General features: G+C 43.9%; 3 protein-coding genes across 4 annotated transcripts in view; all 3 read right to left on the reverse strand.

Annotated features, from left to right (window-relative positions):
- Window positions 1–23878: 23878 nt before the first annotated feature.
- On the reverse strand, window positions 23879–46293 carry kcnc4 (potassium voltage-gated channel, Shaw-related subfamily, member 4). Of its 2 annotated transcripts, none has more exons than XM_056275218.1 (4): window positions 45679–46293; window positions 32096–33032; window positions 31497–31691; window positions 23879–24347 (listed from the first exon to the last, which is right to left on the reverse strand). In XM_056275218.1, the coding sequence occupies exons 1-4, from the start codon at window positions 46291–46293 to the stop codon at window positions 24280–24282; spliced, it is 1815 nt and encodes a 604-aa protein (XP_056131193.1). In that variant the 3' UTR covers window positions 23879–24279. The 2 variants fall into 2 exon arrangements, with proteins under 2 accessions (XP_056131193.1, XP_056131194.1); XM_056275219.1 differs by having other exon boundaries at window positions 32096–33028; window positions 45675–46293.
- A 3616-nt stretch (window positions 46294–49909) lies between these two features.
- hspa1b (heat shock protein family A (Hsp70) member 1B) lies at window positions 49910–51947 on the reverse strand. The gene has a single exon (XM_056275217.1). The coding sequence runs from the start codon at window positions 51945–51947 to the stop codon at window positions 50028–50030; it is 1920 nt and encodes a 639-aa protein (XP_056131192.1). The 3' UTR covers window positions 49910–50027.
- Window positions 51948–57682: 5735 nt separating this feature from the next.
- The window catches only part of ahcyl1 (adenosylhomocysteinase-like 1), a 17052-nt gene continuing 2645 nt past the window's right edge, over window positions 57683–72089 (reverse strand). Inside the window, exons 2-16 of the mRNA XM_056275220.1 lie at window positions 68426–68540; window positions 67450–67593; window positions 65877–65977; window positions 65653–65755; window positions 65413–65507; window positions 65175–65281; window positions 63454–63570; window positions 63263–63326; window positions 63043–63131; window positions 62756–62826; window positions 62385–62479; window positions 61990–62088; window positions 61619–61687; window positions 61442–61520; window positions 57683–57807 (exon numbers count right to left, since the gene is read on the reverse strand). Coding sequence (XP_056131195.1) covers window positions 57683–57807; window positions 61442–61520; window positions 61619–61687; window positions 61990–62088; window positions 62385–62479; window positions 62756–62826; window positions 63043–63131; window positions 63263–63326; window positions 63454–63570; window positions 65175–65281; window positions 65413–65507; window positions 65653–65755; window positions 65877–65977; window positions 67450–67593; window positions 68426–68540 — 1473 coding nt within the window. The remainder of the gene's footprint in view (window positions 57808–61441; window positions 61521–61618; window positions 61688–61989; window positions 62089–62384; window positions 62480–62755; window positions 62827–63042; window positions 63132–63262; window positions 63327–63453; window positions 63571–65174; window positions 65282–65412; window positions 65508–65652; window positions 65756–65876; window positions 65978–67449; window positions 67594–68425; window positions 68541–72089) is intronic.

Consider the following 72089-nt stretch of genomic DNA (forward strand, 5'->3'; position numbering starts at 1 on the left):
CCACAATTCTTCTTTCCCTTCCATCTCACACCGACATTCATAGCGTATGCATTGATAACATTCATCAATACACCTTCGATTTCCAGCTTCATACTCATCACTCTGTCTGACGCTCTCTTCACTTCCAACACCCTCTTGACATACTCTTCCTTCAGAATTACCCCTACCCCATTTCTCCTCCCATCTACACCATGATAGAAGAGTTTAAATCCACCTTTGATGCTCCTGGCCTTACTCCCTTTCCACCTGATCTCTTGCACACACAGTATATCTACCTCCCTTCTCTCCATCATATCAGCCAGCTCTCTCCCTTTACCAGTCATAGTGCCAATATTCAAAGTTCCGACTCTCACCTCCACACTCCTACCCTTCCTCCTCTCCCGCTGCCTCAGGACATGCCTTCCCCCTCTCCTTCTCCTTCCCCCAACAGTAGCATAGTTTCCACTGGCACCCTGATGGCCAACAGTACTGCTGGCAGCCGTTAGTAACCCGGGCCTCGACCGATCCAGTATGAAAATCTGATTTATGAGCCACATATTTGATTTGGCAAAGGTTTTACACCGGATGCCCTTCCTGACGCAACCCTCCCAATTTATCTGGGCTTGGGACCGGCGCTAAGAATGCACTGGCTTGTGCATCCCCAGTGGCTGGGTTAACTAGCCTGCATAAATACAGAGACATTTTAATGATCACAAGTTGGGCCATTCAAAATAGGACCAAAATGGGTCACACCATCAATTCCCTTCCCTTCCTTTGTGTCTGTCTACCACCCACTTCTCAAGGAAAAGAGCAACATGAAAAATATAACATCGCTCATGAGCTGCAAAGCATCCCGGTCATAACAGGTTTAATGAGGCTTAAAATCGTATTTCTCTTAAAGCAGTTGGGATAATATGCCAATGTAGAGAGAATTCTGCCTTTGGCATAAATTAACTTGTTTCAAAACTGTCCACTAATTGCATGACATTATCATGACAATAGTGGAGAGTTCTACTTTATCTATTGTTACCTGTTATATGAAATGTTTTGAAACAGGTTGAGGCTGTATTGGAAACAAGTGAATCTATCTCAAACGGCAGCAGATTTTTTTTACCAACCACTAAAAATAAACAACAACTTTTGGACACAATTTTGGACAAAAATTCTTGTTGTAGAGATAGTGCTATGTAAAAGGAAGTTTGATGAAGAAATAATTATAACTGCATTTACTCAAAATCTTTGCAACTAAATTACATCTCCTTCGCATCTTATTACTCACACACACACACACATGCACACACAATCCTCTCATATTCCATTCGCTGTGCAATCTAAACCAATCTGTTGTGAAGTATTCCCTGGTGTCTGTGCCGCCTTGGCCTTCTTCTCATTGGCTTGCATGCAGCAAATCCTTCACTCATTAAGACGTCTGCACACACCACCTGAGTTTTCTGGACAGTTGATTGGAACAGCACACACCCAGTTATGCCCAACAGCTGGTGGTAAGATGAACAAAACAATAACAGAACATCAAATTATTTCATCCACTGGACATTCTGCATACCAAATACTTATTTCAGCCATACGTGTGGAAAATGGAGACAAAAAAACACATTCAACATCCCTACTTCAAAGACTAAATATCAGCAGCCACAGCTACGTTTTGATGGTGGTTAATTTCAGTCTGTTGGCTGCTGACTCATTCCTGCGTCCTGTCAGATGTAGTTGGCCTTTTGTCTTCCGACAGTTGTTATGTGGCATACTTTAAATGCTTGTATTGCTTAGGCTTCAAAGCATTTTCAGTCTCATTAGCGGTCACCTGGACCTTCGTCTAGCCTCACATCCATCTTCAGCAGGTGACGCACTGACCCTCAAACGATCTGGCTCTGTTATGATGCTGTGTAGTTTTCCTGATCAGAGAGCTTGTGCTGTGTGTATCCAGTGGTTATTGTGTGAATGGAGAGTTTCCAGTGTTGTGCTGTGTTGCTCCTCTGACCTTTGCATCAAGGCTGATTTGGGGTGGGGGGTGGGTTGATGGTATTGTCAAGTAAGGGGGGAGACATTTTGGGTTATATTGTCCTCAAGGGTCGTCGCTGATGGAGGTTTAGACTCAAAGGACGGTATCAATGTCCTTTCACTCTGGTATATGCACTGTCCCTCTCACTACTCCATAATATGTTTCTGCCTCTGTGTGTGTGTGTGTGTGTGTGTGTGTGTGTGTGTGTGTGTGTGTGTGTGTGTGTGTGCACATGCGAGTGAAGTATGTTTTGTCATGTTTCATTCTGTCTCACACATTTCCTCTCTAGCACTCTCACTTCCTTTATCACACACACACACACACACACACACACACACACACACACACACACACACACACACACACACACACACACACACACACACACACGCACACACGGAAGGGGCCAGAAGAGCACAGAGAGTACTGTCCATTAGTGGCCCCTCAGAGACTGGCCTTCTATTGGACCCATAATGCTTCTGTGGCAGGGGGAACTCCCTCTAGGAGTGTTGACCAAGAAATAATTGTTTTGTTCTTCACGGATCATTACTTTTCCATCCCCGTTCACAAGGCTGGATCACTTTCACTTATTGCTGGGTTTGTTTTTTTTTTTCCCCAATCTTCCTTCAAACTTAAGGATTGCTCCCATGAGGATTCCTGACTTTAGTACAGGGATCTCAGAAGCATCCATGTTTGCCATCCTGCTAATGGTGAAATGGACATGGTTGTATAATAATCGAGCGATTTCTATCAAGATTCTTGTAGGCAGTGGGAAGCTAGAGATGTGATAAGGACGCTTGTGACTGTAAGGTCAGTAGACACCCAGCTCACCTAGAAGGTCTAGTGAAATATGGGCAGGGAAATGGAGGGAGTAATGATGGCGTAATGTCCTCTTCTCTTAACACATACTGCCAGTGCCCTTTAATCTGGCACTTAATTCAAATCACATCATTGGACGATACAGTGACCAGTCATGACTCATAATGAGCAGAACAGATGCATTTTGTTTGGATGGGCTTCCAGACAGACAGACTGACATATACATATACATAACATACATGTACATATGCACATATAAGCCTAGAAAGACCCATTCCACTTGTCACATTTTCAAATTGTAAAGCAAACATTGCCAGCATGTATTAGTGTTTTGCTTCGTTCAACATGGCACCAGAGCATACCCCCATAAATTGATCGACGGGACGAGACGACGACGATACCGCAGCGCAATCATAGTACAGCGTGATATCTATACAGTAATCAAAGCGACGGATAGTGGCGGCTGTCACTGATGAGGCTCTGTAGTTTGAGCATCCACTCAAGTCCTAAAGGTTAATAGAGGTGAGCTCTTCAAATGGGGACAGCGAGCAGAAATGTGGAGGTAGAGCGCGGCAGAGAAAAACCCCGATGCCCTGCAGCTGAGTATCTCCATGGCAACCATGTTGTGCCTCTTTTTTCTCCCTTCATCCTTTTGTTGGTGCTTAAGAGGTGCATGGGAGCAGGGTGTCTTTGAATACTGATAGACCAAACCAATTAAACCTGCCTGTGGACTGTGCCATGTGACAGATAATGATGATAACAATAATTATACATTTATTTGTTTTGCGCTTTTCAGGGTCTCAACAAACTTAAACTGTATGGGTGGGGGGGGAACAAAACAAAAAAATAAAGTAAATAAACAGCAATGAGACTGAATGAGGACGCTGAGGATGTCAAAGGTGAGACAAACACTTTGCACCACAGGTTTTCTGGCAATTTGTCCATATCTAATCTAAATTTCCTACCGTAACCATAACCCTCATCCTAACCATAACCCTAATCCTAACCGACACATGCGCAGTAACACTTGGTAGGATGTCCCTCTCTCTCTCCCTCTCTCGCCCTCTCTCTCCTCTCTTTCTCTTTCTCCCTTCTCTCTCTCTCTGACCCCCCCACATAATACACACACCTCACTTTTAACTCTCTGCCATACCACTCCTGCACTATGTACAGATACATTTAACATATTTATTGCAACTACATACCCCTGTATATCCTCACAGAAAGTTGAATCCGTTTATTGAGAGAAATGTTTCATCACTCATCTAAGTGACCTCTTCAGTCTCAACTAACTGCAGGTATCCCCACCCCTTATAAACAATACAGTGGCATACCAACCGAAAACAACAATCGGTTTCATATGCAAATTGCCATGACTTTTCGATGGCCGTGTGTACCAGTCACAGAGAATTTGGGATTTTTTGCAATCACAGTATTGTAAAATGGTGACAGATGTACTCTTACCCCCCCCCCCCCCAGTTCAGGGATGGTTGTCCCCTCTTCACATAGATGGCCTCTTTGACTCCCTGTTCGAACCAGCGTTCCTCCTTATCAAGGATGTGCACATCCTCATCATTGAAAGAATGGCCACTGGCCTGTAGATGGGTGTAGACTGCAGAGTCCTTGCCTGACGTGTTGACTCTTCTGTGCTATACCATCCTCTTGGCCAGCATCTGTTTAGTTTCCCCAATGTACAAGTCACAGCAATCCTGCAGTCAGTTGAGACTGAAGAGGTCACTTAGACTGGGACTGGACGGTGGTGGTGGGGACCTTGATCTCTACTGGCTTCTCCTACACCTTCCCCAAGTCCATCACAGTCTTCTTCAAGGAGATCGGGGTGATCTTCCATGCCACTCCAAACCAGATGTCATTGATCCTCGCCATCATGCTGGCTGTCATGTACACCAGAGCTGAGTGTGTGTTTGTTTCTGTGTGTGTGGAATGCCAGATGTTGGGGTGGGATGCCGTAATTTTTCCCCACTCACATTCCAACACGTCCTCCTCTTGCAAACAAGAAAGGGCTCTGAGCTGATCCTTGATGTAATCCCACCTAAACTTTGAACCCATCTGTCATTCTTACTGCACACCTCACCCCACTGTCACACTGCCCTCATACTTATCCTGCACCACTCTTACATACTTATCTGCCACTCCTGACTTCTTCATACAATACTACACCTCCTCTCTTGTCGGCACCCTGTCTTTCTCTAAAGCCACAAAGACACAATGTGACTCCTTCTGACCTTTTCTATACTTGTCCATCAACATTCTCAAAGCAAACATTGCATCTGTAGTGCTCTTTCATTGCATGAAACCATACTGATGCTGGCTAATCATCACCTCTCCTCTTAACCACAGCAAGTTGGATCAGTTCATCTGGACACGTTTATTGAGAAAAACGTTTCATCACTCATCTAAGTGACCTCTTCAGTCTCAACTGACTGCAGGTATCCCTACCCTTATAAACAATACAGTGCCATAATGACCGAAAACAATTGGTTTCATATGCAAATTGCTGTGAGCATTAACTAGAGTTTCATCGCCATGTGTACTATTCAGAGGATTGGGGAATGGTTGCAATCACAACATTGTAAGATGGCGACAGATGTAGTCTTACCGCCCACCCCCCACCCCCACTCGGTTCAGGGATGGTCATTCCCTCTTCACATAGACGGCCTCTTTGACTCCCCGTTCAAACCAGCGTTCCTCCCTATCAAGGACATGCACATCCTCATCCTTGAAAGAGTGGCCACTGGCCTGTAGATGGGTGTAGACTGCGGAGTCCTAGCCTGACACATTAGCTCTCCTGTGTTGTACCCTCCTCTTGGTCAGCGTCTGTTTGGTTTCCCCAATGTAAAAGTCATGGCAATCCCCCTGGCACCTAACAGTGTACACTATATTGCTCTGTTTGTGCCAGGGGACCTGATCTTTGGGGTGGACCAATTTCTGGCACAGCGTGTCTTGGGGTTTGAAAGCAACTGAGGTGCGGTTTTTGGAAAATATGTATCTCAGCTTTTCCGACACTCCCGCCACATACAGAATCATCACTGGTTTACGCTTAGGCAGCTGTAGTCCTTCTCCTCTCTTCAATCAGCTGGTGCACTGTTTGGGCATCTTCCTGGCTTTGACAAATGCCCAGTTAGGATAACCACACTTAACCAGGGCCTGTTTAATGTGGGATTTCTCCCCTTTCCTGGCTGCTGTGTTGGTGGGGATGTTATCAGCTTGGTGGTACAGCGTCCTGACGACTCCTAGTTTGTGTTCCAGTGGATGATGAGAGTCAAACCTTAAGTACTTATATATATGATATGATATTGTCCATGTGTTGGTTTACAGTAAACATCATCAAAAGTCCCCATCACCAATTGTAATTCACAGTCTAAGAAGGCTAACCTGTCACTTTTCACATCCTCCCTGGTGAACTTGATGTGGTTGTCCACAGAGTTAATGTGGTCAGTGAAATGTGGTACGTCCTGAGATTTATTTTTAAATCAGGTGTTGTTCACAAATCTGAACCAATGGCAAGGTGGGGTCCCTGGATAGGACATCAGAGCCATCTTTTCCACTTCCTCCATATACAAGTTGGCCACTAGAGGTGAGATTGGGTTTCAGTCACGTGGTTTTTGTTGCTATGACCGCCATCTTGAGGACCGCGGTCCCCGGGAAGTTTGAAAGACTGGTCAGAATCGCTCACTTAACCACGGAGGAGAAGCAGCGTTATCTGCAAAAAAATCGAGTTTTTAGAATTTGATCCTTATCTTCTATCCAAAGACCAATTAACCCCACTTCAGTCTGCTATAGATCTTCCTAATGTTACGTTTCACGACGTTTACGTGTACCTCGTCCACAATCCCTCGCCATACTCAGGTGAAGCCCTGAAAGCCTTCAAAAGCACTGAAGCCTACCGCTACTTCACCGCAGGATGGGTAAAGGACGTCAAAATGAATCGTGTAAAAACGAAAAGACTGTTCGTCTTTACAGGAAGGGTAAGTGACAGTCTGTTGATAAATGTCATATTAGCGTCAGTGCACAGGACACATCTATGAAGCTAGCTAGCATTGCAACAAGACTGTCTTGTTACAAGGCTATGAAGCTAACGTGGTAGCCAGCTAGCTAACGTTAGCTAGCTAACGTCAGCTACTTACCCGAAACAAAGTGCTCACTGCATAGCCTGGAGTGTTCTGTGGGATTCCAGTGGTCCCTTTTGATCGCTGCGATCCATTTATTTAGACGATCATGGTTTTTAGGGATTCTGTAAAAGTGTAATCCATTTGTTTGTGACTTTTTGTGGTCACAACCCACAGCACAACAGATCGAAGGCATCTTGGCATCCGTTGGTCCTCAAGATGGCGGTGTGACGCACCACTCAAATGACGTGAAACCCATGGATAGTACTTCCCCCTGTATGTGAAATACGTGGACTGAAGACACAGCTTCAGGAGCAGACACACTTGGTCAGTATTAAGGGTGGTCCTGTTGCTAAGAGTGGGGTCGTTTTGTAATTTCATATGGACTACCTTCACTGCTACCTCCACTGTCATCATCTTACCATGCTGTGATTGCAACCATTCCCAAATCTCCTGTGAATAGCACACATTGCCATTGAAATTCAACTTAATGCTCACAGAAATTTTCATATGAAACTGGTCATGTTTTCGGTCATTATACCACTGTATTGTTTATAAGGGTGAGGATACCTGCAGTCAGTTTCATCGCTCACTTAGATGAGCGATGAAACGTTTCTCTCAGTAAACGTAAATCTGTGGTCATATTCTTTAGCTGTTTTTTGAGGTTGAAATGATGCCTAAGCATTTCGTTGCCAGCAATGCCTGCCACGCTGTACTGTTGCGCATCTGTCAAATAAATGAACTTGAACTTGAACTTGAAAGGTGGGATGAACTCTTAGGACACCGGCTGTAGATGCTGTTTTATGGGTATTGCCACGGCCTCACGACGTCTACCGTCTAAAATGGTGGAAAGAAATAGAGGAATCCTTGACAACATACGGTGGAGCTTGTTAAAAATAAAGAAATCAGAGGTTGTACAACAGACTTTAACGTTGCCGTTCCTTGCATCAGGCTGTAATATTTTGGTAGGATCCGTGTGTTTAATGCAATTTATTCACCTACAATCTTGAAATCGTCAGTTTTGTTTTAACTTACTGACTCCTATCGAGATACTGATAACTGCATAGGCGTTTGCCCTCTCCGAATACCAGAGTACCGGATACCATATCAGTGCTGTGTCAGCTCCTTTGCCACACACAAAAAAAGAGGAAACAAGAAACAAAAAACAAAAAACATGGTTCTCAAACTTATTACTCAAATGTCCACATCTGATTTTTATTCAAGGTCACAGGTCCGAAATAATTGGCGATAACAAAATAAAATGTAATCGACTCAATTATAAATTTTAAGCAACATACATTTAAGTTCAAGACGGTCAAGAGTCAAAATACATTCGAGGCTTGTGGTCGAAATGGCATCGTTTGCCTACAATCAAAGACCCGCCCTACTCTACCTCTGATTGGATCTGACCCTAATGACAACCCACGTACCGGTAGGCTACTCGTTACTGTCATTTTATGGTCGTGCTAGTGTCTCCCAGCTTCCTCTGCTCTCTGTGTTTCAACGAGGCAGGGCTCAGCCCCTCCTCTCTCTCCCTCAATTCAATTCAATATGTGCTTTATTGGCATGACATACGTTTGTGTACATATTGCCAAAGCATGTAAAACAACAACACAATACAACAATGATTATAATAATAATCGCTCTCGCTCTCTCTCTCTGTCTCTGTCTCTCTCTCTCAATTCAATTCAATATGTGCTTTATTGGCATGACATACGTTTGTGTACATATTGCCAAAGCATGTAAAACAACAACACCACAATACAACAACGATTATAATAATAACCTCTCTCTCTCTCTCGAGTGGAAGTGCGAGTGAGTGAACGGAGCGACAGCGTTTTTTGCTTCGGTGTGAGTGAAAATTTCCATGCTTTCTCTTTCTTTTCTGTATCTATTTGCGTGATTAGTTTGTTGTTAGGTGGTACATTTTTTGGGGTGTAGTTTGGTGGTGCGGTTGGCAGCCGGGCACCATGCCCGTTGTCAGTAGTAGTGCGGAGCTGGAGAAGCTGACACGCCGTCATGCGGTTAAGATATTGCCGAGTGTCGGCTGTTCAGTGGAGGAGGCCAGCTATGCTGTCGGAGAGGTTGTCGGGTTTGAAAGTGTGAAGTCTGCTTCGCGTATGAACAAAGCTGTTGTCATTTTCTTAGATGACGTGGCCAAAGTTGGAAAAGTTGTGGAAAATGGCGTCGTGATTCGCGACTCTTTCACCCCTGTTCTCCCGCTGGTGAACCTGGCAAAGAAGGTCACTATTTCAAACGCGCCTCCGTTCATTAAGAATGAAGTGTTGGCCACGGAGCTGTCGCGTTTCGGGCAGCTGGTGTCCCCTGTAATACTTGCTAGTAATATTTGATTTGCTAATGTCCCTTACGGCTTTCCGTAGCTCCACAACAAAGTCACGTGATGTACGTAACAACGTCAGTCGGAATCCGGTCGGTGAATAAACGCCCAGCACGAGAGAAGTCGTCCTTGCTTTATTAATGTTATAAGTTAACATAGCCAGAGGGCACAGATCATTACATGGTGTCAGAGTAGCGGAGTTTAAATACCCAATATGGATTCGTACGGCGTTCCAGCTCCACGGATGGATTGGGAATCGGCGAACTTACCTGAAGCATGGAGACGATTTCAACAAACAACGGAGCTAATGTTCAAGGGCCCCCTGCGCGGGAAGAACGAAGAGGAGAAATGCAGCTACCTCCTGCTCTGGATAGGGGAAAAAGGGCGCGATGTGCACAACACTTGGACACTCAGCGGAGAACAAGCCAAGAAGCTTGAAACGTACAACGATAAGTACACTGAGTACATCACCCCCAAAGCAAACCCGATTTATGCCAGATATAAATTTCATGAAAAGATGCAGGGAGAGAGTGAATCCTTCGAACGATTTGTAACTGAGCTAAAGCTCCTAGTCAAAGACTGTGGCTACCCAAATGCCGACGAGATGGTCAGGGACCGCATCGTGTTTGCCACTAACTCACCCAGAGTGAGAGAAAAGCTACTTAGCCAGGGAGCTGAGCTAACGCTAGAGAAAGCCATAGATGTAGCCCGCTCACACGAGCTAGCAAAGCAACAGCTAAAGTTTATGGGCCAGGGCAGCACACATGAAACGGTGCACGCAATAGGCAGAAAGACTTACAAACCGAACGCACCCAAAGCAGCTAACGCTAACTTCAGACAAAGGGAAGGTAACGTTAGCACCGCCGCTAGGGCGTGTAGCTATTGTGGAGGGCTACACGGCGCTAAAGCCACTTGCCCAGCTAAGGGTAAACAATGCATTAAATGCAAGAAGCTCAATCATTTTGCTAAAGTATGCAAGTCTAGCTCCCAGGGACAGACAAAGTACTACCGCGGCACAGTACATGCCGTCGGAGAGAACCCAGAAGAGTACACCACTGACAGAGAGCAGGAAGAACTGTACTTCGACAACATTACAGTGGAGAGCACCGCTGTGGGAGAACAGACAGAGCTGTACATAGACTGCATCTCAATAGAGAACAACGGAAAAAGCAACGAACAGGCTTACGTAGAGGTTGGAATTGGCACACCTCCACAGAAGGTAAAGTTTAAACTAGACACTGGGGCACAGGCCAGTACTATTCCCACCAACCTGTTCCAGGCGCTGTTCAAAAATGTGACATTGAAACCAGCAATACACAGACTCACTGAATATGGAGGAGGCGCGCTGAGCGTGAAAGGCACATGCAAACTCAAATGTAAGTACAGAGACAATGCAATGATGCTGGACTTTTACGTCATTGACACAAACGCCCCACCAGTCATGGCAATGAAAACATGCCGTGACCTAAACTTGGTAAAAATAGTGATGGCTGTGAGCGAGGAAAACAATGTCACATCACAGAGCATAATGGATGAGTATGCAGATGTTTTCCAGGGAATAGGAGAGTTCCCAGGCGAGTGCACCTTCCGCGTCACACCAGATGCAACGCCGGTCGTCTGCCCACCACGCAGAATCCCCATCGCCCTACGCAGCAAACTGAGGGACAAGCTTGACAGCATGGAGAAAGGCGGCATAATCTGTAAGGTAACAGAACCCACAGAATGGGTGAACGCACTCGTCATTGTTGAGAAGCCAAAGACAGGCAAACTTAGAGTGTGTTTAGACCCCAGAGCTCTTAACAAAGTGATACAACGACCTCACTACCCCCTCCCCACGCTGGAGGACGCCACCACAAAGCTCGCTGGAGCTGAGTACTTTAGCGTGTTAGACGCGCGGTCAGGCTATTGGGCCATCAAACTGAGCACTGAATCCTCAATGTTGACGACATTTAACACATTGGCAGGTATCGTTTCCTCAGACTGCCATTCGGAATCGTGTCCGCTCAAGACGAGTTCCAGAGACGCGTGGATGAAACATATGAAGGATTGGACGGTGTGACGGCCATAGTGGACGACATACTAGTGTTCGGCAAGACTAAAGAGGAACATGACCAGCGTCTCAGAGCGATGCTGAAGCGCACAAGGGAGCGAGGGGTGAGGCTCAACCCCGACAAGTGTCACATATGCGTGTCCGAGGTACGCTACTTCGGCCACACGCTCTCACACGAAGGCATCAAACCAGACCCACACAAGGTGAAGGCAGTCAAGGACATGCAACCCCCACAGAACAAAGCAGAGCTGGAGACAGTCCTCGGGATGATCAACTACCTCGCCAGATTCGCTCCACACCTCTCACAGATAAACTCACCCCTCAGACAGCTTCTGAAACAGGACAGTGAGTTTGTGTGGGATGCAGTCCACGACAAGGCGTTCCAAGAGATGAAGAATCTCATTACACAGCACCCAGGTCCAGTACTCTCATATTTCGACCCGCAGAAAGAGCTGCGACTCCAAGTGGATGCATCCAAAAGTGGCCTTGGGGCTGTCATGCTCCAAGATGGCAAACCAATTGCCTATGCGTCCAAGTCACTCAACAGCACTGAAGAAAACTACGCACAGATAGAGAAGGAGCTCTACGCTGTGGTCTTCGGCTGCAAGAGGTTCCACGAGTACATGTACGGACGAAAAGTGATTGTGGAGTCAGACCACAAGCCTCTGGAGGCAATACTAAAAAAGCCACTGGCAGCAGCACCACCCCGGCTGCAACGGATGATCCTGGCGCTCCAAAAATACGACATCCAAATCATCCACCGCCCCGGTAAGGACATACCGGTGGCCGACACACTGTCACGCAAGTCAATAGAACACCACGACAGTGACCTACAGGAAGGGATGGAGGCCCAAGTGCACACAGTCCTCAGCAACATCCCTGTGAGCGACACAAGACTCACAGAAATCAAGCAGGAAACAGCGCAAGATCCACAGCTCACCACACTCAGACGAGCCACACTCACTGGCTGGCCAGACACAAAGAAAAAGTGCCCGCCCAGCATCCAGGAATACTGGAACCACAGAGCAGAAATCTCAGAAATGGACGGTATCCTGTTCAAAGGTGAGAGAATCATTGTCCCCCAAAAGCTTCGCAAGGACATGATACAGCGCATCCATGCCAGCCACCTTGGCGTGGAAAAAAGCAAATGCCGAGCAAGAGACTTACTGTTCTGGCCTGGCATGGGGAAACAGATCGAGGATGCGGTAGCAGACTGCAGCATATGCCAAGAACGGCGCAGCGCAAATGCAAAGGAACCAATGATGTCACACGCCATACCCGAGCGGCCGTGGCAAGTGATAGGCACAGACCTATTCACATGGAACTCACAGGACTTCATAGTCACTGTGGACTACTACTCCAGATTCTTCGAGCTAGAGAGACTTTACAGCTGCACCTCATCTGCCGTCATCATGAAGCTGAAAGCAGCAATGGCTCGACACGGAATCCCCGAGACTATCGTCAGCGACAACGGTCCGTGCTACAGCTCTGGTGAGTTCCGCAACTTCTCACAGACATGGGGTTTCTCACACACCACCACAAGCCCCCACTACCCACAGAGCAACGGCCTCTCCGAGAAGACTGTCCAGACGGCCAAACGCATCCTGGACAAAGCCAAAGCTGAGAACAAAGACCCCTACATGAGCTTACTGGAGTATCGCAACACACCGGTGGACAACCTGAAATCACCGGCACAGCTACTGATGAGTCGGAGGCTGCGGTCCATTCTCCCATCAACAGCAAAACACCTGCAGCCACAGATCGCCAGTCAGGAGGATGTTCACAAAAGGAGAGAGGTATGTCAACAGCGCCAGCAGGCATACTACAACCGAACAGCCAAACCTCTGCCCCACCTGCCCGCAGGCACACCAATCCGCTTCCGGCAGGAGGATGGATCCTGGAGACCTGCAACTGTGGAAAGACCAGCGAACACAGACAGGAGCTACCACATCCAAACCAAAGAAGGTCAGATCTACCAACGCAACCGTCAACACCTGCGACAAAGCAGAGTGAACACTCACACTACACACACACACACACTTCACAGCAGACTGTTACCAGCGCTAACAACAACACACAAGCCCATCAGCAAGAGCATGCTGAACCTCCAGACACGAACAATCAGCGACAACCAGACACACAGCCTGGTTACACCACGAGGTCAGGTCGCACGATCAAACCAAGTCAAATCCTTGACTTATGAATGTTAAAAAAAGAGAGAATTTTACACCAATCTGTACTATACCTGCTATGTTTTGAAAAGAAATATTTACAGCGTTCACTTACCTTGTGTACCTACCTGCTGTTTGCAGTTACCAATAATGAAATGGAAAAAAAAAAGATGAAATGTTATTACGGTGTCACATTTAGACAGTGAAGGAAATGTTTTACACTACTTTGTTGCAGTCCAGTTATATAAGAGTTCCACTTTCATATTCTTTCTTATTAAGATTGTATTCGCTTATAAACGTGCTCAACGTGGTCTGTATCTCTGCAGAGAAAGCAGCACTTTTCAGAAAAAGGGAGATGTAATACTTGCTAGTAATATCTGATTTGCTAATGTCCCTTACGGCTTTCCGTAGCGCCACAACAAAGTCAGTCGTGATGTTCGTAACAACGTCAGTCGGAATCCGGTCGGTGAATAAACGCCCAGCACGAGAGAAGTCGTCCTTGCTTTATTAATGTTATAAGTTAACATAGCCAGAGGGCACAGAACATTACATCCCCCATTAAATTGGTTCTGCTGGGGTCAAAGTCGCCAAAACTAAGACACGTTGTGTGTCACAGAAGACAGGTGTTCATGATCCTCCAGGACAACACGGGCGATTTAAACCTGACTTTCACGTTCAAAGTAGACGGTTTTAGTTATAACGTGTTTGCCACCTCTGAGACGATGAAATGCTTCGGTTGCGGTGCAGAAGGACATGTGGTTAGGTCTTGCCCTGAGGCCGGACAGCACGGAGGCGCCGCGGCCTGAGGCGCCGCGGCCTGAGGCGCCCGGTGCACAGCAGTCCGCAGAGAAAGTAGAGGAGACCGAGGCAGACGCAGGACAGGGAGCAGAGTGAGGAACAGGACCAAGCTAAGAGTCGAAATGAGACCAGAGAGAAACCGGAAAAATGTAAGCTGACAGAGGAAAGGGAATATGATAAAGGTAAAATGAATTGTGGTCAGAGTGTGGAAAGTGTTGTCAGTGAGGAACTGGTAGATGGCAACATGTTTACGGAGGAGACTGGTTTAACAGCTAAACGCAGTAAAAGGAAAATGTCTGACAAAGAGCAGGGTAGTGCCAAGGCCAAGACAGTGTTGGATGATTCATCGGATGAGGAAAGTGAGCGGACACCATCACAAGAGGATGAAACCATTTTTTTATCCCCTCCAGACAATTAGGAAATTTTTAACTGACACTAAAGGGCAAAGGGCGGTTAAAACCGAACAGTTCTTCCCCGATTTGAGATCTTTCGTCAGGTCTGTGGCACGGCTGAGGAAGGAAGAGGGGGCTTTCACTGACCAAGAGGTTTACCGGCTCAAGAAAATCACGACAAAAGTCAAGGCACAATTAATCAGTGATGATTAAGACAAAATTTGTTCTCCTCATATTGTTTGTATGTGCTTTTCTTGTTGCAGAGACAACTTATTTCCCTTTCATGGCTGATTTGAAGATAGGGTCTTTAAATATAAATGGAGCCAGGAGCGATGTGAAGAGAGCTTCTCTCTTCAAGTTGGTAGAATTGAAAGGGTTGGATGTGGTCTTTATTCAAGAAACTCACAGTGATGCTGTGAATGAAAGTGACTGGAAGAAGGAGTGGCCTGGGGAGGTCTTCCTAAGCCACAAATTAACTAACAGTGGCGGCGTTGGTGTGCTTTTCTCTAAGGGTTTCAGTCCCTCTTCTTCTGAGGTAGAAGAGATAGTGTGTGGTCATATTCTAAAAGTCACAGTACAATATGAGGGTGCGAAATTGATTTTTGTGAATGTTTATGCCCCAGTTTCGGGCGTTGAGAGAATGAGACTGCTGAACACCTTATGTGATGTAATTCACAATTGTACCGATTTCTTTTTGTTTCTGGGAGGTGATTTCAATTGCACGGAAAATGCCAAACTAGACAGGAACCATCTAGAGCCTCATCCCGCTTCATCTGCTAAACTTAAGCGGTTGATTGAAACCCATGGCCTACAGGATGCTTGGAGAGGTTTTTACAAGAGTGACAGGCAGTACACGTGGAGTCACTCCAAGGATAATTTGTTATCTCTGGCCAGACTTGATCGTTTTTATTGTTTCAAACATAATTTTGGTAGCTTTAAATCAAGTCAAATAACTCCTGTTGGTTTTTCTGACCATTGTCTTGTTCAGTGCTCTTTTTTCATTCAGAATGTTAAAGTACGGAGTGCATATTGGCATTTTAATACTGGTCTTCTACATGATAGAACTTTCAGAGAGGCTGTTGAGTTTCTTTGGGCTTTGCATGGAAAAAGCAAGACCACTTTTTCTTCATTACAGCAATGGTGGGATGTAGGAAAGAGCAAGATAAGACAATTATGTCAGGAGTATACTCGCAATGTCACCAAGTACATTACCAGATCTCTTAAAGAACTGGAGATTGAAGTAGTAGAGTTACAGGGTTTAGTGGATTCTACAAGAAATCAGGGGCATATTGAACCCCTTAAAGCTAAAAAGGCTGCCTTAGCCAACCTGTTGGGCACTACAGCACAGGGAGCTCTGGTCCGTTCACGTTTCATGAATGTGTCTCAAATGGATGCCCCATCACAGTTTTTTTTTTGGTTTGGAGCGAAGGAATGGTCAGAGGAAGATCATTCATTCGTTACGCTCTGGCGATGGAACCACAATAACAGGAACCCCTGAGATCCGCAGATATGCCACCCCCTTCTACAATGATCTGTTTAAAAGTGAATTTGTGGAGGATGCAGAGTTGGCCAGTTCTTTTTATGCTGGGCTACCTCAGGTGGACGGTGATACCAATGCGGTGTTAGATGCAGAACTGTCTCTGAATGAACTGTACACTGCTCTCATGAGCCTGGGCAATTGTAAAGCACCTGGCATTGATGGACTGCCCGTTGAATTTTATAAGTCTTTCTGGTCTGTGGTCGGCAAAGATTTGCTGGAGGTGCTTCAGGACAGTTTGTGCAGAGGACAGCTACCGCTGAGCTGTAGAAGGGCAGTTATCACTTTGCTGCCGAAAAAGGGGGATCTACAAGACCTGAAGAACTGGAGACCTGTATCTCTGCTGTGTGGGGACTATAAAATCCTCTCTAAAGTTTTAGCCTCTAGACTTAGAGAGGTGATGAGTAAGGCCATTCATGCTGACCAGACTTACTGTGTGCCCGGCAGGTTAATAAGTGACAATATCACACTAATTGGGCACGTTTTGGAACTCTCTGGGTCATTGGGTGTAGATACTGGTCTCATTTCCATAGACCAGGAAAAGGCTTTTGACCGGGTTGAACACAAGTACCTGTGGCAGACACTAAATGCCTTTGGGTTCAGCCCAGGTTTCATAGCCAAGATCCAGGTACTGTACCGTGACATTGTGAGTATACTAAAAATTAATGGTGGTTTGGCTGCACCTTTCATTGTACAGAGGGGAGTACGTCAAGGATGCGCACTCTCTGGAATGCTGTACTCCCTTTCCATTGAGCCTTTCCTTCACAAACTCAGGGAAAAACTCTCAGGTGTTTTTTTCCCAGGTTGTACCACGGCTGTGAAGGTCTCAGCATATGCAGATGACGTTATGATAATGATTAACAAACAGAGTGATATTGATACCTTGGAGGGGACTGTAGGTCTTTTCAATAGTTTGTCATCTGCTAAGGTAAACTGGGAAAAAAGTGAAGCCGTGATGGTTGGGAAAAGGCCACTTGACAATTTAGTTCTACCGGGAGGGCTGATTTGGAAAAAAGGAGGGATAAAGTACTTGGGAGTTTATTTGGGTGAAGAATCTGTGTTGGAAAAGAACTGGGAGAACATTTTAGAAAAAATAGAAGGCCGGCTTAAAAAGTGGAAGTGGCTCCTGCCAAGCATGTCTTACAGAGGGAGGACGCTTGTAATCAACAATCTAGTATCCTCCTCATTATGGCACATATTAGTTTGTGTTGACCCCCCTCCAAATTTACTTGCAAGAATTCAAGCTGTTTTAGTTGATTTTTTTTGGGATAAATTACATTGGATTCCCCAGGCTGTCCTTTTTCTCCCAAAGGAGGAAGGAGGACAAGGACTTGCACATTTGGCCAGTAGAGGCGCTGCGTTCCGCCTTCAATTCCTCCAGAGACTGTTTTATGGCCCGAAAGACTTGGTGTGGAGACCACTGGCACACATAGTGTTGCAGAAGTTTGGTGGTTTGGGACTGCATGACTCACTGTTCCTCATGGATTTGAAGACTGTGAAGTTTCAAACCCTGCCACCTTTCTACCGCGGTGTCTTCACAGTGTGGAAGATGGTGGTGAAAGAGAGGACAAAGCAATGCGACTCCCTGTACTGGTTGTTGAGGGAGCCTGTGGTGCATGGAGGACGTCTGAACACACCCTGCTGGGCAGGATCGGCAGTCACAGAAGTGTTTTGCAGAGCAGGTTTTCTAACCCTTGAATCGGTGGTGAACACTGCTGGACCTGACTTGTGCAATGCAGCTGCTCTTGCGGCTGGTCTGGGAGTACGTTCTGTGAGGATCATCAACAGGCTGCTTGACCACTGGAAATGCTGTCTGACGGGACATGAATTCATCCTGTTGAATGAATACAGCAATGGGTTGATTGCACCTCATACAGATGATCCTTTTCCTTGTTTAAGTATTCGTCCCAGCTTTGATGACTGTTCAGGCTTTTTTTTTATGAGAAGAGAAGTACTTTTCTAAATTTAGAAGAAGCAAATGGCAAATTACTGTATGGAACGATAGTTAAATGTCTAAACAAGGGTAAACTACATGACCGTGTCGACACACCTTGGCGAAGTCATCTGGGCTTGGGAGTCGGATGTCAGACCTGCTTGGAGGGGTTTATACAAACCACCATTAACAAAGAAGGTTGCTGACTTGCAGTGGAGGATTGTGCATGGGATAGTAGCAGTTAATGCTTTTCTCTCTGTTATTGGTCAGGGTGTGAGTGATAAATGTATTTTTTGCCCTTACAAAGAAACTGTTTTCCACTGTTACCTGGAGTGCGTGCGCCTGGTACCACTGTTCATGTTGTTGGAGAGTTTATTCAGAAAGGTAGGGGAGGTTTTCTCCAAGCACACTTTCATTCTGGGGTTTGTGTATAAACGAACTGTAAAAGAAAAATGTCAACTGATGAATTTCATCCTGGGACAAGCGAAACTGGCCATATATGTAAGCAGAAAAAGAAAGATAGAAGACTCAGTAGACACTGATGTAAAGCTGCTGTTTACTAGAATGGTAAAAGCCAGGATGAGTCTTGATTTCAATTATTACAAAGAAATGAAAGATACCCAGCAATTCAGTGCTATCTGGGCTTACAGGGAAGTGTTGTGCTCAGTAAAAGATGACCAACTTGTTTTTTCTGGAGAATTGATGTGATTTACCTTTTATTTTCTACGCAATTTATTTATTGGCTTGTGGTTTGAATATGATTGTATTTTTCTAAAATAAAAGTCACTTTTTAAAAATCAAAAATCTCTCTCTCTCTCTCTCTCTCGGAGCAGAGCAGAGGAGAGACCGTGAACCAGGTGAAGAGTGTAATATTCTCAGACAAAGAGAAGATGGCGTTACTCGAGTTGACGACAACTACACTCATTAAGTTACTGTAGGTGCCATGAAAGCTTCGCCCCACCCCCAAAACAAATCCTCCGGTGTAATGTTAATGCGTGAACTCACATTGTATTCACAACATGAGGTATGGCTGGTCCCGCATTGACTTGTCGTTCGGTCCAGATGCGGACCGAGGTCCGGCCTTTGAGAAGCCCTGGTTTAAGCAGTTGATGTACCATTTGTTGGTTAATGTCCTCTGCATGCACAAGCCACCTCCCATCTTCCTCATTTGTCTGCTATGGTGAAGACGCTATGTGCTGAACCATTGCCTTGAATATACCAGTGACTGAAATACCAAGAAGGACATTTGCTTTCATGTAAATCATGTAAATCCTAAGAATGGTAGCTTTTAGTGCCACAAATTAATCTGAAAGGAAAGTGTTTCACATGAGCTCTTTAAATGACATTTCCTACAATACAGCAGCGGGTTGGGCAAATCATTCAGATTGTGGTAATCTGCTTTCTTCCACTACATGTGTTGGAGTCTCTAGTGTTCTTTCGAAACTCATCAATGTACTGAAGGCACGTAAATCCCTTGTCCTTTATGGATATTAGCACTGAATTCAACATTGAAAGAAGGAAATACGTAAGAAATCCCTACATTAGATCGAGCGACTTAATTTGTGACATCCTTATACTTCCAAACAAAGTACAAAATGGGCAACCCTTTTTTATTCCATGGGAGGTCAAGATGGCCCCTCTCGGTAGCACCAGCTGTGTCTCATGGTGAACTGGCTGGGACTTGGGGGGGGGGGGGGGTGAGCCTCTCTCTCCATGGAAACTGAGTTCAATATTGTCATGACAACCTTTAGTGGAGGTTAAAAATAAAATAACAAATGAGGAGAAACAATGAAAGAGAGTAATCTGGGATGGCAGGCCAAACCCATGAGACAGATACTCTCAACTTCCGACACAGACAAATGCTCCCCCGTCCACCTGCCCAAGATCCCTAGCACTGATCTTCTTTCATGAGTCACAGCCCAGCAATCTGTCAATCACTGATGTGTGATCCCCCCCCCCACCCTAGAAGAGTGATGCAACCACATACCAGGAGACATTCAGGTGTGCAGAACTATAAGGTGTACTTATATGATGTGTGCTTTGTTATGATAGTCAACAGATTATGTAAAAGAAAAACATCCAGGTGAGCAATTATCACTCACACCAATCAACAGAGGCACGCAAGTATAAAAAAGTATAACTGAGATGGTAATCTCTGGTCAATTTGGGTATTATATCATTTACATATTGTACAATTTGTTTTTGCTACTGCTTCAGCAACAATTACATGACAAGTGTAACTGAAAGTACACATGCTGATTACACGGCATTCTCAGATTTGTTAAACTGGAATAATTTGACATGATATCTCATATGGGACAACACTGTTCATGCACCGTCACACCAAACGTTGCTAATATTGACTTTCAGAGGATGTCTCCCTGCACACTATGAACCCCGGCAATGGGAAATTTCAATGCAGTTTCTTTTGCACATGTTGATGCTTCATGCAAAGTATCAAATCGACATCCCTTTAACAATAAAAAAAAATATATATATATCTCTCAGCCTATTGGTGTCTTGGAATGACAGTAACTCTTAAGTGATGTTGTAGTTAAAAATGATAATAGTATTAATCTGTGCTTGATATATCTTTTCTTACCTACAGGAGCCAATAAAACAGCCCTAAAGCAACAACATTCATCGAGCCACAATGCTCAGCATGGTAATAGAAATCCTGCAGATTTCCTATTATGAATGATGTGAAGTCAAGCATGTTCTTAACAAGACAGTTTAATGAATTTAATTGCTAAGCTGGCATGGAAATGATGATACAATGTACGCCACCTTTCATTTTTCTCAACTATTAAATCACAAGTAAATCTGTCAATATTAAAACAGCCAAATAACCGCTAATGTAAGTATAGGTAAGAGTTTATTTATATAACACATTTCAAAACAAGGTTACAACGTGCTGCAGAAGATAACAGATACAGAAAAATAAACAACATGCATATACAATTATATACAGAAAGGTATATATTGCAGCCCCTTTACAGGGAAGGCAAGTCGGTAGAGAAGTTTTTAAAGTTTTGTTTTTTTAAAGCTGTTTACAGACTCAGCTGATCTAACAGAGGAGGGAGACTGTTCCAAAGGGACAGGGCCCTTATGGCAAAAGCACAGTCACCCTTGGATTTGCGGAGGGAGCGGGGTATAGATAAAAGGCCCTGGTCAGAAGGTCTGAGCTGCCTAGAGATGGAGTAAGGATGCAAAAATGTGGAAATGTATAAAGGGGCAAGACCATGTAGGGCCTTGTATGTGATAAGCAGTATCTTGAAATCTATTCTATACTTTACGGGAGCCAATGAAGAGATGTGAGGATTGGTGTGATGTGGGATCTACAATTGGTATTGGTTAGCAGCCTGGCTGCAGCATTTTGAAGGAGTTGCAGGCAGGACAGGGCTGCTTGGCTGAGACAGGAGAAAAGAACATTGCAGTAACCAAGGCATGAAAAAAATTAGGGTAAGGATTAGTAATTCAAGATCTCTGGTTGATAGCATTGATTTGATTTTTGTGATGTTCTGGAGTTGGAAAAAGCAGGTTTGCACAAGCACGTTTATGTGTGGGTCAAATGTCCATGTTGTGATACATGGTCACAATATATGCGTGAACTCCTCATCTCATCCCCTCTGCATCTATTAACCCTTCAGCCCACCTTCAACTTGAACATCAAGCACTCTTTGTCAAGCACTTGTTTCTGTTTCTGTTTGAAAACAGGGAGTCTTTTTCCATACTCACGCAGGTGTCATGGTTGTGACTCACCGATGGCACCCCCCCGTCACTGCAATGCACTGCACGCTTCATCTCCAAACTTCAACAACGTTCCTCATGGACGACAACAGTAATGGTGATCTCACCTCACCATCTCACCCTGAACTGAGATGTGTGTGTGTGTGTGTGTGTGTGTGTGTGTGTGTGTGTGTGTGTGTGTGTGCGTGCGTCTGCTTGCGTGTACTATCTGTCTCTAAGTGTGTCAGTGCATTTGTGCATGTGTATGCAGGTTTGTGTCTGTCTGTGCATGTGAGTGTGTATCTGTGTGTGTGTGCACGAGTGAGTGAGAGAGTGTGTCTGCACCCATTGCGCTTGAAAGATAGAGGGGGAGACAGAGGCAGTGGAAGAGTAATTAGCTTTGCCTGTCATACCAAATCTCCATGGAGATGTGTTCTGTGTTGCATCTTCACCTTCAGTACATAATCAGGCTGGCACAGGGGAACAGGAGGCACGGCTATGACTGCCATTACACCACTTTGAGCAAGCACAAGATCAACCAGACTAGTTAGTTGTCACCATAAATACAGGAAGTTGTCAAAACAGCAGTACCATGGTCGCATATAGCACATCCAGCAGAAAAATATGAATTTCATTGTAAATTAATAAGGTGTGAATGGAAAGATGGACAGCATGGACAGAATATAGAAAGAAGACAAGTGTGCGCTTTCGGATCAAACAGGAGAAATTGATTTATTTTTTGCGTTTTCTGCATAGAAACACATGCCTACATGGTACAAGATATCCACTGCTTGACGCTGGACACACAACATCTGACAGTTTGACTGGGATTCAATCTGAGGCAGTCATTTGTTGCACACACAAACCATAATGAGGAAGTCTCAAACAGGTGCTCTATGTCCATTGCTATGTCCATCCCTGTGTCTAGAATACACAACAGTGAAAGAGGAAAACAAGGCAGAAAAGGTAAGCGGATGTGACTTCATCAAAATAATAACCTTTCATTACTGAGTGCTTTAAGAGATACTTCATGAAGTAGGAAATGGTTTGGGAATAATTTTGTATATCGTACACTGTGCTACATAACACTGTGATTTCACAAAATCACATACGTCTGTGTTGTTGTCAGCATAAAAATGGGGCTGAAATCTAATTAAGATAAAATAAACTTTCACTTTGTTTATTAAACATAAGGCAACTATGGTAGACCATGAGAAATATATAGTCAACAGTGAAAACAGCCACACTGTGTTCACTCCCTCGGAGACATGTAAAAGGGTTTATACAGATCTGACACAACTCAAAGTGTTACTAATTACATTACTGCACACGTTTAAACTCCATTACTCAGCATTAGGCACAACGGGAACTGATATCACAGTATGTATCTTTACTTATACATTCACAAATAACTGCTAATGAAAATCTACTATGTAATCTATTAGAGTACGTTTGGTCCCTTCTCAACCAGTAATGATGCATCAGTGGAAAACAGCTTATGTAACAGACAGGCGGCAGCATTCCATAATTTGTCATTTCTCTACTTCTTACAGGGATTTACAGACACTGTGTTGGGTGACGCATGCTGGCATGGCATGCTGTCTCTTGATAACTGTCTGCATGTTTTAACGTGCGGTTTGACTGATAAACAACTGTGGCATGACGGCAGAGACCGACCTGCTAGGGTTTACGGAGAATGGACTCTGGATCCATTTCATAGGGAGACAAGCTTGGGTCAACGATCTCAATTTTCAATCTAATCCTAGTTCACAGTAACATTTTTTTTTTGTATTAACATCCCATAGTCACACATTTCTGGCTTTTCTTTTCTTTTTTTTACTCATTTACAACATTTAAGGGCAAAAGACAGGATTTCAACTCAATGTCAAAGTTAACCATTTTTTAAAGTTCAGAGAACTGACACTAACTTTACCTGTACAGTGCTTTTTACATGTTAAAACTTCATACACAAATGCATGGTAGGAACATCTCATCATCAAAAATATGACCAAGGTGACAGAAACGTATGACCGCCAACAGAGTCACTTCAGATAAAGACAAGCGGGATTGCGTCCCTTTATGGTAAGCATGTTAATGGTAATCGTTTGGAGGGTACATCACACAATGCTAGCTCATGCAATACATGCCAAATGCTTTGGAAACAAGTAGATGAGTGCACACACAATATGCTGATTACACTTCTGATTTTCTACCATAGGGTTTTGGGTGTGTGACTATGAGACAGTAAGCCATCTTGTCCCGAACGAAAATAATTCAATCTGCAGTTCATTTGTTGGGGTGAAAAGGGGGACTAGAACTACTCCACCGCAAAACTACTCTCTATTAGCCATGGATTCACACCACATCTGCTGTGGATAGCCTGTGAGAATCAGGTCAGGGTGGTAACCTCCGGCTGGGCATAATTGCCAGTGGCAGCGAGGATGTCTTTACAGCTCTCTGTCAAAAAGAAAAACAGAAGACACAAAATAAGGTGACAGAGGACCACATCGGACAATATCTTATCATATACAGCTACTACTTTCGGCTGCTCCCATTAGGGGTCGCCACAGCGGATCATCCGTTTCCATTTCTTCCTGTCTTCTGCGTCTTCCTCTGTCACACCAGCCACCGCATGTCCTCCCTCACCACATCCATAAACCTCCTCTTTGGCCTTCCTCTTTTCCTCTTCCCTGGCAGCTCCATATTCAGCATCCTTCTCCCAATATACCCAGCATCTCTCCTCCACACATGTCCAAGCAATCTCAATCTTGCCTCTCTTGCTTTGTCTCCAAACCATCCAACTTGAGCTGTCCCTCTAATATAATCATTCCTAATCCTGTCCTTCTTCGTCACTCCCTGTGAAAATCTTAGCATCTTCAACTCTGACACCTCCAGCTCAACCTCCCGTCTTTTCATCAGTGCCACTGTCTCCAAACCATATAACATAGCTGGTCTCACAACCATCTTGTAAACCTTCCCTTTAACTCTTGCTGGTACCCTTCTGTCGCAAATCACTCCTGACGCTCTTCTCCACCCACTCCACCCTGCCTGCACTCTCTTCTCCACCTCTCTACTGCACTCCCCATTACTTTGGACAGTTGACCCCAAGTATTTAAACTCATATGCCTTCGTCACCTCCACTCCTTGCATCCTCACCATTCCATTGTCCTCCCTCTCATTCACGCATAGGTATTTCATCTTGCTCCTACTGACTTTCATTCCTCTTCTCTCCAGTGCATACCTCCACCTCTCCAGGCTCTCTCAACCTGCACCCTACTCTTGCTACAGAGTAGGGTGCAGGTATCATATCATGTATATGATAAGATATGTATCTTATCATATACATGAATGAGCTAAAAAAAAAAAAAAAAAAGAAAGAACTCAGAGTACAGGAAGTCCCTGGATTACAAATGAGCTACGTTTTTGAGTCTGTTCCTAAGTCGAATTTGTATGTAAGTCAGAACAGTTACATACAGTTCACATCGAGCATCAATTAGTCAAATGTTTGTCTTAGTATATAGTGTATATTTTACCTAAAACATCATAAATATAATAATGCAGTAATAATAATAAATGTAACTACAGTAAAGTGATTAGTGCTTAGTGATAATTGTCACTTTCATTGTGACAGAGCCTTTTACATACTCCTACTCTTCCCTTGTCCTTTATAAATGTACCGATTGTTGATCGACTGTAGCCTAGCCTAACGCTTTCCCAATGTTTTTTGGTGTGTCCACTCTCTGGACACTTTATTATTTCCACTTTTGTCTCAATGGATCGTTTTTCCTTTTCTTCGATGCATCACCATCACTTGCATCAGATTTACACTTTGAAGCCATGATTATGAGGGTAAACACATGAAAAATTTAAGTGAAAACACAACGCACACAACAATGGTTACATGATCCCACTTAAAATGGCGATGACGGCGTGGTGTTGTTCTCCCTCGGGCCGACGAACCTCGATTAACGAACCTCGATGTAACTCGATTTTTTTAAGATAATAGGCTTTACGGAGGTTGGTTTGTAAGTTGGGCGTTCGTAATCCGGGGACTTCCTGTATTATCTTTCTTCAAAGTGCTGCAATATAACCTCATCACGCTACTTCTCATTTGCATGGAATTTATTGCCATTATTTGTAATTTGCACTCATTTTACATCCAAAGAAATCCAGTTTCCTAGCGAGAACACCAAACGTATATCAACATATTTATACTTTTGTCTGATTTAAGTTCAGTGTCATAATGTCAAATTCATGCAGTGCAAATATGATTTTTTTATTTTTATTTACTGTATTGATCCCCATATGGAAATTATGTTCTGCATTTTACCCATCGTAGCTATGTAGCTAGGAGCAGTGGGCAGCCGCCGTGCAGCACCCGGGGACCAACTCAGTTCTTCTTGCCATGCCTTGATCAGGGGCACAGACAGGAGTATTAATCCTAACATGCATGTCTTTTTTGATGGTGGGGGAAACGGGAGCACCCGGAGGAAACCCACGCAGACACAGGGAGAACATGCAAACTCCACACAAAGGATGACCCGGGATGACCCCCAAGGTTGGACAACCCCAGGGTTCGAACCTATGACCTTCTTGCTGTGAGGCGACAGCGCTAACCACTGGGCCACTGTGCCATGGCAAATGAAACAGCTTCTAATTCTGAATCTGAACACGAGCAGGAGTCGATATTCCCTAAAAGTTGGTTTGGTAATTTGCCAACTCACAGCCTTGTAACAGTTACAGAGACAATACCAAAAGATGAGAGTTTGAACAAAAAGCAGTTGTACTGCCGTATTAAGATGCTTTTAAAGGGCCGAGTTCACCAACAGGGAATTTGTCTGCAACCTGATAATGGCAAGCATTTGCCTGAAGCGAGTGATTTATTTGTAAACCAGTGAAAGTAACACCATGTTTAAAAAGGTCTGGGAAACGGACTGACCTAGAAAGACGAAAGCATTGTTCGGTCCTTGCAGAGGATGAGATCAATGTTAGAGGTACAAATGCAGTAGTTTACAATATAAAAGGCATCCTTCATGAGCAGGGAATGAGACAGATGGCACCTTAATGTCATATGTGAACAAACACTATCTGTGAATCTTATAGATCGAAGCTGTATATTTGAACGGGCGGAAAACAACGAGAGGTGCCGGAATGATCTTTCCGACAATGTTAATGATTGTACATCTGAAAGTGGCTTTTGATGGCTTAACCTTGACCCTGACCACATCTGAAACTATGAAAGGCTGTCTGTTATTAGAGGAAGCCTACGGAACAGAGGCCAGCATTAGCCTTCAGGCTTGACCAACAATGCTGCTAATGGAAACCTCTTAGTGGCAATCGTGTAGATGAGTCATTCGGGAATATGAGCGCTCATCCTATCTCATAAGTCTGTCTCTGCAGCTATGTGTACCTGACTGCTGCAACTTCTTAGTGCACTTGAATGGCTTTTCACACTCATCTTAAGGGAAGCAGGCCAGATGTCTCCCCATAGAGATGATGTGCCTTGAAACAGACTTATCTGCCTTCATGCATGTAAATTGTGACAGGGGACGCAAACGTTGGGACAGACTGCTTGTCACAACTTTCGTTATTTCAGCTCCACAGGTCTTCTTGCTCATGCCAGAGGCCAGACAATGGTTTCTTGGCACCAACAACCATCTCAGCATTTTCAGACCTGTTTTCCCTTGTTTCCTGCCATATTGCTCTCTTGACATATTATCCATACCCAACATCCTGTGTGATCCTGAAGTTAACCTGGCTCAATCCCCTGTGGGCACAACTCTGAGATCAGAGCCAGTCCACCATCATCTATTTCCAGCTAACTAACTCAACACAGCGGGAGATTGACTGGTGCAGCATCAGCAATAATGTGGCTGTTGTACTGGACTGTTGTGGTGAAGAAGGAGCTGAGCCAGAAGGCAAAGCTCTCAATTTACCAGTCAATCTTCGTTCCAATCCTCACCAATGGTCATGAGCTTTGGGTAGTGACCGAAAGGGTGAGATCACAGATACAAGTGGCTGAAATGAGTTTCCTCTGTAGGGTGTCTGGGCTCAGCCTTAGAGATAGGGTGAGGAGCTCGGACATCCAGAGGGAGCTTGGAGTAGAGCCGCTGCTCCTTCGCATCGAAAGGAGCCAGTTGAGATGGTTCAGGCATCTGATTAGGATGCCTCCTGGGCGCCTTCCTTTGGAGGTTTACCGGGCACGGCCAACTGGGAAGAGACCCCGGGGTAGACCCAGAACTCGCTGGAGGGACTACATGTCCAATCTGGCCTGGGAACGCCCTGGGATCCCCCAGGAGGAGTTGGGGGGCGTTGTTGGGGAGAGGGACGTCTGGAGTGCCCTATTTAGCTTGCTGCCACCACGACCCGACCCCGGAAAAGCGGCTGAAGATGAGATGAGATGAGATAACTCAACACAGCTGTAATTGCTACATCAGCTACTTCTACATTACACTCGAGCACATTTTTGATTTTGCAGTAATTTCTGATACAATAATATCAGAAATTAATATTGTTAGGAAAACAATGCATAACCTAGCCCTATTCACCACCACCTGATACCTACCCCCACCCTCCTGCACCTAATGTGCACTAAAATGTGTTGTGCATGTGTGATACTCTTCTGTAATAGACTGGGATGTCGTTATCCTCATACTCACCAGGCACAGTGCTCAATATTGAATTACACCCCTGATCTCCACCCAGTCAAAGATTAATGCTGAGGTCCTCTGGCTTTTCTCAGCTTTTTAGTATTTTTTGTCAGAATGAGGACAAGAGAGCTTGCTCAGAAGCCCATAAGCAGTTCTTGCTGTATTACAAAGCTCAATATCAGCAACTGCCTGTTTCCCATTTCACCTATTCACCAATTTTGTCTTGGGGGGGGGGCACAGGAATTGAGGACCCAAATGCAGACACGGTCACAGGCAAAACAAAGGTTTTAATGGGAGGAAACATGTGGGTACCAGGAACACACAGAGACACATGACGGTACACTGACAACCAACTAACTAAACAGCAGAACTTAAAAGAAACAAAACTGAAAAATCAACAATCGCTTTGGGGCAAATGGGTAACCAAGGAAAACTGGACAGAACTGAGGACTGGGATGGCGTCAGGGCAAGGCTAGACATGAGATGCAGGGAACCGGAACCGGGAGTGGCCACGACAATGTTCCTGTTTTTTTTATCCAAGTGATAAAATGAGTGGATTTAGCAAAATATATGTATCTCTGTTTGTGTATATCTCCAAATGATGGCATCAACACACTACCGTCTTGCCTTTTCTATTTTTACTGCTGATTTTGTACCAATGTAGGCCTGTCATGGCAGACTCAGGGCTACTCAGCGCTGTATTGATTGCCATCAGGATTAATCTATGAACTGGCCGTGGGAATCGGCTGCTTCTTCACCCCTGACCATTACAAAAAATTACAGCAGGTCCACATGCATTGCATCCTCTCCCCCTCTGACATGCTTTTACTAAGGTTGTGGGGTTTTCCCCAGCATATGACGACATTCCATTACATGATATGCCAATCTACAACACTCAATGCAACTGGGGGCTAAAAAGGCTTTTAAGAGACATGTTGAAATGCAATTTCCCCTTAATGAGCTGCTGAAACAAAGAGCGGGCTACTCTGATCAGGGGCCAGGCTAAGTGCCCTATTTATCTTTTGCTTTTGTCTTTTGCACTGGTGTGGTAATGAGTTTTACTTGAAAAATGTATCTTGGGAAAGTTCTGTGGGCAAACAGCTTGAGTCTTGCTAGTTCCGCTGAAAATGAGAGTTAGATTGTTTAGGCAGTGGACTGATTTGTTCAGGATGAGAGAAATGAATCCACACTGCAAAAAAAAAAAAAGAGAGAAGCTTGACAAGTAATTCTTAATTACATGTTTGAACTTCTCAATTAGACTTCAAGAAGTTTTCAAACAAAAATATCTCACCGGCTGATTATTTTGCTCCTTTCAAGTTTCCCTCGATTCATGTCGGAATTACTTATTCCGGGAAACAATCACGAAAAAAATAATTATGAAACAAGACCCTTGTATAAAAAAGATTTTCCATAGTTATATTTTCCAGCAAAAATTTTGACTTTATACGAGGATCGGCAGTTCGAATCCCTGTCTTACCTCCGGCTTGGTCAGGCATCCCCACAGACACAATTGGCCGTGTCTGTGGGTGGAAAGCTGGATGTGGGTATGTGTCCTGGTTACTGCACTAGCCACTCCTCTGCTTGGTTGGGGCGCCTGTTCGGGGGGAGGGGGAACTGGGGGGAATAGTGTGATCCTCCCACATGCTATGTCCCCCTGGTAAAACTCCTCACTGTCAGGTGAAAAGAAGCAGCTGGTGACGCCACATGTATCGGAGGAGGCATGTGGTAGTCTGCAGCTTTCCCCAGATCAGCACAGGGGGTGGAGCAGTGACCGGGACGGCTCAGAAGAGAGGGGTAACTGGCCGGATACAATTGGGGAGAAAAAGGGGCAAAAAAAAAGGTTAAATTTATTGAAAAATGAAAAGTTATACGTCAGTGTGGTAAGGCACTTGGTCTTAAATCGTATAAGCTTGATGAATCAGAATACAAATAAAATTGCATGTTAAGCTTGAAATTTTTTACAGTGCGTGACTTCCAAATATAGAGGCCCTTCTCACAAGGGGCTTTGGATAGTTTGGGAAAGCTCAGATGCGATATCCAGTGAGCCATTCAAGCAGATAGTGATGGCTTCCTGATGCTGCTGAAAAGGATTGGGATGGCTTCTCCTCTTTGCTCACTGCACCCTAATTGCATTTTGGAGCATTTAGCTCCAAACATGAGCCAAACAAGAGGATATCAGTGTTGTGCTTTCAAAATATTATAGCCAGTCAGCAGTCTCTGAAACTAAATGGGTTAATGATTCCCAAGATGATCAGCTTTCTGGATGATTCTGTAATCGTATAACTCTGTATCATCATTTTAATTTGTTCCATGTGAGTGTTAAGTGTTTTCTCTTATTTCACATTTGACAATATGTACTGTCTGCAGCCACTTTTTCTTGATTAATGTTACCACATAACAGGGGCGTACTCAGTGAAATCACTACATTATTCAAAGACTAGGACCCAGAGGGCGCATAGACAGATAGATGATGCAATTAGTAGTACAACACTCTTAAATTGATTTTCCTTTGACATATCAGATGAATAATGACTGAAAAACTAGTCTTAACTACTTGGGGCTAGTAAGGGAGTTGATAAAGGTTTGGGAATTGAAGTGTGTATGCTTTGAGCCTCAGTTTGGCCAGGTGTATTGAGTCAATACATCTGAGGATACTCGACCAGATGATGATGATGATGACTGAGTCAAAATAAGCTTAAGGTCATTGTCATCCTGCATCCGGTTTTTAGGCATATTTTTTCTAGACATCGTAAAGACATTATGAATCAAACTGTCTCCATCAACTATTTGCCATGTCTATCTTTTTACTCTTTGCTGGCTGAAAAGGGAATTAAAATACAATTTTTCTGAGAAATTCCTAGAGCACAAGGGCAATAAGCATCCAGCAAAAATGTGGGACCTCTTCAAAAGGCTACGTCTATGTGCTGATCTGGAGTTTGATCTACATGGGACTTGCCAGTGTGGATGTTGGGCTCTCCAGGACAAGAGAAGTCTCCAGAGGTTAACAAGAAGCAGGTGGCCTCTTTCTTAGTCTTGTCGCGTGGTCGGGAACACCGCAAGGACCACTTCTCGCTGGGGGACAGTGGCTGGGTCAGGCTGCAGCCCTCCTCTTCTGAAAGGGCCACGTTTGCATCCCCATTCTGTTTGGAGTCTGACAGGATGACAGAAACATACGGCAACATAAATGCCAAAGCTTTTACTGAGTGTCCCCCCGAGGGCCCAGAGAAAGGTAGAGGCATATTGCATAAAAACAGTATTTTTTGTGACCAAATCAAATTTGACGAAGATCTTATAAGGGGTAATCGGATCATGGTGTGTTGCTGTCTTTATGACTGAGTGAGGCTCCTCAGTAAGGCAAATGCTGAAAAGCCTGAGGAACTACAAGATTAGAAATACAGAAGCTGTTCATGTTAGTTTGGACCACCAACAGTATTAAAGTGTTTATCACTTGGGTTTTCAAAATTGTGAAACCAAAGATTGAATAAATGACTTAATTAAGAAGTTTTAAGCTAACTTGATGATAAATAGAAAAATGTTAACAAATGGTGTTCTGACCTGAGCGGTTCCTGCTGACATTCTCCTCTGCAGCCAGCGGGCACGTGTCGCTCTGTGTGCTGTTTCTGGGTGAGTTAGTGTCTGACTTTCCAAATGAAGCCGAGTCAGTCGGTACATCCGGGTTGGGGTTGTGCTTCTTCTTCTTCTTAGGCAACTTCTGTTTGGCCATGGCCAGGGAGTAGTACATCCCGAAGTTATTGACGATGACAGGCACAGGCATGGCAATGGTCAACACCCCAGCCAGCGCACAAAGTGCACCCACCATCATGCCCAACCAAGTCTTGGGGTACATGTCACCATAGCCCAGGGTCGTCATGGTGACCACGGCCCACCAGAAGCTGATTGGGATGTTCTTGAAGTGTGTGTGGTTGGAGCCTGTGGGGTCGTCGGGTTTGGCTCCAATGCGCTCCGCATAGTAGATCATGGTGGCAAAGATGAGCACACCCAGTGCCAAAAAGATGATGAGCAGGAGGAATTCATTGACACTGGCCCTGAGTGTGTGACCCAGGACACGCAGCCCAACAAAGTGTCGCGTCAGCTTGAAGATTCGGAGGATGCGCACGAATCGCACCACACGGAGGAAGCCCAGGACGTCGTCAGCGGGCTTGGATGACAGGCCACTCAGGCTCATTTCTAGGTAGAATGGCAGAATGGCCACAAAGTCAATGATGTTGAGCATGTTTTTGATGAAGACCACTTTGTTTGGACAGCAGATGACACGCACTAGGAATTCAAAGGTGAACCAGATCACACAGATCCCCTCAACCAAGTTGAGAATGGGCTTGGTCACCATTTCCCATGTCTGCAATTCCTTTGTGACATTACCAACAACCACCAGCTCTGTTCGGTTCTTCAGGTCATTGAAGGCTTCATGGGTTTCCAAGCAGAAGGTAGTGATGGACACCAGGATGAAGAAGAGAGACACAAATGCTACTCCCTGGCAGAGACAAACAAAACAGCTCATTCAGTACCAAACAAAAGATATAAGACTTAAAAGTGGACACTACAGAAAAACAATATGTTTATCATTGCTCCCCTTTGCCTCCTCACAATGTGTTATTTTCTGCAAATTGAAATTTCTATTGCCATGTCTGGCCCCTGTGACTCTTGCTTCGAGATTTCAAGATTAGTGATTTATCTGTGGGAAGGATGTGACAACGTTCTCAGAGAAAATAGCCCCATTTCAAATCAATTATTGTTATGCGCACATGGATTGAATTGTGCTGTGAGGCAAAATGTGATTGCATTAAATCCAACCATCATGGGCCCTGCCATGCAGGACAACAGGGGGAGGTCACATGACTCCTGCAGTGCACACTGACTCTTAAAGGTAGACAAAAAGCAAACCATTGAATTGTATGTTGACTGTGATAAAAAAAATAAAATAAAAAAAACTGTGACATTCCAACAAACTTCAACAGAAAGGTTTTTTTTCCCGTCACACAAAAGAGGAATACATTTAATCCATCATTTTATAACGCCGATAACCCCACGACCTACTGTAGGTGTTTCTCCACAATCAGCACAGAGGTGGAAAACATGACATATTTAACCACCTGTAATTTGGTCATGTTTATGAGACATGTATTTACAAGTGACACTCTTCGGCTTTCAGTTTTTGACAAAATACTCGTATAAAATTAAAAAAATATATATGGAGAGTAAGTAAAATTATTTTACTATTCTGTCTGCCTCTTGAAACAGACATAAACGATATGGTTGCTGTACACCTGATCCAGCACAATGGCCACGTCTGTCTGTGTTTGTGCTGACATTGTGTGCTCGCTAATACACGATCTGTCATTCGTGTTTACTATAGCCTGGACAGACTGTAATGCCTCATCAACCCTGCTCATCCCCCAGCTGGATAAATATGTACCTGTGCCATCTATGTACTTATCAGCCATTTTCTTCTTCCAGGCCTCCCACAAGTCAATCAGCCCTTAAAGTGTTTAGGTCTATAGGCACAAATAAAGTACAAGATGCAGCCTCATAAACAGGAACAACTCACACATCATAAAACAAATATGAACACATACATATTGAAGACTATGAAGAAAGGATAATAAATACAGTTGGTTTACTTGTTGCCACTCGTGGCCGTCTCTATGTGCAAAACTACAACATTGATCTTTATTTGGGGGGGGGTTCCCCCCTTTTTCCACCAAATGTACTTGGCCAATTATCCCACTCTTCCTATCCTCTCAGTCGCTGCTCCACCCCCTCTGCCAATCCGGGGAGGGCTGCAGATTACCACATGCCTCCTCCGATACATGTGGAGTCGCCAGCCACTTCTTTTCACCTGACAGTGAGGAGTTTTGCCAGGGGGACATAGCGCATCGGAGGATCACGCTATTCCCCCCAGTTCCCCCTCCCTCCTGAACAGGCGCCCCGACCAACCAGAGGAGGTGCTAGTGCAGCGACCAGGACACATACCCACATCCGGCTTCCCACCTGCAGACACAGTCAGTTGTGTCTGTAGGGACGCCTGACCAAGCTGGAGGTAACATGGGGATTCAAACCAGCGATCCCTGTTTTGGTAGGCAACAGAATAGACCGCTACGCTACCCGGACGTGCCTACAACAACAATTTTAATACCTTTATACCTAAATAGCCGTTGCATGATCACATGAAAAGTATCTGTAACAACCATAGCAATCCTCTTTAGCCATGTGGGATCCATTCAGCCCTCCAAGGAGCTTGTCTTTTGGCTTTGCAATGTGTCTCCACCCAGGGTGCTAGTCCCCTAGGGACCTATAAAGACTTCAAGCTAGCCACAGGACAAGAGGGAAGGCCGCAAAGCCTCGACTCTGCCACACGAGGACCGGAGATTTTCCCCTGTTGCATACATACAGTTACCCTGAACACCACCAAGGCTAATTACTATGAGAAACTGCACCTGTACAGTAAGTACATAAACAGTGACAGCATGATGTGGTTAAGGAGCAAATTTACAAGGTAAAATCACCACAGGCCAAATGACACTGTGAAACTGTAGCATGTTGGTGAATGGATAACTAATTTAGCATTCTAATTATATCATAAAAGACCTTTTGTCATGCATTTCTATTAAATGCATCAGGAAGATCGAGATTTTATCCTTCACTAAGACAGCGCAGACAGGAAATGCAACTGCCGGTAAACCCCCCCCCCCTTTCAGTCAACACACACACACACACATATACACACAAACAAATACACATGCATATGTGCATTCACTGATGAATTTAATTTATCTCCACCTGAACAGTTAAACTGGTGTGCACAGATGGAAAATACAGTCTTAATTTATCTTATTCCTGCATGATTGCAGGCATTTCATTGGTGAAGCATGAAAATGACAAACATATCAACACAAAATTAGGCGGTGCAGGGCAATTTTAAATGAGTTCTATCTAACTCAGCATGTGTCCATTTTTGAACAACCATTAAAAACTGGCGTTTTAATGTATTTTAATGTACTTCAGTCACATTTCCCTAGTTTGAGCATTATTCGTTCCCTCAGATTAATTAACCTCTATTGTGTATTAGAACATGTACTCGAACTATCTATGCAACGCCCCCTCCAGAACACACACACACACACACACACACACACACACACACACACACACACACACACACACACACACACACACACACACACAAACACTGGCAAAATATGTTTTCATTGTGTTTCTCTCCTGCACAATTTCCTACCCAAGAGCCATTCAGACAAAAGAGAGATATACAGCCGGTGCCAGCTAATTAAGGCAGCCCTGACAAACAAGAGTATTTTAAGAGGCCAATGTGATGACCACATCTGTCTGTCAGTGCCAGGCAGGGACAATTGGTCCACCCTCTATTATAGCACCTCATCACAACAATTTCCAAAGTCAGTCAATCAAAAAATGTCACGGCCTGTCAGTGTTCTCCGTCCCCCATCTGGATTAACCAAACCCCGCTATGGCTTCTTAAACTGTTGCATAAGTCGCTGAATAAATAACCTGTTGTTTTCCACCAAAATGGACTGAGTGGTCAAGGTCAGAATAAGTGCGTACAGTAGAGAAGAGCCACTACAGGTGGAGCTTGTGTTATGAGAGGAAAAGATGACTGGTGCTGGACTTGTTCAGGCGAGCATTAAGCACTTTAAAACAGAATGCAGCACTGTTTCACGGCTCTAATAACCCCGTGAATGCTGTTAAAGGCAAGCCATGTGGATTTAAACGGGACTGTGATGTAACAACGATGGTAACACTTCGTTTTCTTTTCAACCTAATCAGGTGAATGCGAGACATGGAGGGGAATCGAGATTTAAGTGGGTCTTTTGAGCTGTCACATAATGTTACCTCTTTGCTAAAGGTCAGTAAGCCATAGATAGTAGCAATTCTCCAGAGCTTAGATGCTCAAGTCACCGACCCTGGAAAGAAAATTGTGTCCTAAACATGACTACATGCTCCACATGTGTCAATAACCAAGGATGCTCAAAATGTATGAATATAATATCTCATTACTTTGATGATTGGAAGCATATTGTACTTGAATCTACTGTCAAGAAGTAACACTGGTGCAGATGATTAGACTCAGAATCACCGAGTGAATCGTTTATTGTAGCTCTCGTTAAACACGTCAAATTGCCCCCTCAGTACCAAGTGTGAGCTTAACACTAGACACAGAGATCACAAGATGATTAAACGTTTCTGCAGAGAACAAATACAATGTTGCTCACAAAAATTACTGGAAAAAAAAAAAGATGGCCTCATCAAACATTTTGCTAATTAGATTTTGCAGACAGGTAATTCACATTGCATGCTCAGATTAACGAGATGGCCATAAAAGTATGGTGAGTAAACCTGAGCAGTACTGATGCTGGGTTGTAATTTTCAGTGATTTGATCACCAGTTTCTGTGTGGTCAGTGACCTTTGCTGATAGCACAACGTCCTGATAATAAGTAAAATGGTAGGGGTGTAGGAAGATTGATGGCCATGTTATGGCAAAGGTCAGATAATATTGTATGATCAAATGGGCATTTTCTTGTTCAAATATTGGCCCATTGCAGCAATAATTGGTTAATTCAACCTGGTGATTAACATAACCTATGTGCCCATTCACAGTCAAACAGACAATGTATAAAAGATTAGGTTTCATGAATCTTGTGTAAAAAGATTAAAAGTGCAAAAAGAGAGAGAGAGAAAAAAACACAGCCAACAAGGTTGTTGGTGCACAGGGCTTTTGTCCAAGTATGCAGAAGATACGTTTCAGGCAAACAGATTTTGATCTAACGGTTGGATCGTCAAGACTGACCTCAACAAATGCAAAGAAATGTCCAAGGTAACTTGCAGAATGTTATTTCATTGATGTAAACAAAGATTGAGATCAATGCTAACGGTTTCATTTGTAGTTATGATGTTTTTACATGTTGCAGAATTCCCACTTTAACACTCCTCCTAATCAAAATTATAGTTTTTTTGTGATTTAATTCAACTTTTTTTCTTTTTTCCTCTTTTTCTCCCCAATTATACCCGTCCTATTACCCCACTCCTCCGAGCCGTGCTGGTCGCTGCTCCACCCCCTCTGCCGATCCGGAGAGGGCTGCAGATGGTCACATGCCTCCTCCGATACATGTGGAGTCGCCAGCCACTTCTTTTCACCTGACAGTGAGGAATTTCGCCAGAGGGACGTAGCGCGTGGGAGGATCACGCTATTCTCCCCAGTTCCCCCTCGCCCCTGAAAAGGCACCCCGACCTACCAGAGGAGACGCTAGTGCAGCGACCAGGACACATAACCACATTCAGTTTCCCACCTGCAGACACGGCCAATTGTGCCTGAAGGGACGCCCGACCAAGCCAGAGGTAACACGGGAATTCGAACCGGCGATCCCCGTGTTGGTAGGCAACGGAATAGACCGCCATGCCACCCGCACGCCCCCCCCCCCCATTTATTTCAACTTTGATACATATACAAAGGGAGTTAATTCCATTGAGGTGGTTGGGGGGGGGGGTGTACGCTTCGCCTGATCTTTCATCATACATTGCATTCCTGCTATCCCACCTTTCTTTGTTTTGACATAAAAATACTACACTGCACAGGCTACTGTACTAAACAGTGGAACGGCAGTTGACCAGCGGCAAACAATAAAAAACAAAACAATTCAACAGGGTTTGCTGCTGTGATGAGTGTGATCAGTTCAACAGGCTGCAGCAGCATTTGGTTTATTCAAATGGCGAACTGTTTATCCCACAGCTAAACAAAGCTGAATATCTGCACACAGTATACACCAAGGACGCTTGGGGAATGAACGCTGTGCAGGTCTAGCTGGGGTACACATGAGGACAGTCATAAAAAGACCATCTTGAAAGTGTAATAGTAACAGGACGCTGTATGACCCCCACACCTGCGTGAGCGGCTCTGTAGGTAGTTATGCGGTACATACCATACATATCTCCGTTTGGTTTATCTTCGGGAGAGTAGTGCGGATCTGGCCTGTTTACTGAGCCGTCACGTCTGTGTATGTGTCTTTGTCTTTGCCAGACATCCTCACTGCACTGAAATGTGTTTGTGTATATTTACAGCTTGACACCAGGGGTTACCAAAACACCACATTTACAATTTAGTATGGGAGGATTTAAACACTGTCACACTGTTGGAATGATTACCAGAAAGCCAACCAGTCACGGTGTGTTTGTATGCTTGTTTGCTGGGTGCATTGCTGGTATACAAGCAAGTTGAGAACCAGTTACGAGAGCTGTAAATCCTTAAATAACTCAACAGAACGGGGTTTTTTTTGGGTTTTTTTGTCTTGTATTTTGATTTTAAATGATAAGGTTTGCATTTCCAAAAAAACAAGGAACAGTGTTAAGAATGAGTGATGATATAAATATTGATGTAGTACAACACCTGAGGATAAAGCCTCGGAGGAAATGGGGTGGATATACAATGCCAAAGGCCGGTGCCAACAAAGGCAAGTCCTCCCAGGTTAGCAGGCACCAGTATTCCAATAAAACAGAGAAACCCAAAGGGGACAGATGCCGGGGTGCAGCTGGTAAAGCAGGAGCGGGAGTATAGCATGGCAGGCAGCAGGCTGCAGCAGCTGAGGTGTCCAATCTGAGTCATCACCTGCAGCTGTTTAGCATCACTTTCTGTTATTCACACAGACACACAGTTCACCACACGCAAAACCACGACACAAGGCGGCGGCAGCGGGGGGGGGGGGTTGTCTTGACTATTCAGCCTTCTTTCTGTCGAGTCTTTGAATGTGTTCATGCACTGTCACATAGTTGTGAATTAAGGGACCTGAAACAAAAATTAGGGAAGTGTCTGCAAGCATGCTCAGTAATCCAGGTAAGGAAATCACAGAGAGTTGAATCTGGATACAACGTTTATGAGAGAGAAATGTTTCATCACTCATTTAAGTGACCTCTTCAGTCTAAACTGGCTGCAGGTATCCCCACCCTTATAAACAATACAGTAGCATAACGACCAAAACCAACGATCGGTTTCATATGCAGATATGGGCGTGACCATTAACTAGAGTTACAATAGTCACGTGCACTATTCATAGAGGATTTGGGAATGGTTGCAATCACAGCATTGTAAGATGGTGACAGATGTGCTCTTAGCCCCCCCCCCCCGGGTTCAGGGATGGTCATTCCCTCTTCACATAGATGGCCTCTTTGACTCCCCGTTCAAAATAGCATTCCTCCCTATCAAGGATGTGCACATCCTCATCCTTGAAAGAGTGGCCACTGGCCTGTAGATGGGTGTAGACTGTTGAGTCCTGGCCTGACGCGTTAGCTCTCCTGTGTTGTGCCAACCTCTTGGCCAGCGTCTGTTTAGTCTCCCCAATGTACAAGTCACGGCAATCCTCCTGGCATTTAACAGCGTACACTATGTTGCTCTGTTTGTGCCAGGGGACCCGATCCTTGGGGTGCACCTATTTCTGGCGCAGCGTGTTTTGGGGTTTGAAAGCAACTGAGATGTAATGTTTGTACTATTCACAGAGGATTTGGGATTGTTTGCAATCACAGCATTGTAAGATGGCGACAGATGTACTCTTAGCCCCCCCCCCCCCCCCCCGGTTCAGGGATGGTCGTTCCCTCTTCACATAGATGGCCTCTTTGACTCCCTATATTGTTTATAAGGGTGGGGATACCTGCAGTCAGTTGAGACTGAAGAGGTCTCTTAGATGAGTGATGAAACGTTTCTCTCAGTAAACGTGTCCAAATGAACTGATTCAACTTTCTGTGAAAAATTTGGGAAGCTCTCATTTGAGAGCATCACTCATATTTTTTTTTTACATGGCCTCTACATTTAGATGAAGTTCTCCTGCAGTTTCAGTGAAATTTAAACCGAATTAAAAAAAACTGCTCGATATAACATAATTCACCAACATGGGAACATTGAAGACACATTGACTCATGCATTGACAGAGAGGCAACCTCTGCCAGCGATAAGGGTTTCCTACTTTCAAGAAGACCACTGTTAAGTTTTAGCTCATTAAAATGTTCCACATCAAATTCTGTCCTTGATCATCAAAAGATTGTCGGTTTTCCACCAATTTTTCCTTTGAATAATTCTACCCAGTTTTTACAAATAGGGAAAATGACAAGAAATCCCACTATCAAATAGCAACAGTCTCCAGCACAGATCCTCTCTTCTTTTGAGTGGACATGCAGCTATTATTAGTAAGCGGAATCCATAGACTTTGGCTCCACAGCATTGTCTGTTTGTTACAAAAGGCTAATAATGCACTTCCAAGGGGAAAAAAAGGATACTTACATCCTTGTCTCTCCTTTTATTCATTTCTGTAAGTTATATCCAGTGGCTTGTCAGTCAGACACAGAGTGTGGCAGGCTTTACTCCTGCTTCCACTGATCTGCATCTCATCGACTGATCTTGCAGCAAGAGAGCCAATTTATTTTCTGCAAACAGCTTAGACCAAAGCAGAATAAACAACAAACCTAATCACCCAGGATTACGACGCCCCCTTTTTTCCCTGAGAGTATAATGCTGTAAGAGCCTCCCTAACAAGGATGTGCTGCTCCGATGACAGGTGGAAAAATCAGGCCCTTTCTTTCAGTCAAGTGCTGCAAGAGGTGGCAGTACCATAGAAGCTGGCCTGCTGAAATGCCTTCATAGTGCACTGGGACACCGTCCATCCCTGTTATTTCTCATCTGAGTTTCAGTCTGAGATACAACAGAGAGCATGCAACTAAATCTTTTCTCCAATGAGCACCAATAAAAAGCAGTTAGTTGAAACACTGTGTGTACCAAACCCTTTTTTTCTCCCCAATTGTACCAGTCCGACTACCCGACTCTTCCGAGCTGTCCTGGTTGCTGCTCCACCCCCTCTGCCAATCAAGGGAGGGCTGCAGACTACCACATGCCTCCTCCGATACATGTGGCGTCACCAGCGGCTTCTTTTCACCTGACAGTGAGGAGTTTTGCCAGGGGGCATAGCGCAAGGAAGGATCATGCTATTCCCCCCAGTCCCCCCCCCTCCCGAACGGGCACCCTGACCAACCAGAGGAGGCACTAGTGCAGCAACCAGGACACATACCCACATCTGGCTTTCCACCCGCAGACGCGGCCAATTGTGTCTGTAGGGACGCCCGACCAAGCCGGAAGTAACACGGGGATTTGAACCGGCGATCCCCGTGTTGGTAGGCAACAGAATAGACTGCTATGCTACCCGGATGTGGCGGTCCGGATCCTGTGGCCGGGTCCACCCACTATTTTTAAATGCTTGTTCATAAACCTATCAACTGTTATAATTAACTCTGAAAATGGAAAAATAGCCTGTTGATGTCACAACATCATATAACATCTTTGTTGACAATTTCCAACCAGTTGCAATATCTCAAAATTCATTACACGGACAGGACTCTCTGATGTCATGTTTTGCAATGACAAACCTTGAATTTTCTCTCTGTTACCAATTGTAAATTGATTCATTGTTGTGCCTGAGAGCGAATAGTTTTTTTCTGGATGCATCTGGGTAGCAACTGGCACTCCTATGTGCAGGTTGCTTGCCAATGGGAGCATCTCACAGCTCATTAGCATAGCAGTGATTAATTACAGCTCGAGAAATGATGAAAAGTTACATGGAAGAAGACTGCAGGAAGTTATCGAGTCTGAGCTAAATAGTAATGATAGCCCTTCTCTGTCATTGTGTCACAGGCAACAACTCCGAAATAACAATGCTTCAATTCGGTGTTGTAAAGCTCAGAGTTCTCAACACATTTGCTTACACAACAAGAGAACCAATAGCTTTGCTATTGACTCTGTATCATGTTTACTTGATTTGAGATGTTCAGTACCTGGGCGCTGCTTTCGCCACGTAAAGCCTGTTGTGCTGACTGGAGAACTCGTCTCGTCTAAGAATGGATCACATTCACCGGTAGAGTACCTCCATCTTAACAGGCCTTCATGCACTGATCCACTGTTCTAGACTGCCCTACTACCTTTTTGCATGGTTGATATTGAAGAGGATGTGGCAGAAATTATGGACAGATTAACGTCCCCTTGGCTTTTTAAGAATTACATTACCTGGGATGGGCTCAGGGGCTGTGAAAATAAAAAGGCCATAAAGGTAACATGAGTCCCACAAAATGCACTTGTCGTCCTTTTAGAATATCGAGCACCCATACACACCATATATGACTGATGGAGAGGAAATGAGGGGAAGAAACATCATAAATAGGTCACGGCCCCTTTCTCTTCCTGATCATATACTTCCTTCCTGTAGGCCTCACATCTATGCACATGGTATATTATCTTGTATCTCTAAATATAATCCCAAACCATTCATCATAATGAATTAGTAGGAGATATATAAATACTTGGCTGGTGGAAGACAAGAGGTGATTAAGTGGCAAAGAACATGGAGAAATAGCTTTAGGTGGTATGAGTAATGGCTGCAAACGTCACAAGGACTAAAACTGAAATAAAGCCTGTAGTTATGACTGGCATGTTAAAAGGACGTAACAGTTATCACACACCAGGACTGTCTGAATGGGTCATTCAAATGAATTAACAGACAAATAGAAATAGAGACAATCAGCTTAGCTCTACCTGCATTAAATGAAGCCGTCTTTTGGACAAATGAAAGTTTGTGATCCCAATGCAACCTCGCACTGCCATTTGCTTGACAACTGCCGGCATAATGTCACTTGATACCTGCTTTCACATTTACCTTAATGAACACACTGATGCTTTTGTTGAACTGCCAATAGCTACAAAACATTTTCAAATGCTCATGGCTGTCTGGTATGCCCCTCAAAGGCAAAGTAACTCTATTTGTTGCCAGATAGAGTTTGCATTGCTGCTTAAGCCATATATAACATTTTATAAAATGAGCACATCTTTACCCCATTAATATTAATGGCAGCAGGGAAACGGCATGAATATTGAATTTGCTCTTGAAGATACAGTCAACGACATATGTGAACATCTAATTTTGGGTATGGTCACATTGGCTCTTGAAATTTAACTTGCAGATAGTGAGCCTTTTTGTTAGAAAATCAAAATACAACTCTACTCTTGTATAAGCATTGCAAATATAATACACATTGACTTTCAAATTTTCAAAACATATGCAGTGTTCTCCAGCCGCCACATACTACTACTGAGACATACTACTATATGCATACTATATACTACACATATTATATACATACTACATACGCCTACTGTCCATTATTGCATTAAAATACGAGTGGACTAATTCCTTCAAATCCAATGCAAGCCAAGACAGAAACAGCTCAACAGTGTCTGACCAGGGGCTGCCCCACTGAATTTAAACGCAAGCCATAATTTGACCTAGGTCAGCATTTTATTTAAGTGTAATGTATGCTGTTTTCAGCTGTGTCCATTTCTTGCTCTTAGGTCTGCAATGTCATTCCAGATAATATTGTTTTGAAGTGACAACATTTGTAAAAAAAAAAAAGACAGCCAGCATCGATTCAAAAATGAGTTCTCTATGTTGCCAGTGAAGCAGAGCGCCGATCTCTGTTGGTGTAACTGCTCAATTTGTCTGGAGGTTTAATAGATTTGTTCCTGTTTAACTATTTCATCCTAGGGTGTAGCAGACGATTAGCATGCTACTCCCAGGTCGTCTGGGAACCGGAGGGTTTGCTGGTTCGATCCTCGGCTCCTCCTTGCAAAAATATCGAGGTGTCCCTGGGCGAGACACCGAACCCCTAACTGCCCCCGATGATCTGGTTGTTACCTTGCATGGCTGACGCCACCGTGTGTGTGTGTGTGTGTGTGTGTGTGTGCGTGTGAGGCATTAATTGTAAAGCGCTTTTAGCTATGTAAATGCAGCCCATTTACAGTTTCCATTATGCAGGACTACTCAAATATTTTGCTATGCATGTGCTTTTAAAACAAAAGAGAGGATGGACTTTGTCTGTTCCTTGAAACATGGCTGTTGAACAAAAGATGGAGCTAGATTCTCCACAGGTGTTTTGTAAAAAAAAATTTAAAAATGTACATACGTATCTGTAGTCAGTATGATGAAACTCAAAGTTATCAAGTTGTTATGAATCAAGCTTTCAAACAGCCGTATTGTACTCTACTCACTATGCGTGAGCCGATGCAAAATGTTTCATCAAACGAATGGTTTATGATCCTATGTTTACTGTGTCAGTCACACTTAACCCAGATTTAATTGTAAATGTTTTATTAGATCTCAAACAAGGAAGGCTGTCTCCCAGTAAAATATTCTTTCTGTGTTTACCTGACAACGCGTAGCATCAACCTGGACTCAACTGCCCATGTCATCTTATGTCAAACAGATCTAATGCCCTTCGTTAGTATATGGAGAGTGACTCGGTCTATTTTGGATTAAACTTTCTTCAGGTTTCAAAGATGTCGGTAACGACCTGCAATGTATGAAATGAGACATTTGTCTCCATTCTTACTCATTGTAATTGTAGGTGTACTATTCCAAAAACCGTATTTAAATGTAATTACACCAGGAATGAGTTTTTCACTTGTTTGGGGGGATGATTAGAAGCCTATAGAGTGTAGACAGTTTGACTGGCTCAGCTAGTGAGCAGTAGGCCTACCTACCCATTAACATAGGGCAGCACAATCAGAAGGCAACAGAGACAGACAGACAGACAGACAGACAGACAGGCAGGCAGGCAGGCAGGCAGACAGGTAGGCAGGCAGACAGAGGCAGATGGACAGACAGGCAGACAGAAACAGACAGGCAAACAAACAGACAGACAGATACTTTATTGATCCCTGGGAGAAATTCATTTGCACTGCAAGCTGGGCAACGGAGCAAGGGCAAACTATATGGAGACATTCAACCCTCATTAAAGCAAAACTAAAACAAACGAAAATTCCACACAACGGTGGTCTACCGGGATTAGTCGGCGGTGTAATGTGGAAAATAACGGGGAACTAAAAGACCTTGAATACGACAGCTAAAACACAGCATATACTATACAGTAGTGCACACACCTGTTGGCTGTGGCAAAGCCCGCGCCTTTTTACGCACCAATGGAAACTGCCCGCAGGCTTCACGTGTTTACGTTCACAATGAAAAACAGGAAAACGACGCATTGTGCGGACGTTGTTGAACGTGCTTACCCTCGCTGCCCGGGATGAGTACGGGTCCTCGAACAGAGCCCATATCTTTGGCTGCCAAACTTCACAGCAGCCCCTCGACCTGTCCGGGCAGTCCTCGATGCCGAAGCGCCTCGGTATCTCCCGCTCGTCGTCGGTGTCGTCTGGGTCCGGGGGTTCAAAGGTGTCGAGGGCCTCCTCCGCGTCCCTGTGCTGTCTGTAAGTCATCCAGCAACACGGCTCCACGTCGGTTTCGTCGATCCCCCAAAACGCCAGCTCCTCCTCAAAGAGGGGTCCGCAGACATCGGCGGGGCAGTGTAGCTTCCCGGTTCTGTAATAGTTCAACACGTAGGCAAATATGCCGGGGTGTCTGTCGAAGAAGAACTCGTTTGTACCGACGGGCGCCGAGTCCGACTCGGAGGCGACTCGGACGTCGGGGTCGGCCAGCCACGCCAGGCGCGTGCCCGGCAGGGTCCTCAGGGTGCTCTTGTAGGTCTCGTGTCGTGTGCCGCCGACGTTGATGATGATTTTGTCCGAGTCCTCCCCCCTGGCCATCTCCTCCTTCAGACATGATTTCGATGGAGGTTTGTTACCTGACTTGCGCCCTCGGTAAGACGAAACACACACCGAGCTTATCATTTAGATGGAGTGTGCCTCTTGAATATTTCCCCTGCGTAGATTTTTCTTTTTTAACCCGTCGTCTCCCCTCTGACAGATTTAAGAGCAACTGGAAAGGTTGTGCCCTAATTTCAGACCCCAGTCCTTGCAGCAACATGTGTATGGCTCATATGTCCAAGCAATGATCCAGAGACATGTCATCAAGAATAGTCCGAGAAGGAAAACCACCTGTTACGATGCAACTCCACCACGGACAGTCCCGGTGCTGTGGTGATTTGCAAAAAAAACAAAAAACAAACAAACAAACAAACAAACAAAAACAAACAAAAAGAGGAAGACTTAGCCTCTGCAATGTTTGGTCTCTTATAGACTGATCAAGGAGAGTTATTAAAACCTGTGACTCATATTGATAGGCTTATATTTTTAGGTCATTTGACCAATGCTCAGTTTAGCTCTTGTAAATAAAAACAGGTTAGCCCACAGAATGGTTTCTAAGCTACCTTTTGACCTTTAGATTAAAACATTGATTTCACTCCTCACCTTATCCAAATTTCGCAACGTCAAAAACCAGTCAAAAAAAATAACAAAAAAAACCAAACAACCCGTTTACAACTCCCCCCCTCCCCCATATATAAGATAACAATACAGCAATGATCCGACGACTAGTTGTTCGTATTGAACGACTCGGTGAAATAGTCCATCATGTCTTACTGTCAGTAGCTGGAGGAAGATGTGAGGCTGTTTTCCACCGGAGGATCTGTTGCTCCTCCACAAGTAACCTCCTCCCTCATCAGCCGGCTGGATACGCGGCGCAGCAACAGCCTCGCTACTTTAACCCTTTGGTTGCTGCCTCACACTATATAGGCTGTTTTTGAACCACAGGGAGTGGTCCAAAAGCAGCCTATGGAGGACATCGGCTGATAAAGTTGTTCAAGAGACCCGTATACCTTGCTCCCACCCCTACAGAAATCATCAATCAAAAAATCTCATGGGATCATTGCAATTAGCTATTGAGTCTTGGGTTATCCTTGGGCACATGCTGATCCCCGACATCTTCACCTAGATAATGTGTGACAAATGCAATGGCTGGCTTATTTTGTGTCATGTAAACGAAAATTTAGTCACCGATAGGTCTAAATATCCAGCATTGTGTGTGTTTATTAGCTAATATCTGGGTGATATGGCAAATATCATGATAATCATTGTGAATTTTTACACAATATCGATATATGTATCACGATCTCTGCTTACATATGCAAAAGTAACATATTCAAACTGTTTGGTAATGTCAAGTATAGCCTGTAATATCAAATCAAAACTAGTTTTCAGATGATATTCCCTCAAATATTTCAGAACTAATTTTGGAAGACATTTTAGATGATGTGTTGTTGTTTAATTTGAACGACAAAACCACGCGTTACAATATGATAGTATCCGAATGTCATCCCGATACCATTCTCCTTATTCACTTCGCCGCCATGTTTGGTTGGCTGACGTCATGAGGGGGCTTAGACGCGGAAGTGCCACAGACTCCAATCAATCAATCAATCAATCAAGTTGCATTTTTATGGCGCTTTTCTGACTGCAACGGCCACTCAATGCGCTTTACAATCAGTTGTGTAAACTACTAATAAGACACATTAGTCCCCAAGTAACGGGTCTGACCCTTTAGCCGAGCGGTTAGTGATGTCGCCTTGTGGTGCAGTACGCGCCGTATCGAATCCCGTACCGAGCAAGAAAATAACCGGTTACATTGGCGCCAGCGGTGGGATCCGGAAGTGTGCAGATCCTCAGAAGTCTCTTCGGAGCGCGGGAATAACAAAGCGCGGGGGCGCGCTTCCGGGGAGGGTGACGACTGTAAACTACTAATAACACACGTTAGGCCCTCGCTAACGAGTCTGACCCTTTAGCCAAGCGGTTAGTGATGTCGCCTTGTGGTGCAGTACACCGCGTATCAAATCCCGCACCGGACGAGAAAATAGCTCGATTACAGTAGTATTGAATAAAACGACAGAGATTAAGCTGTCATAATTACAAAGCCCCCATTAAGACTTCCAATGTGTTTAACCGTCGAGGTTTTCATGATATAAAATGAATGAAGGTGACTGGCTGCTCTGCTGATTGACTTTCATTCATAGGACAACTATGTATTAAATCATGAATATATCATGTCTTATATCATATAAGGGCTAGCGAGTCTATTTATCCGTGCACGTTACACTATAAGAAAACATAGCTCAGCCATGACACGTTTTATTGTAGCCACCGAGATGATTTCCAGATGTAACTGTGATTAATCCAACTCTTGAAATGGTATTTTTATGGTGAAGTTTTAACATTGGAGCCCTTCCGCATCTAATACCCCACATGATGTCAGTTAACCAGACATGGCGGAGGCGAATAAGACGAATTGAAAGACGATAAACGATAAATCTAATAGGCCGTTGAATTATTTCCCGGCTGTAGTAATAAAGCCACTTGGCAAAAAAATACATAATCCCCAGACTCGCCAGCACAAATAAAGTGTCCAACGTACTTGAGCTGTTGCTTTTTCACATTGTAATAAAGTATCAAAAATGCCTAAACTACACCTGAAGCATGAGTCAACAAACATTTTAAACCCACCTCCCTCTCTCCAGGTAGGTGCTGCTAGACGACATCCGCACACATTATCCAAAAACTTGTGCAGTTTCAGTTCTGGCCCCTTAGGCCAGCCAGCAAGGGGTTTATTTACCATGCTGCTTTTGAAATATGGTAAACCAAAAGCTGGATAGGCTCCATTGTTTGGAGAGAAAAAAACAGTGACGCTGTGTACGCCATCCAACACTGCCCTCTGGTGTTCTTGTAGTGTAAAACACATTAATGGGATCCATCCATTCTTATGTCAGCTGGATATATCGCTGCAAAAGAAAATATTTATCAATGGAGAAATTTAATCATTTTTATGAGTGACTCCAGAAGGCCAAACAAACCAGGTTTCTTTTAAAGTAAGACGCAGTGTTGGAAGCATTATTATGGTTTACTTTTCTTTGCCGTTTCTTATTGCAATGGTTCATCTCCTGTATCTCTGCCTGTACCTATGCTGCAATCTGTTTTATCACTGCCCTGAATTAACAAATTAAATTAAACGTGTGCTGACTAAATTGATTTGTGTGGAGCCTGTTGTATTTGAATTAAGTTAGCCCAACGAGTTAAAGTAATTTTGGATAGAAAGGTAATGCTTAAGTTAAACTAATTTCCATTGCTGTTGTTGTATTGACATTTTTTCGATTATGTTAGGACAAAATTAAACGATTTGAATGTAAATATATTCCTTAAACTGTGGTAAAACAATTTAATTAAGTTGGTTTTACTTATATCCATAGGACAGGAAGAGATGGAAACAGATAATCTGCTGTGGCGAACTCCTAACCGGAGCAGCAAGAAAAAGACAATGATGGAAGATGAAAAATTAATATATTTAATTGTCATCAAAAGCCAGTTAGGATAGCTTAAATAGATTTTGTGGAACCTGCTGACAGATAAAATGAGGTAAATACAATATTTTATTTTTTTCTAGTATATATACAAAAACCGATACTGTATAAAATGTATTCAGAGCAGTGACTCAACAGATATGTTCCATTTGGCTGATTATTTTATTGTGACAAGTCAAGAATAAACAATGAAATGAAAGGCATGATTATATCGAACAGTCAAACTGCAAAAGGGTTTCTGTAAACATCACATGAGGACTTTGGTAAGAGTAATTTTATTTAGTCCACCTCTTCAATGGTGGGACCCTTGGAACTGGCCCCCTCCTGACTGCCACAGCTTCCTGTCTGGGCCGCTCCCTGGTACAGCTTGGACACGACTGGGTTGCACACCTTTTCTAGTTCTTTCTGTTGGTGTTCATATTCATCTCTCTCAGCCAGCTGGTTGCTCTCCAGCCAGGAGATAGCCTGGTTGCACTTTTCAATTACCCTCTTTTTATCACCCTCGCTAATCTTCCCTTTCATATTTTCATCCTCCACACAACTCTTCATGTTGTAAGCATAGGACTCCAACGAGTTCTTTGCAGCTATTTTATCCCTCTGCATATCATCCTCAGCCTTGTACTTTTCAGCATCCTGTACCATTCGCTCAATCTCCTCTTTGCTAAGTCGGCCCTTATCATTGGTGATAGTGATTTTGTTCTCTTTGCCGGTGCTCTTGTCCACGGCTGACACATTTAGAATGCCATTAGCATCAATATCAAAGGTCACCTCCACCTGTGGTACGCCCCGAGGAGCAGGAGGTATGCCCGTGAGATCAAACTTGCCCAGGAGGTTGTTGTCCTTGGTCATGGCCCTCTCACCCTCATACACCTGAACCAGTACCCCTGGCTGGTTATCTGCGTAGGTGGAGAAGATCTGGGTCTGCTTGGTGGGAATGGTGGTGTTGCGTTTGATCAGAGCCGTCATAACTCCACCTGCAGTCTCAATTCCCAGTGACAGAGGAGCAACATCCAGCAGCAGCAGATCCTGAACATTTTCTGAGGTGTCGCCCATTAGGATGGCAGCCTGGACTGCGGCACCGTAGGCCACCGCCTCATCTGGATTAATGCTCTTGTTCAGTTCCCTGCCATTGAAAAAGTCCTGCAACAGCTTCTGGATTTTGGGGATTCTTGTGGAGCCACCGACTAGGACAATATCGTGGATATGGCTCTTGTCCAATTTGGCATCACACAGGGCCTTCTCAACAGGCTCTAATGTTCCCCTAAACAGCTCAGAGTTGAGCTCCTCAAAGCGTGCTCTTGTGATGGAGGTGTAGAAGTCAATCCCCTCAAACAGAGAGTCAATCTCAATGCTGGCCTGGGAGCTGGAAGACAGGGTTCGCTTGGCTCTCTCACAAGCTGTTCGCAACCTCCTCACAGCTCTCTTGTTCTGGCTGATATCCTTTTTGTATTTCCTTTTGAATTCTTCCACAAAGTGCTTGACCATGCGGTTGTCAAAGTCCTCCCCACCAAGGTGGGTGTCTCCAGCTGTGGCCTTTACCTCAAAGATACCATCCTCAATGGTCAGGATGGACACATCAAAAGTACCCCCGCCAAGATCAAAGATCAGGACGTTTCGTTCTCCTCGCTTGCCTTTATCCAGGCCATAGGCGATTGCTGCTGCCGTGGGTTCATTTATGATCCTCAGTACGTTGAGTCCAGAAATCACCCCAGCATCCTTGGTTGCCTGCCTTTGAGAGTCATTGAAATAAGCTGGAACTGTGATAACTGCATTTGACACCCTCTGTCCCATGTAAGCCTCGGCTATCTCCTTCATCTTCACCAGGACCATGGAGGAGATTTCCTCCGGGTAGAAAGCCTTGTTCTCTCCCTTGTACTCCACTTGGACCTTGGGCTTTCCATTATCGTTTACAACCTTGAAAGGCCAGAGCTTCATATCAGACTGCACAACAGGGTCGTCAAACTTTCGGCCAATAAGACGCTTGGCATCAAAGATTGTGTTTGTGGGGTTCATGGCAACCTGATTCTTGGCAGCATCTCCAATGAGCCTCTCCGTGTCAGTAAAGGCCACATAGCTGGGAGTGGTCCTGTTTCCCTGGTCGTTGGCAATTATCTCCACTTTGCCATGCTGGAATACGCCCACACAAGAATAGGTGGTGCCAAGATCAATGCCAATGGATACTCCCTTAGCTGAAGACATCTTGGTGATGGCTTGAGAGGTCCTGGAAAGATAAGGAATACGTATATACTTTATTTTTGAATGTTACATTTCAAATCTGTCACCACTGTAATGTGCCAAATAACTGGATTAATTGAAATCATTGTCAAATAAACCCAACCATGTTGTATATACTGTATTGTACATTGTATGTATACTGGTACACTCTGTCATGTCCATCTACCTCAGGCATGTATGTAAGTAACCTGCTAACATCTATTTCAGCATCTTTGATATATTATCTGCACCATTGCACTTTATCACCTCTTATTTCTCTTGTATATATTTAATCGTTGTGTATATATCTGAAAATTGTTGTGTTGTAATGTTGTTATTCTCTGTTAAGTACACTGAGAGAGCCACGAAACTGGAGTCAAATTCAATGTGTGTGCAAACCTACACTTGTTTTGTCTGCAGTTGACTTGCTCTTATGTAAAGCTGATTGTAATACACGGACCTGTACAAAATGTGCTGTATAAATACAGCTTGACTGGTGGAGTTGGTTGTAACTGTTGTAATCCAATTCCAGTTACAACAGTATATATATAATGTATATATACAACAGTATATATAATGATATACTGAATATTGATGATCTATATGTTATTATATATTGAGTTATTGGATAGATGCTCACTATTATCACGATAACTTTCTTTTCAAAATCATAGCAATAACTTCTATGATGGAGATGCTCCGATGAGTGCTCTGAGCAGCATGATAAATCTATTAGCCATTTGTCAATGTTCTCTCTGACAATGGATTATCTAAATTCAGCATTTCTGCCATATTCTAGATTAGCCCCAGAGTGAATTCGCTGCTATCCTCATGGATACATGTTCAGTCACAATCAACTAATAAATCAGAGTTGATGGGCCTCACAGTTTAAGAAACATTATCACTCATTTAAAGTCTATATGATGATTTTTTTTAAGTGTAAGTAAGTATTATGACTTACTTTCAGTGTTAAACCTCCTATGCCTGAGTTTTCAAAGGATCTCAGCTGAGCAGCCTGGTGTAGTTTCCCTTGTGTCTGGTCTCTTCAGAGTTGATCGGTTCTTCCAAAAGTCATAACTGGACTGACCCGGACCGTTGGCTTATATAGTAAAAAGCAAGTTTCTAGAAGGCTCACGGCTCCCCCGGCCCAGTGACTCGACTGTTAATGTTAGCAACTGAGGCAGTGGGGATGGTGCATGAGAGTGAGTGAATATTCGAGAGTGAGACGGTGCCTGAAGCTGAGCAACATGACAACCTGCCAAACAGAGCTGACTGCCGGGCATGGACTGGACACAATGCAGAGAATGTAGCAGTAAGGTGCTTTCAGGATGGGACTGGAAAGTACTAGCAGTTGTGAATGCAAGCTTTAAACCCAAAATAATGGAAAGCGTGTGACTACCCAACGATTTAAACAGTGGTCCCTCTCTGCCATGCACTGTGTTTTCATCTTTCCATGCACACACATATAAACAGTGCTTTTTGTAGACTTCAGCTTTCTCTGTTAACAGGGTTGACTTTATTGCTGATTTTATACATTCATTTACATACATAGACACATATTCATTTCAATCACTTGTGAAAGGTAACTTATTTAAGTGACCCCCCCCCCCCCCAGGATCAAAATAAGATAGTAATAATTATATGGCAAATATTATGTATCATAGCTTGGATTTACTTCAATTAGTAACAGAAGCAGTGGAAGGAAGACAGTGGATTAACCACTTCTATGAGTGGTATTATAAAAGAAAATATTCAGCTAAAAATAAGGTGGGTACTAATATTGGAGCAAATGGCTCAAAAGGCACATTCATACCATGGCCTTAAAGGTATTATCCAGTCAAAATACTGTGTAGCACGTTGCACAGCAGGATGAGTATCACAGGAATTAGAATAAGCAAATCAAAATGGAAATTTCACTGACAGCGGAGTTGTTGCATATTGAAAAGATCTCTCTGTCTGCCTTCTCTGCCTTAAAGACATGTGTCTTTTTCAACAGCCCTCATTGCACAGCGTCTAACGTGTTATCTGACATAATCTGTAAATACTATCTAGCATCCCTTTACTTTCTAGCAATTAAGCAACATTGTGTGCCAATAAATATATACTTAAACAAACTTCTCTCAGCAAATAATCTCTACAGAAATTCAAGAAAAGGTGGTTTTGTCATTGGCAGAGAACTTGTCTTTGGGTAAAATAAACATAATCTAATGATGACTGGATGCTGTCCTTACGGGTTAGTACGCAAATACCAGTCAATCAGTTTAACCAATGCATGTGATTGCAAAATACTTGTAAAATACAGGGGCCGGTTACACAAAACACCTTAAATTTTCCCTTTAAGTATGACACTTAAGGCTTAATTGCTCCTTAACATGGACTTGCTTAAGGGTGTTGCACAGAATCCCTTAAAAAAGGTTTGAGAATATGGGCTCAGTTCAGAAAACATTTTGGTTTCCATGGTTTTCATCTCTCTAGTCCTATTTTATCCAACCACCTCTTTCAAATGTCCTTACTTGATTCTGCATTTCAGGACTGGCACAGAAGGGGTATTGAACGCTTCAAAGATGTTTTTATAGACAATATCTTTGCATCATTTGAACAACTCTCTGCAAAGTTCAATTTACCAAATAAGGATTTTTTTCAGATAGCTGCAAATTAGACACTTTGTCCGCTCTCAGATACCAAATTTCCCTGAGGCACCTGATACGACCACCGCTGATGCATTCCTTAGTCCACACCCATCACGTAGAGGTTTAATATCCGCAACGTATGACAAGCTCGCAGGTATAAGACATGCCCCTCTTGGCAAGATTAAAAATGCCTAGGAGCAGGACTTTCACTGTCAGACGATATATAGAATTCGATCTTCAGGCTGGTTAATTCAACGTCCCTCTGTGCCCGTCATTGTCTGTTACAATTTAAGGTGGTGCACAGAGTCCATGTGTCCAAAGTCAAACTATCCCGTATGTACCCGGATGCGAGTCCCACATCCGGGGAGATGAGGCTTCCCTTATCCACATGTTCTGGATGTGTCCTAGACTTGAAAAATACTGGAAAGATGTCTTCCAAACCTCCTCCCTAACCCTCAGTTTTAAACTAGAACCTAACCCTCTGGTTGCCCTGTTTGGCACCACTGGCAAGGATGATGTACACCTGACCCCATCCAAACGCAGCATATTGCCCTTCACTTCCCTGTTGGCCAGGCGTGCAATATTGCTGAGATGGTAGGATGCTGCCCCTCCCACCCACACTCAGTGGCTGAACAATATTATGTTCTGTTTAAACCTCGAAAAGATCTGCTGCTCAGTCTGTAACTCCGAGGACAAGTTTCAAAATGTGTGGGGACCTTTCATGGAATACTGTAAGAATCTCCGGCCAAACTGAAGAATTATTGCCCCATTCTCTTCTGCTTTTTGTTTTTGTTGATTTATGTCAGTAATATAACCTGTGAAGGTGTACCAGTTTTTAACCCCCCCCCCACCACTTCTATTTACTGACTTGCCTATTTTTTATTTCTTTTCTAAATCCTATACCCAACTTCCAGCACTTTCCTGTTTCACTCCAGCGACGAAATACCCTCTTACATAGCGCATCCCAGCTTGTAGATGGGGCTAGTGAGGATGGGGGGGGGACGGTTGGTGATTGGGGATAAGATTATATGTCATGTTCCTCCATCATTTTTATATTATGTAAATCTGACATATATCACACACTTGTTTTGAAATCTCTGTGTAAGTATTGCTTTTTGTTTAAAATCCAATAAAAATATCTTGGAGGAAAAAAAGGTTTCCTTGGTTAAGGGGAAACGTTAAGGGATTTATTGCATTGAAAGAAATTTTACAGCGGCAAAACTACGGTTTCCATGGAGACTATTTGTTTGCTTGCACTCGCCCTCGTGATACCCGTTATCGCCTCACAAAGTTGGCCAAAGTTGGTCAGAGGAGGGAAAGATTATACTTCTGGAGGAATACAATAAAAGATTGGTTTAATGTTGAGATCTGTTGACAAATTGATCATCATATTGTACGGGAGCTTGAATCCTGATGTGAGGCCCATCTATCACCCCGCACACTTTTGATATGCTGGCAACATTAAAGAAGTGTGCCACTGACTCCTCCTCTTGTTTTTTTTTCCCCTTTTTCTTCCCAATTGTACTTGGCCAATTAGCCCACTCTTCCCAGCCGTCCCGGTTGCTGCTCCACCCGCTCTGCCGATCCGGGCAGGGCTGCAGACTACCACGTCTCACATGTGGAGTCGCCAGCCACTTGACAGTGAGGAGTTTCGCCAGGAAGACGTAGCGCATGGGAGGATCACGCTATTCCCCCCAGTTCCCCCTCCCCCCCTCCAAACAGGTGCCCCGACCGACCAGAGGAAGCGCTAGTGCAGCGACCAGGACACATACCCACATCCGGCTTCCCACCCGCAGACACGGCCAATTGTGTCTGTAGGGATGCCCGACCGAGCCAGAGATAACACGGGGATTCGAACTGGCAATCCCCATGTTGGTAGGCAACGGAATAAACCGCTATGCTACCCGGACGCCCTCCTCGTCTTGTTTTGATGGGAACCTCACCATGGCGTTCAACAGACGGGTAATAAGGGTGTCTGAAACTCGGTGAATGACAAAACACAACTGCTGAATGTGGACATGAAATACCTCGCCTATCTCTGACCGGAGAGATCCCGTAGCATAAAGTCGTATAGAGCAATCATTAATTGCAAATGGGCTGGAAGAGCACAGCTACGGAAAGTAGAGTGATCCAAATCTAGACGGTCGGACACATCGTGAATTGACTGCTGATCATATCTATAGTGTAAAATCAGTCGCTCATCGTTAAGTGTATCGGTGGATTCTCCCGGCCTCGCAACACTCTTCTCGAGACGTGTTTATTTTCTTCATTCATCACCATACTCTCGGCCATGTTGTGGTTAAGATAGGGAAAAAAACTTGAGGTACCGCTGACTCTTATTTTGGTTGCTAAGGTATTTTCTGCAACGGTTTAACAAACTTTAAGGGATTCCTTAAGTACAAGACCGAGGTAAGGAGAAAACCTAAATTAGAAAACCTACTCGGGCGAACATTTTGTTTTGTGCAGCCGATTTTATTTTAAGGAAACCCTAAACGTGAGATGTTTTGTGCAACTGGATATATCTATATATTTTTTTCTTTTTCTTTTTTGAGTCCATTATGGGTCAACCCAAACCTTGGCTCATGGAATGTTCCCCAGTTTCAATGCCATGGACAGACAAAAACATAAATGCTATTTCCTATTTCAATGTTATGGCCATCATTTGGCACTGAGTGTAAATTCAACATAGACAAATCAACAACATTGTGATCTAGCAACATAAGCAGTAGCGCCTTAATGATTACATAAAGCAGAGCATGCAAGCAGGCAAGGGACAGACATGTAATTTTACACTTGGTCACATCCTATATACTGTATGTTTACAAATATTATGAATCATATCTAACACAATGCCTGAAGTGCTAATATCAAGTTACATTCAGCATAAGTTGAATAACTCATTTTACAAAATAAAATATAGAGAGCTCTGTTCAGCCCAAGTCAGCTATGTGCCAAGGGTCACAGCAACATACACTCCCATTAATACCTGTGAACAAATTGAATGCGTCAGAGGAGGCAAACAGAAGACCATGTTATTTAACTATGTGAATTTGGACAGTAATTTACACCATGTTCTCTTGTGTGAGTAGCTTACCTATAGTAGTTTGGTTTAAATGGTCCATTTTTGTTAAGGCCCATGTATTTGGCCTGCTCATCAGATAACTCTGTCAAGTGGGCATCGAAGTTTGGTAGGTGCAAGCTGGCTACATACTCATCTGAAAGAAAGAGACAGATTAAATGTATAATTTCTAGGTAATAGACCCCTTGGTTCTAATATTAGTTATTCTCACCTGATGAAATGAAATCCACATTTGATTACCTACATTATTAGTGTGTCAAAATCCCACACCAGTAATTCATTTGCCCATAACACTATAATTTCTGATTGCTTTCGCACAAAATGCAAGTGTAAAGCACATTATTGCAACCCTGTAAACAATGAAGTCAGTTTTGCTAATTAAATTGGATGACATTGTTTCGGCTCAATTCTATCACTCTCGCATGCATGTAGTCATATTTTCTTTGCATGAATCCTTACATCCATCCATTATCCAAACCACTTATCCTGCTCAAGGTCGCAGGGATGCTGGAGCCTATCCCAGCAGTCATTGAGCAGCAGGTGGAGAGACACCCTGGACAGGCCGCCAGTCCATCACAGGGCCATCACAGGGCCAACACACACACGCACACGCACACACGCACACACACACACATTCACACCTAGGGACAATTTAGTACAGCCGGTTCACCTGACCTACATGTCTTTGGACTGTGGGAGGAAACCGGAGCACCCGGAGGAAACCCACCAGACACGGGGAGAACATGCAAACTCTACACAGACGATGACCCAGGATGACCCCAAGGTTGGACTACCCTGAGGCTCGAACCCAGGACCCTCTTGCTGTGAGACGATCACGCTAACCACTGTGCCACCCCCAAGCGTTAGCTTTTACAAGAAAATTCTAGCCAAAGGACAGAACTGTTAAGTGCTTGTGACTTATGAGCATATTTTGAATACTGCAAGGAAATAAGTAGGCTACTTTAACTAAGTTGGTGATCAGCTAACAGCATTCCATTGCTGTACAGTTTATAAGAGGCCTTACATGCAAAATACTTAAAAATAGCAATCCATTGACACCATGATGTGGATGAAATGTGGCCAAACAGAGAGGAGATGCCACAATCAAATTTACAGTAGCTTCTCAGTATTTTCTTTCACATTACAGTAGTTTAGAATGCTGTAATGAATATTTTTTTAGATGTTTGTAAGCAGAATAACCTTTATTGACAGCAACACTAGACACATTAGTCTGTACAGTAATTTGGTGATCAGGAGGTCAGTTATTTAAGGTAAAGGAAGATGCATTCAGTGTTGACCATGTCATATAGATACTGATATTTAGTGCATTGTCTATCCTTGTTTATGCAGTGATAAAGACATTTCCATTTGGCCACAGTGTTGCACTCATTGACAAATGCATCTAATTTTGAAACACGAGTTTTAACATTTTCAAAGTTTTCGGGACTTTTGCAGGTAAAAACTTAGTGTTACACTTAATACTTAAACTGTTCTTAGGAATTACACTCAAGTGTTTTGAGAATGCAGACTATGTTTCAAAAATTGCATTCAAGCAACTGAGAAAAACTGCAAACATTGGGCCTCGTTTACCAATAGGGATGGGTATCTTTAAGATTTTAACGGTACACGGTGTCTGGCTGGCATAGCGGTCTATTCCGTTGCCTGCCAACACAAGATCGCCAGGTCGATTCCCCGTGTTACCTCCGGCTTAGTCGAGCATCCCTACAGGCACAACTGGCCGTGTCTGCGAGTGGGAAGTCAGATGTGGATAATTGTCCTGGTCGCTGCGCTAGTGCCTCCTCTGGTCGGTCGACGCGCCCCCCCAGATTGGCAGAGAGGGGGTGGAGCAGCGACCGGGACGGCTCAAAAAGAGCGGGGTAATTGGCCAGATACAATTGGGGAGAAAATTGAAGAAAAAAAAAGATTTTAACGGTACTACTACTCTTACTGATACTATTTACCGATCTGGTACTATAATGATACTCTTAGCGGTACTTTTTGTTAATTTTTTAGGGGGAAAAAAAAAATTAATAACAGAATTAACATTGCTTTATTTTCTCATGTCTGGACAGAGCATTACTTTTAATCATTAACTCATGTCCGCATAATTTAGTTAACTCCATGTGGCCTCTAGGCTGCTAGCATACATAACATACCTGAGGTAGGTGCACCAACGAAAACTGCCTTTCTCCGCCTGTATTTGATGTACTTTTGCTGGATGTTTCGAAAGATTTTTCTTAATGCATGCTAAATAATCCAGGTAAGAACATCACAGAAAGTTGAATCAGTACATCTGGACACATATATTCAGAGAAACGTTTCATCACTCATCTAAGTGACGTCTTCAGTCTCAACTGACTGCAGGTACCACTCTTTCAAGGATGTGCACATCTTTGATAGGGAGGAATGCTGGTTTGAACGGGGAGTCAAAGAAACCGTCTATGTGAAGAGGGAATGACCATAAAAAATTTGTACGTACGAACGATGGATGAATGAGGCCCATTGTTTTTCCTTTGCTGGATTATCAAATCACAAGGTGACAACAGTGAGCTACGCACATAAAATGAATATTAAAAACTAATTAAAGACTATTCCATGGTGAAGCTGTACATATTTAACAAATATCATAATGGAAATACCGAATCTACATTCAAAGTGCGGTATGAGATGTGACCCTAAGGTCCGGGCCACACCGCTTACCTTTACCTGTGCATGACAGCTACCACACTGAACTGCTGAAGCTCACATGCGTGTGGTGCTCACACACACATTGCTGCTGTGGTGCTGCTATTGCCCGCCCCATCTTTCTACACTGAGTTTGCCTTTGATAATGGCCATCAATAATTCACATCTTTCATTTAATTGAATTATAAATTTCGTTTACATTTAATTTAGACAGGAAAAGGTTCACTTTCTCCTAATATGCAATTGCTAAAATGTTTAAAAAATAATATTTGGGGGGGGGGGGGGCGCGTCCAGGTAGCATAGCGGCCTATTTCGTTGCCTACCAACATGGGGCTCGCCGGTTTGAATCCCCACGTTACTTCCGGCTTGGTCAAGCGGCCTTACAGACACAATTGGCCATGTCTGCAGGTAGGAAGCCGGATGTCGGTATGTGTCCTGGTCACAGCACTAGCGCCTCCTCTGGTTGGTCAGGGCACCTGTTCGGGGGGGAGGGGGAACTAGGGGGAATAGCGTGATCCTCCCATGCGCCACGTCCCCCTGGCAAAACTCCTCACTATCAGGTGAAAAGAAGCGGCTGACGACTCCACATGTATCGGAGGAGGCATGTGGTAGTCTGCAGTCCTCCCCGGATGAGCAGAGGGGGTGGAGCAGCGACCGGGACGGCTCGGAAGAGTGGGGTAATTGGCCAGGTGCAATTGGGGAGAAAAAAGGGGTAAAAAAAAAAACCCAAAAAATAATAATAATAATAATAATGTTTCTATTTTTTTCATGTCTGTGACATTCCACAGATATAGACAGTGAAAATATAGTGAAAGGTGTCAGTTATGTAATGTTGCTGGTATGATGTCAATATGACTCTCAACAGATCATTTTCACTGTCGATTTTTGTTGAGAATTGCGTAACTCATGCAGAGAAAATGGGCTCAATGCCGAAACTCTAGATGATGCGCTGCTGCTGAGCCGCACTGCTCTTGCGGGCTGTGTGGCTGCTCTAGCCTGTTGATATGGGTGCCAAAATGAAAAGCAAGGGGTTCCACGGCGTACACACGCCGCTGCTCAGGTAGGCGGTGTGGCCCGGGCCTTACCCATCTTCTTAGGAAGGAGATACACATCTTGTTTGTAGCGTCCCTCTGGAGCATTGAACAGCTCGATCAGGGCCAAGGCCTGGAGACACACAGACCAAAGACCAAAGACTCACAAGGGATATCAGGAGACTTTGTAGAAACATGATACTGTAAAGAAAATACAGCTAACCCACTAACCTGAGTTGTAGCAGTGATGGACAACACAAACGTCGGCACTGTGGAGCAGCTCAGATTGAGGAGCCGGCCCTGAGAAAGAAATCAGAAGACAGGTAGAAATTCAAACAGATGCAACATGGAGAGTCACAAGGAAACTGATGCTATGCAGTGAGAAAGCTGAAATAACAGTTGATAGAGGGAAGTGATACTGCGAGACCACTGGAAACAATATACATATGTCCAGCTAGGAGAACAGAGTACAGAGTACACAGCAGGGGTTAAGGGTGGAAAAAATGGCTTGAGTTACAGTTGCAAGATGGCTAATTTCATAAGACTTGGGAGTGTTTAACAAACAGGGTTTGAAAGGATTAAACACTACATAGGTACAGTACCTCTGCCAGCAGGATGACCCTCTTGCCATCGGGCCAAATGATATGATCCACTTGAGAGCGAACCCGCTCCCAGGTCAGCTCGGGGCTACGCAGACTTGCCTGAGGACACACAGGACATGACCGTTGCAAAACAAGTTGGCAGACATACACAGACAGACAGTCTGAAAGACACATGGACAGACAGACAGCCCCAAGGACAAATAAAATACAGTATATAGAAACATGCACGGTTGTTAAACAGGTCAGCACATAGACACAGACAGAAAGATGCAGGACAGATAGGCAGATGGACAGACAGACATAGACAAATAAAATACAGTACAGTCACATGTACATACATACCATCAGACAACAGACATCACACATCCAAGAATTTGTGTCAAGACATTACCCACCACATCAATCTCAGTATTGGAATGCCCCATATTGCAAACTATGCAGCCGTTTTTCATCCGGTCCAACTGTTCTCTGGTAACAACATTCTTATTACCTAAATCCAAAATATAGAGTTCAATACGCAAGAACACACAGTTTCACAAATAGGGAAAAAATCTGCATGTTTAATTGTAAACTGGTAGCTGATTTCCTCATCTAATCAGCATGCTGTTTCAGAGAAGCAACGCTTCACATTTTGATGAATTGAAAAGTCAGAGTAATATTCAGGGGCCTGCAGTGGGGTTTATGTGTAAGGCACAGGTTTTTGTGCTTAAAACCCCGTGATTATTAAATCAGAATTAAATGGATGTCGCTGCATGGAGCCGCTTACCCGTGCAGGTTATCACCACGTCCATCTGCCGAATGACCTCATTAAGCTTGACAACTCTGAAGCCATCCATGCTGTGAGAACACATTTCCATATATTAAGTGGTGATTCACATTTGGCTAAATGTAATTGAAACTTAGTGAAATTAAATTATGATGTTGACCTAATGGCAGCACAGATAAATATGATGCGCATCATAACATTTCTAAAGATTAAAAAGTAGAGAAAAGGACACACAGGCTTGTAACGTATTCACTAATGGATTGGGAGAGTGATGATTAGCCACCCACCATGCCTGCAGGGCACAGATGGGGTCAATCTCTGTGATGCACACAATGGCCCCGAGCGCTTTTAGAGCGGTGCAGCAGCCTTTCCCTACCTACGGACCAGATGACAGGGCAATGCAATGTATGTATATTCAGTAGTCACACTCACAGTGCAGTGGTTTGAATATACAGTCAAATTGCTGAAATTGGAGTATCGAGCACATTGATTCAAAAAATGATTCACCTCTCCATAACCACACACAACAACTTGTTTGCCTCCAAACATTACGTCAGTCGTCCTCTTCAAGCTGGCAGGTAAAAGTATAGTCTTGAATTAATGAAACACTGAAACTTTAATGATACACAGCAAATGCTATATTTATAAACTTTTTTTTTTTTAATGAGACATAGCGTTGGATAATAAATTCTCCTCACCCATCCAGAATTGATTCACGGCAGCAGTAGAGGTTGTCGAATTTCTGCTTGGTAACCGAGTCGTTCACATTCATAGCAGGGACACACAGCTTGCCAGCCTTGGACAACTGGTACAATCTGAGAAGACACATGGGGGAGGAACATACGCACACATGAGCTCACACACTGTGAGTTCGAAAGCTGTGTGTGACATCACACTTTTCAGGGAATCTGGCTAATTGGTTCCTTGGAGAGCTGTACATGGACGGCTGCTGTGACTTGTTGTCTAGCTCAGCGTTTCTCAAACCTCTCCTGGAGGACCACTCGTCCTGCATGTTTTAGATATCTCCCTGCTCCAACACAGCTGAGTCAAATGATCAACTCGTTATGAGCTCCCGAAGCTGCCTAATAACAAAACTGATCATTTAAATCAGCTGTGTTGGAGCAGGGAGAGATCTAAAACATGCAGGACAAGTGGTCCTCCAGGAGAGGTTTGAGAAACGCTGGTCTAGCTCATGTCCCCCAGCAGAAGTCCAGTCAAACCAGAACAGCATCCCTTTTAAACCACAATGGCAATGTGAGCTAATACAAAATTAACACAGAGCTTTCTTTTTGACCTCTTTTTTTCCTTGCTAGCATGTTTTATACAGCAACAGCTTTTAGTGACATGAACTTAGTTCACTTCCCGCTTGATAATACTGTATTGTTTCATATAATACTGTATGTTTCATACATCAACAATTGCTTTGGATGTGGGCTTTGTTTGGATCTGGCTCAGCCAGGTTCAGTGACGTGCAGGTGCAAAACTCCTCCCCACTTCCAAAAATATCCATCTCAAAAAGTTTCTTGGTTTAGAATCGTGTCTAAATTGTTTTGCTTCAGTAATGTAAATAACTACAAACTAAAATACATGAGACGAATCATTTCAAATAGAAGGACAGTATATACACGGCATAACTGCCAACATGAGCCATTCTTAAAACACCTTCGGTAGATATAATTTTGCTGGGATTGTTGCATTGTTTGGCAGTTCACCCTGTCTTGAGAATTTTCTTGAAACTGGTCACAACATTTTGAGATTAAGTTGTGACCCCCTCCCTTTTTTCAAGATCGATAGAAGAATCTTTTTTTTTTTGTTGATTTTTCCCCTTTTTTTTCTTCCCAATTGTATCCGGCCAATTACTCTATTTTTTGAGCCGTCCCGGTCGCTGCTCCACCCCCTCTGCCAATCCGGGGAGGGCTGCAGACTACCACATGCCTCCTCCGATACATGCTTGTTTTCACCTGATAGTGAGGCGTTTTGCCACGGGGACGCAGCACGTGGGAGAATCACGCTATTCCCCCAAGTTCCCTCTCCCGCCTGAACAGTCACCCCAACCGACCAGAGGAGGCGCTAGTGCAGCGACCAGGACACATACCCACATCCAGCTTCCCACCCGCAGACACAGTCAATTGTGTCTGTAGGGATGCCCAACCAAGGCAACGGAATAGGAGAATTTTCTTGAACCAGGTGACAACATTTTGAGATTAAGTCGGGACCCCCCCTCCCTTTTTTAAGATCGATAGAAGAAACTCTTGAACCAAGCTCATTAGTTGAAGGTCAGTCAAACTATCTCACCCTAATAGCAGACTTTTTTCATGTGCTTTAAACAATAATCTTAAAACTTAATACAAGACTAAATGACTTGTTAAGATAGTTATTTTTTTGCAGTAAAGGACTTATTCGTAAAATCCAGGCTAACCTATGCACCCCAGTGACACTCTCCTCCACAATACCCTGAACCTTCTTGAACACGCTGGGGTACTTCTTATACACCCAATGAGTCAAGTCACCCCCGTCATCAAGAATCTGAGAAAAAAACACAACAGAATAACTGCATGAAAGGTAATTTCCACATTGACGCATCAATCCATAAGTGGTAATGAATATCAATATTGTAATGGGTGTAAAACGCATCACTTGAATTGTAGGCCGGATACCATGTTTGCCTGCCAGCCATCTGTGTTGACACAGCGATCAATGCACCACCAGAAGTCATCCTCTGACTCACCCTTCCATGCAAAAACAGGTATTCCTACAGGCAATAAGTACACACAAAAACATACAAGTGTGCACACACATACAGTAATTGCAGAGAGAGAAAAAGGGGTAATGGGGATTAACCTGCTAGAACAGGTCCATTAGAAGATACAGTGTGTTGACTGAGTTTATCGCCTCACCAGTCTCAGCCAGGGCAGCCGCCACCTCATTCTGAGTGGAGTAGATATTACATGCAGTCCAGCGACACTGGGCCCCCAGGGCTACCAAGGTCTCAATGAGGACCTTATGGAGAGTTACAGAATATACAAATAAGCAGAGACAGACACCAGTGGTAAAGGACAGAAAGAGTTAATGGAATCAAACGGACACAACAACACGCAGTTTATTGGCTGAGTGGCCGTACCGCCGTCTGAGCAGTAATATGGGTACAGCCCACTATTTTTGCCCCGGCTAGTGGTTTTTCCCCCTGGGCTCTTTTCCTCAGGGAGATCAGGGCAGACATATCTGTGGAGGGAACACAAGTTAGAGGAAATTAGTCTGAAAGTAAGAAAAATAAGTTGAGGGCTGTTTTTTTTCTTTTCTTTTCTTTTGAGTGAGAGAGAGAGTGCCTTGCGCTTGGTTATATACGTGAGCATATTGATCGCCAAAGCCTACACCTTAAACACGACAGATTAATGGCAAACGCAAATTAATTGCGAGCTAATGTCAAAGACAGCTGCTGAGGCCTAGGCTTACAGGCTAGAGGAACATTTATTGAACACCTAGGCCTGCTTACCCATACAGGCGCCGAACTCAGATACAGAGCATGAGAAAAAGAAAGAAGAAGAAAGAAAGAAAGCCACTTTATTTCATCATTGCACAGGTTACAATGAAAGTTGTCTTCTGTATTGAACCCATCCTATTGTATAGGAGCAGTGGGCAGCTGCAGCGCCTGGGGACCAACTCCAGTTCTACTTTCCATTACCTTGCTCAGGTGCACAGACAGGAGTATTAACCCTAACATGCATGCCTTTTTGATGGTGGGAGGAAACCAGACCACCCGGAGGAAATCCACGCAGACAAGGGGAGAACATGCAAACTCCACACAGAAAGGACCTGGGACGGCCTGGGGTTTGAACCCAGGACCTTCTTGCTGTGAGGCAACAGTGATAACCACTGGGCCACCGTGCCGCCCCAAAAAAAACAAAAGCGAAGAAGAGATTGATTGATTCTTCTTCCTCCTCCTCTTCTTCGTCCTCTGGCTTGTCCCCTGTTTTTCAGGGGTCGCCGCAGCAGATTTAGTAGTTTCCATTGGTACCATGTGAGGGCACAGCACCAATGGTGTCATTGTTAACCTGGGCCTCGACTGATCCTGTATGGTCTTGTCAATTCGCATACTGATTTGGCAAAATTTCACATCAGATGCCCTTCCTGACACAGCCACTAACCCTATGGACAGGGGCACAGGTAAAGCACTGGATGCTATCCCAGTATTCATGGACTTGCGCACATGCCTGTCGCCTAGAAGATTTTGAGAGCTGGCAAAAAAAAAAAAGTCCGGGAGGGGAGGGGAGGCAATGAAATAGAAAGTCATTTGTGAAAAGAGCAAGAGAGAAAGAGCCCTGATCGTGTTTTTCAGGAAAACACTGGCACAGCCTCAGGTCATGAACTGTTTCAGTGTAAGAGAGAGGACTTTAATATCAACTTTTATATTGCTGACTCAAACAATGTCAAAGAAGCAAAACAGATGCCATGTGATCCATATCCGAGAACAAAGAAGCTACAGGGAGCTCAAAGCCCTCTCTCTGTGTTGCTCACACTGATACTGAATCCCCGTTCTCTCCGTGTATCACGGCAATTCATATAACTCAAGGCCTTTAGAGCTTTACTGTCAGTGCAACCTCCCGATAAAAAAAAAAAAGTTTCACACGCATGTGATCTCTGTTTACCTCGGAATAAACATCTGCCTGTGAGGAGAAAACAATGATTTTATTCACCTTGTTCTGCAATCTCAATCTCGCGACGGCCAAATTCGGCCTGCTTGATGTTCTTAACACAGAAGTCACTGCTGCCTTGGGTGCTGACCTGGGCTTTGTCCCTTGGAGAGGTCTCATCATCAGAGCTGTCAGAATAGGAGGCAGCTGGGAATTTTTTTAAAAAAAACGGCACATGGTTTCTATTAAGGCACACAAGAGACAATTATGAAATCAACACTTACTTTTCATTGTGCAAGGGGTGGAGCTCGCATTTACCTGTGTGTGTGTGTGTGTGTGTATGTGTGTGTGTATGCACGCCTTTAAGAGTGTTTATCTACTGTTGTATATATATACTGGTAAGGTTTTCATTCCAAAATGCTGTGTAACACTGTGGGAAGAAAATGCTGTTTGCTAAAATTAGCCAGCCAATATTTCCATCTATCCATTATCCAAGCCACTTATCCCAATCAGGGTTGCAGGAAGCTGGAGCCTATCCCAACAGTCATTGGGCAGCAGGCAGGGAGACACCCTGGACAGGCCACCAGTCCATCCCAGGGCCGACACATTCACACCTTGGGACAATTTAGTACGGCCGATTCACCTGACCTACATGTCTTTGGACTGTGGGAGGAAACCGGAGCACTTGGAGGAAACCCACGCAGACACAGGGAGAACATGCAAACTCCACACAGAGGTCGACCCGGGATGACCCCTAAGGTTGGACTACCCTGGGGTTCGAACCCAGGACCTTCTTGCTATGGGGTGACCGCGGTAACCACTGCACCAGCCAATATTTAAAAAAAACAAAACAATTATTTGATCCTAAAATCAGAGATATATTCTCAGGAAAAAAGATCTTAAGATGAAGTTTAAAATTAAACTTTGATACATTCTTCAATGACAGCCATCACCTCCTAAGAGAAGGTGTCATTTATTTTAAATGGTGGCTAGCACATGTTGGGATGGAGAATGGAGGTCACTGTGGTATGTGCAGTACCTGAGCTGTAGCTGTCTGTGGAAGACTGGGAGATTGACCGGGAGAGCGAGCGACGCCCGGCTTTGGTTGGGTACTTGGTGAACTCCTGCTTGTCCTCTGCGTTAGCAAACTGGATCTGCAGAGAAACGCGGGACAAAACAGCCGACAACATGGACATACATTTCAAACAAAATAAAAAAGTCATGAATCACTTGGTGTCGGTGCATGTTAAGGTATACGTCTGTCTAGATGTGTAGAGCAAACATCAACAGCAAAAGGGACTACAGAGACGGGGGCTACACAAGAAATTGAATGACATAAACAACGGTATGGCAGTCACAGTTGTCTGCCTGGGGTTCTGGCGATGTTAACTCACTTCAGGTTTCTATTTTTGTACTCCTTTTTTTTTTCATGTGCCAGGCATAACTGAAAAAAGGCCCCTTCAAACGTAAGTACTGTGAGAGTGTGGCTTCTCCTGAGACTGTTACATTAACACAGAGAAGATAAATCACAGGTGGGTCAGGGAAAGGGGGCCTGTGTCTATTTTTAGATACTCCCTCTTGCTCTATGATCTGTAGGCTTTGTTCAAACACAAGACTCCAAGCTGCTGCCATGACGGCTCACCATCATGCCAACCTAACCCTTCAAAGGACCCGTGGATGAAAGACCTGAAATACATACAGCTGGTAGGTTACACTACACGTTTACCAACATGCTAAATCTCATCTGTCTCATTGTGGGATTACTGTGCAGAACCACAAAAGTTAATCCAATTTCTCCAGTAAAAAGCACACCAGCGCTAACTATAGAATTTAAGTTAGTGGTAAGTGTGAAATTATCTCTGTTTAGCACTCTGCTGGGGAGAATTAGCCACCAGATCTGACAAATCCACTGGGTGCCATGCAGCCTCGCCGAGCCAAGAAGACTCCGGCTACTCAGACAGCAGACATCAGTCAGTTGTCCACATTCAAGAGATTAAGGAGAGTTAGAAAGATGCCCCAACAGGTCTTTTCAGCTGGGTCAACGAGGGCAATGAGGAGCCACCGAGTTCTGCTACAGTACAGTGAAACAAATCAAGACATCCAGATTAGTACTTAAATGATGATGGATGCAGACAATACAGGAACAATCCCTTGCAATGTCTCTTATGCCAAGAGCAGAATTGAAATGATGCCTGCTGTACCAAAAAAAAAAAAAACTTTTACAGTTATGTATATGTAATTACAAGGCCATGTGTACCCCTACAAGATCTGAGGAGTCATCCAGGGCCAAACTGAAAGGAAGCTCTTGATTGCACCTCCCCAAGTCTTTGAGGTCTACAGAACAGGTCTGTCAGAAGACAGATGTTTTCTGGATAGGATCTCACTAAGCAGCTCATTGATAAAGCAAGCCTGCAGGTAGGAATCAGGTCTGGACTTCATAATGCAATTTTTTATAAGACCTGCAGGCTACGGCTTTGACTGATAAAAATGGGCACTAGAATCTTGTCACCATTAAGGACATTATATTTCATCAGCCAGATGCTGGTTTACTGCCACATAAAGTGTGCCAGCTGCTGACAGCTATAGTTCTACTTAGCTCTAACAATACAGCATTTTGGCACAACATAACAAGACAAATCCTTATAAAAGAAACGGTGATATAATGGTGCATTGATCACTGCATGGCATTCATGTTAATTCACAAATCAACCCTTATATGCTTATATGCATTGTTTCCCAAAAAAAAAAAGTAACACTTGAATTACCTCATACTTCTCATAACAACTGCAAACATAAATCGGCCAGCAGCCTTCATCGGAGAATGCATGTACCATACATAGAGATGGGCTTTCTCTTTTAAAAGGATGGAATAAGAGAAAGCACTTTAAAAAAAATCGTTTTATCTGTGCACATGCACTAAGACTACTGGCTGAAATGCGTTCGCATGTTTTCATGCTTACAGTATATAAAGTGAATCCTGGTGGCAGAACACCCAGCTGCACACCTGTGTTTTCTCCAACTTCCAGAATTCACTGCTGTGCAGACTAGTGGCTCTGTCAACTCCTGCATTTCCTAGAGGCCTTTCCAATATAACTGCTCTCCTGGTGCCTTATTTGCAGAGGCGTGCAGCATGTATTCAACAACTCCCACTTGTATAGGATCATAACCAAGCATGTGTTTTGCTGTTTCATTTCTGCCGCCTTCCTTTTTCTCTGTACCGTATACTGCCAGAAAAATTAACCGTGTACTTGAAGAACGTGAGCCTGAATAAGGCCTTCATAAAAGTTGGCCTCGTAGTTTCTTTGGCTCCTTTGCTTCACTTTTATCTCAACTTTCTAAGCTACTGACATTGCTTTTTCCTCTTGCGGTTGATGATTTTAGTCATTTTTAGATTTTAACTTAAGTTTAAGACATACCTGTTGATTGGTTGTGAAAGTATACTGGCCAATTCTTCTATGAGACCCTCTCACAACCTGTTGCACAATTTCAAAAATGAGTGATTTATAATTCATTCAGACTGATGAAGACCCTTTCCGTAAATTCTGGAAAGCTGCCTTGCACAAAAGGTTAACAGAAGTACTGGTCAGCTTTGTCCTCGGTGCTCTTGCCATCAAGGTTCCCTGACTTTTCGCAGTAATCAAACCCTGTACACTTCCTTCCTCCACTCAACCTTGGTAAAGCATTGCCATGATGCGGAAGGCAAGTTCACTCCCGTGTGTTCATCCGTTCTCAAAACGCTGAAGGATGACTTGTTTAATATTTTAGATGTCCACAGAATTTGTTTGGACTAAAAACTAATGCGCAGCCTTGCAGAGTTGACACAACACACAGCCGATTAACCTGGAAGAACATAAATGCCAAACCAACAACAGTGCGTTGGATAACATAAGAGCGTGATGTTCACTGTATACGCACAATTATAAATAGTGTTATCTGACGGGTTCAAAAGTCAGTCTTGTTTAACATTTGTGAGGACCGATTACTGTGTTTGTTGTAGCGACTCGACAGAGTTGAATGTCGTTGTAATCATTTGACACTTTTCCCCTTTGGTATGTCCATTGTTATTCTTTATTAGGCACATCATATCTTTTGCTTTATGTCACAAAATGTAAATCTGTTCTGTTATTAAAGTTATTGTTGTGTGAAATTGAAATGCACGGTTTCTCAGTTAACTGCCACCACAGACTTAGCCACTTAGACTGCACAGACTTAGCCACAGCTAATGTTAAATGAATGGATTGCAGAAAGGCAACCATGGGAAATTTCTGATGCCTGGCTCAAAGGCTTTGACCTTAAGTCAACATAACTTTGTATGAAATGACAATGATTTGGACAAAATTCAAAAGGCGTCATCGTTAGCCCTATGACTGCGGTTCGATAAACATTAGACATGGCTAAACTATGCCCATGCATTTGTTTTAATTAACAGTGAGCAAAACTGTACTTTTAATCAGCTGTGAGAATAATCAGGACACAGAATTACATGCAAATACCATGATAAAAATAAATAAATACTGAATTTTTCCCAGAAGCATTGGCCAGAATTGTACCATGAAGTCACTCACTGTCCGTCTTAAACGTGCATCTCACGGTATCTCTTTCCCAGGGCCTTAAAAGTCTACAGTGTCAGTGGAAAGAAACTCAAGAAACTCATGGGACTGAAGGAACTGAGGGGAGCTCTGCGTGACTATTTTGGCGGTGCT

Source organism: Lampris incognitus, chromosome 2 (assembly GCF_029633865.1).
Source record: "Lampris incognitus isolate fLamInc1 chromosome 2, fLamInc1.hap2, whole genome shotgun sequence".
Lineage (NCBI taxonomy): Eukaryota > Metazoa > Chordata > Actinopteri > Lampriformes > Lampridae > Lampris > Lampris incognitus.

What these genes read in the sequence shown, in the direction of transcription:
- hspa1b (XM_056275217.1), bottom strand. Translation starts at nt 51,947, where the DNA reads ATGTCTTCAGCTAAGGGAGTATCCATTGGCATTGATCTTGGCACCACC.
- kcnc4 (XM_056275218.1), bottom strand. Translation starts at nt 46,293, where the DNA reads ATGATAAGCTCGGTGTGTGTTTCGTCTTACCGAGGGCGCAAGTCAGGT. An exon ending in TGTCAGCAGGAACCGCTCAG is followed by an intron (nt 31,692 to 32,095) that starts GTCAGAACACCA and finishes TCATCCTGTCAG; the next exon opens with ACTCCAAACAGAATGGGGAT. An exon ending in AGAGCCCAACATCCACACTG is followed by an intron (nt 24,348 to 31,496) that starts GCAAGTCCCATG and finishes TCTTTTTGACAG; the next exon opens with AGAGCTGTAAAGACATCCTC.